General features: G+C 45.0%; 3 protein-coding genes across 5 annotated transcripts; all 3 read left to right on the top strand.

The window, feature by feature from the left end:
• The first annotated feature begins 6,335 nt into the window (after positions 1-6,335).
• HOXA3 (homeobox A3) lies at positions 6,336-10,197 on the top strand. Its single transcript, XM_014894151.2, has 2 exons — positions 6,336-7,054; positions 8,583-10,197. Exons 1-2 carry the CDS (start codon positions 6,583-6,585, stop codon positions 9,350-9,352), a joined length of 1,242 nt encoding a protein of 413 aa, XP_014749637.1. The 5' UTR covers positions 6,336-6,582; the 3' UTR covers positions 9,353-10,197.
• Positions 10,198-14,633: 4,436 nt separating this feature from the next.
• Positions 14,634-16,792, top strand: HOXA2 (homeobox A2). Of its 3 annotated transcripts, none has more exons than XM_014894220.2 (2): positions 14,634-15,030; positions 15,709-16,792. In XM_014894220.2, the coding sequence occupies exons 1-2, from the start codon at positions 14,649-14,651 to the stop codon at positions 16,461-16,463; spliced, it is 1,137 nt and encodes a 378-aa protein (XP_014749706.1). In that variant the 5' UTR covers positions 14,634-14,648; the 3' UTR covers positions 16,464-16,792. The 3 variants fall into 3 exon arrangements, with proteins under 3 accessions (XP_014749706.1, XP_014749702.1, XP_088011655.1); XM_014894216.2 differs by having other exon boundaries at positions 14,649-15,015; XM_088155529.1 differs by having other exon boundaries at positions 14,649-15,066.
• A 4,447-nt stretch (positions 16,793-21,239) lies between these two features.
• On the top strand, positions 21,240-22,646 carry HOXA1 (homeobox A1). The gene is made up of 2 exons (XM_014893535.1): positions 21,240-21,858; positions 22,291-22,646. The coding sequence occupies exons 1-2, from the start codon at positions 21,240-21,242 to the stop codon at positions 22,644-22,646; spliced, it is 975 nt and encodes a 324-aa protein (XP_014749021.1).
• Positions 22,647-60,948: the final 38,302 nt, after the last annotated feature.

The following is a 60,948-nucleotide window of genomic DNA, read 5'->3' as shown; positions in this document are numbered from 1 at the left end:
ATATCCATGCCATCACTTACATAAATATAGATATATCCATAGATATAAATGTGTAAGTATTTGCGTATCCTTATCGATATGAATGCATAGATACAAATGCACTTTAAATGATAAATATCGAAATATTAAGTTGCTATCCAAAGAGAGCAAAATGCTAAATGAAGCTCTATTTCGCTGGCGTGCCCCGGCTTGGGGAAAGGTTGGAGCCCTGGGACTCGTTTTGTTCCAGTCCACTCCATGCCTCTCGCTTATTCTGTTGAGCCATTTTGTGTCCAGTTACGCGCTGTTTGTAATTGCTCGTCTTCTAAGGGGTCAGGAAGAGAGGGAGAGAAGGAGAAAAGTGAATGATGATAAAAACTCCGCTGAGAGCACCACAAAAAAGGTTATTTCCACTCGGAGCTATTCACGGCCATTCTGCAGAGACCTTCAGGGTGATGTTTGGGATGGTCTCACGTTTTCCTGCTCTTTAAAGTGACTTCGCGAAGCAGAACTGACCCAAATAAATTTTATTTCCCCTTTTCAGCACACCGAAGCACGGTGTCTCTTCCGCAAGGGAAGGAGAGCTCTTTTGCTCGCATCTGTGTGCCCAAAAAGCCAAGATTGGCGTTGGCGTATTTTGAAATGGGCCAAAATGTGCATCAAAAATAAAATCCAAGCTTTAATTGCAGTTAAATTACTTGGCAGCCTTTCCTCTGATTTATGACCCAGTTTGGATGCATATTGACCCAGTTAAAACACTCATAAATAATACAGTCCTGCTCTAGAGTAGAAGAAAGCAAGAAGAGTTCTGGAGGAAAGGGGGATTTCGGCGAGTTGTGTAAATAACTTCAATCTGTTGTGCAAATAGCGAAGAGTGCATTGCCTTTCTAGTGTTAGAATTTATAAACAACAATTTAGATTGACTATGGCTTGCTTCGATTGTCCAGTCCTTCTCTAATTCAGCTGATACCCCCTTCTAACTCTCTTACGACTTGGACAGGCACCACTTTCAGAACTGGCCCCCTTCTCCCTCAACTCTCTGCCTTGCTATTTCACCTCTGAGAGATCCCCCAGAACCAGCCCTGAATTATGGTGCTGCCTGCTTCCATTTCGGGGCATCCAAGGACAAGGCGCTTTACAGGCATTATTTTATTCGGAAAATAGTAATTCGGGGGAGGTGGGGGGAGGGAGGGGAGGGAGTACCACAGAGTGGGACTCTTCGGGGAGAAAAGCAGGTCATTTCTGACTCAGAAATCAGCCCTAAACACTGTCCGTCCCTCCCCGAGCTGAGCCCTATCTCTCTCCGCGGAATGGAGCAGAAAGAAAATATTCGGCCTCTGGGAGGGAAAGACAGATAAAAGCAGCAGGGATCTGTGCGTTGGGATACTTATCCCGACATCATAGGAGACATAAAGAAAAATAATCATCTTCTCATGTTTAAAATTACCTCTTTGGGGAGAGAGGGGGCGTGGGGAAATGGGACTAATTGGAGAAATCTCGCAAAATACTATTTGCAGGCAGTAAGATGAATGGAAGAAACACTTCCATATTCCTATGAACCACTTCGGTTCTCACGATTAAAGTCCTTACATATCCTTTCATTTTTAAAAATCCTCCCCCCGCTTCCCGTTCCCCGTTCTTAAATACAGACATTTAGTTAGAATATCCCGCTGGAGATGGCTCCCAAGTTGAAACGCGCTCTTAGGAAAAACTCGCCCGGCTTTCGGCAGGGCCCCCCAAACCGGTAGGCTCCCCGGTGTCCGCAGGTTTCGGCAGTCCCCATCTTTTCTCTCCCTGTCCAAATCCTCCTCGCTAGTCCGGGGGGCTCCGTCGGGGCGCAGCGCTGCCTCTCAGTATTTGGCCGGGCAAGTGGGCGAATGGCAGATCAGCAGTTTCAGAAGAAAGTGTGGGGTTGATTATTGACTAAAAAGACTTTTTTTTTTTTTTTTTTTTTCTTCTTCTTCCAAAGCAACATTCACAGGATTGTTTGAAGCAAAACGCATACGAAGGATTTTTGCCTCTTCTCTCCTCCTACGCTGGCCGCTTCCCCTTTCATGTGGTGCCTTCTCACTTATGCCATAAGGAGCAAGTGTTTTCTGTTTTAGTGCTCTGTTTACAGCTTTGGTGCACGAAGTCATAAATCTTGCATAGCCATAAATGACAAAAACCATTGGTATGCGTAAGAGGCCACCCCAGCCTTATAGTGCTTTTTATTTCTCGCTTCCCCCTCGCTTTGTTTGTGTTTAAAGATGACGCTGGGTTCCCTCGTGCTTTAAACGGACTAGTTATATTTATAATGCCTTAATTAACGAAGTAACGTCAAGTTTACACCTAGATTTTATTCGCAGGCTCCGCTTAATGCACGGAGCCCAGATCCCCGTTACCGTCTGCCAGACGGGCAGGATCTGCAACTTTGTTTAAGTTCTCCTTTGCACGGCCGCTGCCGTGTTTCTGCTGCACGAAACTGGGGGGACCCCACCACCCCCAAACCCCGTGGAGCTGAGGAAAGAGGCGAGTGCCTTCCCCGGCTTTTTCGCCGCGGAAAGAAGGCGAAGGCGAGCTGTGAGGAGCCGGGCCCGCGTCCACGCGAGGCTGCTGCCCACGCGTCCCCACGGGGTGCTGCGGACACCCCGACCCGTCTGTGCAGCACATGTGCGTGCGTGAGCGCCTCTGTGCCCGTCCCGGGCGCTGGGGATATTTGAGGGGGGCAGGGGGGTGTCTGTGTGTACATCTGTGTGTGTGTGCGCTCACGCATGCATGAGTTAATAATTAGTAACTCTAATGATTTCCAGCGTGGCTCTGAAAGCATTGCCCAGAGCGGGGATCCTGGTGGGCTTCGGTTGGCTCTCCGGACCCAGCCCCGGCTCTCCGGGCTTTGCTCCCCTCCCCGGGACTCAGCCGGGGCTGTGCGGGGCTCCTTGCCGTGGGGAGCGGCAGAGGGGCTATTTTGCAGCTGCCCCCCAAGCCCGCCGGTAAGAGGGACAAACTCAAACCCCCACAGCAGCACCCTGGAGGCTGGTGAGAGCGACCCTTTGTGAGCGCCGTTTGTCTTCATTAGCATAATTTTCCTGGACTTCGGTGACGCCTGGGTGCGGGGGGGCCGCACTCCTTCACTGCCGTGCTCCTTGCTCCCTCCCCAGCCCCCACCCTGCCCCATGCTTCCCCAGGCGGCCGCCTTTCTTTCTTCCTTCCTTTTTTTTTTTTTGATATTTTCCTTTTTTCCCCCCCTCCAACTCCCCCCCTCCTCCTTCCCTCTCTCTCCTTCCCTTCCCAGAGCAGCCCTGGGAAACATCCCCGTCCTCCGTGCCCCGCACAGGGGGAGCCCGGTACGCCGGGGACCGGTTCGGGGTAGGGTGCGCAGCCTGAAGCGTCAGGGGAGCGGGGTAGGCGGGTGTACGGAGCTGCCGACCCCATCCCGTGCGGGGCAGGACTCGCCCCTCCCGGCCGGGGGGTGCCGGGTGCGGATGAGCTGAGCCGGTGCCCACCCCGCGGCCACAGGGATCGAGTTGGGGCAGACAGCCCCTGCTCTCTGGGTTGTGTCGCCTCCAAAAAAAAAAAAAAAAAAAAAAAGAGAGAGAGAGAGCGAGAGAGAGAGAGAGCATGCTGGCTTCCGCCTCAGTCGTCAGAAGTTAAGGTAAGCAGGCCACAAATACGCTGCTATCAGTCGTGAATGGCGGAGTTTATGTCCCAGTGATTTATGACCGTAGACTTAAATGTCGGTTCAAGAAGAGTTCACAAGCTGGGGCTTCCTTCCAGGCAGTGACTGATACCCTTACACTTCGTGTTCAGGCAGCTCTCTCTCCTCTCTTCCCCCCACCCCCCACCTTCCCTCAACTTTGTCTTTATCTTTCAGGAAATCTTTCAGGGGGGCTGCCTGGTTTTTCGTTCTAGAGTCAGAGTTTGGGGCTCTATTGGGAGTTACAGGGTAAAGATCTGGTGCGCTTGGGAAGGGAGGAAGCTCAGGGAAGGAGAGGGTATGCGAGAGCTGAAGTGGGGAGTGGGGGAAATCAAGCGGACTTGCCTCCCCAAGAAACTTTCATCTACTGTTTCTGGGCTGTCTGGGTGGGGGGGGAGAGAAGTTGGTAAAGTGCAGAGCCGTGTATTGCACAAACCGAGATGGAGCCGATAGAACAGGCATTGGAAAGACTGGGGATCCATTTGTGTTTGTAAGACCTGTCTTTTTTGTCTTTGAAGGGGAGAGGAGAGCTCTTCCCATCCCAGGCACTGGCTGGGGTGGTAAATCCACCTCCTCTCCCCTTTCCCGTTAGGACGCTGTCGTGATCGTTGTCGCTCTTAATCCCGCTATTCCCACTTTCTCCTGGAATGACCGGGCGCTCCTCAGGTTACCCCCGCTTCTCTATAACTTTGTAGGAAGTGATTAACTTGGAGAACCCAAACTCGGGATCTGAATTTTTTTTTCAACTTGCTGGCAGGCGGCCGAAGTTCCAATAATATTTTGCCTTCCAAGTAAAGTTGCCTATTGTCTTCAGGCCGGCAGCTCCAGGAGCAGCGCACCCCGCATCCTCGCTCCGCGCTGCCCGTCCTGCCAGCGCCACAAACTTCGCAGCGGCCGAAGGAAGGTGAAATATTTGGTGTCGCGGTCATGAAAGGCGGGTGCCTTTGTGAAATCACCGCTGGCTGATTGTTTCCTCCTTCTCCTCTGCTAGTGGTGTCTATAGTCTCTCTCTCAAAGCAACTGAGAAAAATCACACCAGGCCTCGATAGCACAGGGAATGAGAGGCGAGGAGCTGGAAATTGTGTATGCGCCTCAGATCTCCATCGGCTTATTAGCTTAATAGCATCCAAAGAGCTTGATTAGTGCAATAACAGGGTAACCGCCCTGCTGTAGGTGTGTTACCTTCATTTTGTTACGATCTAACAAAGGGAATACTGTTTTCTAAGAACTTGTATAACTTGAAAGGCGTAGAATGAGCTCGTTTGGTGCTTGTGTTGTGTAAGGCTTTTCGCCCCTAAGCATTTGTCCTCGTGAGGTGTTTTCGGGGGAAATATCCAGCTGCTTAAGTACAGGGAAAGTGGTAAAAGGAAAGAGGCTCTTCTGAACTGAAAAGACGTGGTTATTTGCCAGCAAGGGGTTAGGGGAACGGTGAGGAAAACACTTCAGTTTCTGAGAACAATGTGAGCGCGTATGGAAACACCTCCTAGATCGGAGGTTACGCACAGGTCTCCTCTCTCATTAACATGGGCGATTCTTTAATTGGTTATTTTCAGGCAGGTGACGAATAGACTGTAATAGCGGGGAGGGGGGGAATCCCATAAAGAAAGGTGGATGGGTGAAAAAAAAAAAAAAAAGAAGAAGAAAAAAAGGGGGCGAAAAAAAAGGAGGGGGGGGGGGAGGGATTCGCGCGGGCAGTAGAAGCATTCTCTGAGTTTGTGTCCACCCTCTCCCCAGCCAAGTGACCCTCATACATCAAATTACATAGCAGTTTCCAAGACAGAACCTATTATCGCTAAGTTGGAAGGAAAGTTCAAGCCGTGGTCATGGAGATGAACGCTGGTTTTTCAGGTTTCTGGTGTGTTTTTTTCCCCCAATCCATCATGTTTTAACAGGTAGGATCTGGCTGATTCCACGAAAAGTTAGTGTCTTGAAAATAACTGCTGAAAAAAACAAACCAACGACCGCCCCTGCTGGCCTCGCTGAAGGGGCTTTGAGCGGCGCCAGGCGCAGTTGAGGCTCCAGACCCACTCGCGAGTGGGAGACAGGCTCGGGGGCTCCGTGGAGCAGCCCAAGCCAGGCTCCAGGACCGAGAGGGAGCCGCTGAGGGCGGCGGGCGGGGCTCGCCCCGGCAGAAACCACGGCTGCCAGGGTGCGTGACCTGGGCGGCTCGGGGTGATGTGCGGGCACGGAGGGGAGAAGGTGCTGGCTTCGTTTATTTTCCTATCGAGTATTTTATAGACAAGCCCAAATCCATCACTTGGGATTTGGGTGTTTAAATATCCCTGCCTAGGAAACCTTTCCACCCCGCTCCTGCCCCCCGCCACACTTAGACGGGAACCATCCCATATATTTCTTTGAAGTTGTATGAAGAGCCGTAACTAGGAGAGAAAGGCTAAAAATAAAACGACGCTGGTTAAAGGAGAGGGTTTGATCTTAGAGCTGGACTGTAGTAATAGCCCAGCCCCTTTGTATTACCGATTCCTCGATCACCCTTATCTCAGAGACCGGTATTAAAACAGTCTCTTGGTGATAAACGATCAACCCACTTGCTCTGTTCCTTAAGAAGAAAGAAATAATAATATAAAAAACAAACCTAGAAAGCCTCTATCCCGGTGCAGCAAAGCACATATTTGTCGCTGCCAGTAAATCCAGGCAGCTTTTATATCGAAATGCTCCACGCCTGAGGCCAAGTCATGCTGCTAAATATTGCTGACCACTTTTTCTTTTATGGCTTTCATGTCACTTAGCTATTGAAAGTAAGATGGATTTGTACCATTTCTTCACCCTGCTCTGCTCTCCCCACACCCCAGGTCTGCCCGGAGAGGCCATTGGAGGAAGAGCGCCACGTGACAGAGGGGTGCCAATGTTATTCTCCAAGGGTGTCAAGACCCTGTCAGTTTGCGAAATAAATATTGGGAAACAACGAAATGCAAAAAGCGACCTACTACGACAGCTCTGCAATCTATGGTGCCTACCCCTACCAAGGAGCAAATGGTTTCACTTATAATGCGAGTCAGCAGCAATATCCTCCATCTTCATCACTTGTGGAAACTGAGTACCACCGCCCCGCGTGCTCCCTCCAGTCCCCTGGCAGCTCTGTGTCCCACCACAAGGCCAATGACATCAGTGAGAGTTGCATGAGGACCCTCCCCAGCCAGACTCTCCAGCCCCCCAGCCTCGCTGACCCACAGGCACCACCGCAGCCGCCTCCAGCCCAGCAGTCACAACCTCCACCTCCGTCCTCCACCTCACCATCTCAAAATGCCAGCAGCAACCCTGCCCCGGCCAACCCCACCAAGAGCCCAGCTCTTAACTCACCCACCGTGTCCAAGCAGATATTCCCATGGATGAAAGAGTCTCGGCAAAACACCAAGCAGAAAAACAGCAGTTCCAGTTCAGGTATGAAACATGCTCCCCCTCTCCTTGGGTATTCCTGGGCTGACTACGCATCCGGTGGGGAGGAGGGCTGTCTTACCTATCTTCGCTTCAGGGAGGGGAGGGTGGGGGCTTTTTTACCCTCTGAGTTGACCCCATGAAACTTTTGGAAAGGGCTTGCCATCACTCAGCTTATTCACTGAGGGGAGCTCAGTGAAAAAAACACCCATGCAAAACTTTCCCAGCCGTGCAGAATGGGTCTGAACTGACTTTGCTTTCTAGTGGCAGAACCACTTGTGCCCTCCAGCATCGATCACATTTCTTAGGTAATCCCCCCTTCAGTAAATCATGTCAGTGTGGAGCAGCCTAGGCCTTAAGCCAGAGGCTTGTCCCAAGTACTTTGTTGGCATGGTGCTGTTAGATTAATAAGACAGTGACCTATCTCTGCTGAAGTGTAACGGGAATAAAATAGCTCATAATCATGTGCAGGCAGGATCAATGCCCTGCATGCAGTCAGAACCTCTTCCTATTTTAATAAGCCGATTGGCAAAGTTACAAGCCTGGTAAACAAAAATCATTCTGGAGTGCTATAAACTTCAGCCCATAAAATATTATTTGAGGGATGAAAGCGTATATCAATGCTTTTATTACTCAAGGAAACCCAAACTGATAACACCAGTGCTAGTTCCAAAGCCCAGAAGTCAGGCTTATTCTGACTTCTTCCTCTTTTTTTTTTTTTTTTTTTTTTTTTTTTTCTTAAATGTGCCTTGGAAATAGAGTTCAAAACTTCAGCGAATGTTTTGCCAGTCTGCTTTTTAAAGCTGTGGTAGCATTGCTGTTTACAGCCTTCCATATAATGTATTTATTTTATAGCAAAGCAGCAACATCTAAATATATCTCTATGCCTATATGCAAACCTAGCTACTGTATGTTCTTCTTTATATATATTATAATTCCCAATCACTACCATATATTCATGCTATATACTAGACATGATAAAATAATCCACTATACTGACAGCTCTATATTTATATGTTAGAATTTTGTACTGTAAATACCTAACTTTCAAGCATTTGTAGCTGATGTACTGATGTGTATATATATATATATATAGATATATATATATATATATGGGTTTTCAGAGAAGAGGGCTTTAGATCTTTAAAGCAATGGAGATCAGCTAGCTCTTGAAGATCCTGATCCCACTAAGTCAGCAGAGCCACAGGTTCACTTTCAGAGTTTCTAAACCTCACTGTGTTTCCCTGAACCTTCCTTGCTTCTCTTTACCAAACTCAAGATACATTGCATGCTGTCATTCTTAAAGGTAGCAAGTGTAGTCATACAGTGGCACTAATGAGGTGAAGGAACTCTTTTGAGGCTTGGAGCTTGGCACAACTGAGCTCATGCCATGTGGGAGTACTCATTGCACGCATGGGCATCCATCTTGCATTTGGGAGCTGAACTCTCCAGGTGCTGGTGTTGTTGGCCATTTTCTCGTGTTGCCATGTGTAGGTTCGCCATGCTGATTGTGTTCTTTGTGTGATTTACATAGGTGAGAGTTGTGCTGGTGATAAAAGCCCTCCAGGGCAAGCCTCCTCTAAGCGAGCCCGTACAGCTTACACAAGTGCCCAGCTGGTAGAACTGGAAAAGGAGTTCCACTTCAATAGGTACCTTTGCAGGCCACGAAGGGTAGAAATGGCTAATTTGCTCAATCTCACAGAAAGACAGATCAAAATCTGGTTTCAAAACCGCAGAATGAAATACAAAAAGGATCAAAAGGGAAAGGGTATGATGACCTCTTCAGGAGGACAGTCCCCAAGCAGAAGCCCTGTCCCTCCAGCTGCTGGGGGATATCTAAACTCTATGCATTCTTTAGTAAACAGTGTCCCCTACGAGCCCCAGTCGCCTCCACCATTTAACAAGCCTCATCAAAACACCTATGGCATCCCTGCATCGTATACTGCTCCTCTTAATAATTGCCCACCGCCTCAAAAGAGATACACGGGGACAGCAGCTGTGACACCTGAATATGATACTCATCCTCTTCAAGGCAACGGTTATGGGAATCCACACATACAGGGAAGCCCCGTCTATGTAGGGGGCAACTACGTGGAGACCATGACCAATTCTGGGCCTTCCATCTTTGGTCTAACTCATCTCCCTCATCCTCCCTCTGCCAACATGGACTACAGCGGGGCTGGGCCAATGGCCAACAATCACCACCATGGACCTTGTGATCCACATCCAACATACACAGACCTTACCGCTCACCATCCTTCTCAGGGAAGAATTCAGGAAGCGCCCAAACTCACTCATCTGTAAGAGACAGGAGTCACTAAGAGGAACATCAAGCCCCCAAGTTTTGGAAAGTACTCATCCCTTCCCTTCTCTCTCCTCCCCCCAACATGTGCCCTCCCCTACCCTTCTCGTTTCTTTTGTTCGTTTTGGTTTGTTTTGTTTCCTTTCGTAAAAGCGTTTTCTAGTTTATGTGACGTAGCAATATTTGTTGCTTGAATTGCTCTATAGTTTCACTAGTGGATATTTATCTTCTTGAACTGTAGCCTTGTGTCTCACTTTGGGAGTATGCAGAGGCTTTATACTTTACCTTCTACACTTTTATCAAAACAGGGTATATGAACAAATTTTCTATAAAAGGAATTCTTAAATGTGAATTTGTTCGTACATGATTGATCCCGCGGGGAAGCAATTTTTTTTATTGCACTTCTTTTAAATAGCAAGAAAGACATCAAAAGCGCTTGGACAGGGACTTCCTGGACAATTATTGATACGTGTAAGTCTTTCAATGTGTGTATGCTGGTGAACATTCAGATTTATTTATATTTTTTTTTCGCAAACATTGAATAATCTAAGTGTTTAAAATTTTATTTATCCCCATTTGTTCATATTTATATATATATAAAAAATCTGTACCCTGAATATTCAGGAGGCCATATATTAGATGGCATATCGGCACGTGTTAGAAATACCATTTGAAAGGAAACTATTAACTCCTTTTATTAAAAATAGTGATAATAATGATGATGACGATGCAATAAAATCTGGGAAAAAAGATCGCCGTTTGAATACTTTATGCTTGTAACATCCAGCTAGGCAAAAAGTGTGTGAAGTTGAAAAGGCTAGATTTGTTTTGAAAGTTATACATTCCTTGCTGCTCACGTTCTGGAAAAAAAAAATAAAGTTTTTATTCTGAATAATAAAGAGTTAAGAACATGTTCTTCGCAGCGCAGGGGAATGGAGAGCCCTTCATGACGTGGGGAGCTAGGAAACTCGCCTGTAAACTTACACGAGGCTCTGCTCACCCGAAGGGCCCCGCGATGCCTTTTCAGCATTTCGCAGGCAGGGAGAGAGATTTTTCTTTCCCCCCCCACACCCTTTTTTTTTTTTTTTTCCCTTTCTTCCGGCAGGGTTTCAGGGCCCGCGGCCGCCGCCTCCTCCCGCGCTCGCTGCGCGGTGCCCGGCGGGCGCGGATCGCCCCCTCCCCGCGGGCTGCGGTGGGCATCGGCCGCGGAGCAGAGCCGGGGGTGTGGGTGGACAAGCGTGTGCGGGAAGCACAGGCACGGGAGCTCAGGATAAAGCCCCGCGTGGGTGCGGAGGGGCCTCCTGATCGCCGGGCTGGCGCCCTGAGCCGGGCGGCGGAGGCTGCGGAGCCCCGCCAGCACCGGGGAGCACGGTCTGGCCGAACCGAGAATGCGCTGGGGGCTGGATGCGCGCACTGCTGCTCCTTCCACTCGCTGCCCCCGCCGTTTTCCCCTTTTCTTTTTTTGAAGTGGATTTTACCTTTTCCTTTCCTTATTTTTGCAGCCCCCCCCCCGCGCCCCCCGAACGATTTAAAAAAAAAAAAATTTACTGGGGCTGATTTCATTCTTACTGAGCCGCCTTTCCTCCCACGGCAGCCTGAAGATCCTGAAGGTGTGGGGGAGGGGAGCCTTGGCTCCATTTCTTCCCGCGGGGGGGTGTGGATGTGTGTGCGGGTGTGTGTTTGTGTCAGAACGGGGGGGGACACTGTTGTGTAGAAGGGCGACGGTCCCGGCCCCAAACGGGCACCCATAGGGATCCCCAGTCCGGATCGGCTCAAGGCAGAATGGAAAAACCCGCAAGCTTGTGCTTAAATCCGATTTTTCTTTCTTTCAGGCGAAATGTCCGTAATTTTTAGATTGAAACTTGAAAGATAAATCAAAACGGACCTTAATAGACTAGGTAAAATATACCCCTGCACGTTTATAAAGACATATTCCTATGCTGTGTAGATAATAACGCACGCTGTTCACCATCTGTATCTTTTAGAGCACAGGAAAAAAATGTCGCCATTTTGGTCTCATGCTGAAATATTATTAATCTTTGGGCTTTACCTTGTTCCCAGAACCATCCTTGCCTGATGCCGAAACATTGTCATGCAACCGTGAATCTATATAGAGCTTTTCTGCATAACTAGATAAAGCATGCCCAGTCAAAGAAAAGGATAGCAAATAGATTTATACCGTGTTGTTTATTGTATATATAGACATGTAACAGTGGAAGGAAAGGCTATGTAGGCTAATATTTTTCACCGAAACCTGATTATTACCCAATACAGACCAGCGACTGATAATTACTTTTGCAGGCGAAGGAAGCATTTCTACAATATTGCAAGACAATGCTCGTTTCAAAGGAGCGCCCGTATAAAATTCAAGCCGCCCCCCCCTCCCTCCCCCAGCTCTCGGATCAGTTAGGTTAGGTACAACAAAAGGTAACGGTACAGTCACGATACTTACTGAGTGGTTCCTTTAGCACCACGAATTACATTTAGGAAAACGTTCAAATAGAAGGAAGTTGGCGTTTCACTCCCCTCCCACCCCGAAGAAAGAAAAATACAGGCGATTTTTTTCCCTTTCTTTCCATAAACCGTATTCGATCCTCTCTTCAGAGCCTGTAGGTTGCAAATAAGAATTTGTAATTTTGCATTTAAGATTCGTCCGATTAAAAGATCCCCCTGGAGGCAGCAGTAATTGATTTTCCCAAGAATTTCTGGTCCTCTCTGCAAAGGTTTTGTTCCAGGTGGTTTTTGTATTAGACTGACCACAAGAAACAAATGTGCAGAATGGAGACACCCACACAGGTTTTACTCACAAAGACTGGTTAAAGTCCAAACCTCTCTCTTTATTATTTGTCATCCTGCTCTTAATCCAAATATTTTCCAGAGAGGGAAAAAAAAGAAATTAGAGAAAAGAAAAGAAAACGTAGGCACCAAGAAGCAAAATAAAACTGGACTTTTCCCACAAGCAGACCAGTCCTCTGCCAGCATATTTTAAAAGCAGCTTTTTTCCTTGTTTACTTGCGTTTCTTGCTCTGCCTCTTTTCACGGCCACATTTGATCTTGGAAAGAGCAAGAAGCTTTAAATGTGTTCTTAAGGGCCAGTAGCTGTCAAACCTTTTGGCGGCCAAGATTGATCGCGGGCAGACACCACCAGAGCTTTGTTTGGACTAAAAGCAAGAAAATTAAACCCCTTGCATTTTCCAACAGCATCGATATTTGTAAGGCATCTCTTTTGAGGGATTAAATGACAAGTCTCGTTCTATATTTTATTTAAACAAGCAACCACCAAAAAGCCCATTTAAAGCCTCTCGGCCCCTCCCCTCCCCCTCTCTCCAATGCCTTCGCAGATATGCTATATCTTGTGGGTGCATTAACTTAAAACCGATTTTTAAAATGCACTTCGTGCACACTGGACGCAGACTGATCCACCGAGTGCTTGGGGTCTTGTTTTCTATTTTTCGGCCCCCATCCTTTTTATATATTTATTTATTTTTAAAAATATATATTAAAAAAATACATATATATAATTACGAAGACGGTTGCCGACCCCTGCTTGGCAACTCTGAAAATAAAGTGAGACGGCACCTCATGCGCTGGCGATGATTTCTGGCTCCTGGAGGACGCGGAGAGCGGCTCGGAAGCGCCTTCCCCCGGCCCCCGGCGCACCCCACCCTGCCGTGCACCCCGGGCTCCGCGGGCAAGCAAGCCCCGTCCGGGCTGTCTAGGGCGGCTGTGACCATAGGATTCATCGGCTTGGTGATTGTGGCCATTATTGTCATCACTCTCCCTGTCGCCTCAGTATGGTTGGAAAATTATGCCAAAAGCATCCAAATTCGGGACTTGCCTCGACCTGGCAGGGGTGACTGGAGGCGGCGGCGGCAAGAGCCAAGCATCGGAGGCGAATGCCGTCTTTCAAGTCAGAACCCCGCAGAATTTTCGCTCTGTCTGGCCCCTTCAAAACGAACCCGCTACCAGCCCATATATTTCCTGGTAATCGAAAATACTCACCAGACCCAGCCTACTACGGTTATTAAGCACATTATGCCAGCAGACGGGAGTATCGTTTGCAAGCTAAGGCACGGGATATATACTTTTTTTAAGAGGCAACAGCCAGACGCTTTTGCAGCCTCCGGATTTGGCTCGCCCAGAGAGGTTCTCCTAGGGTTATGTGTTACGGTCCAATCCCAGGAAGCCAACTGGAGAGGGAAGTCATGAAGCGCCAGGGCTGCTGCCTATGTGACTCTTCCCCTCGAAGCAAGGTTGCTGAGGAAGATCCTGATAAACAATGGCTCAGAACCGACGACCGATTGTTCTCCGTAGTGTACACCCGATAGCCACCAAAAAAGAAGAGTAAAATTAAAAAAAAAAAAAAAACAAATAGAGGAAGAGAGGAAAAAAGAGAAAAAAAAAAGAAAGAAAGAAAAAAATATCAAACAAGAACACAAAGCCAAACAAACAAATAAACAAAAATACAAAGGAGCAAAGGAGCCCATTGAGGCTGGGTCGGGAAGGAGAAACTAGTTTTGGAGGAAGTGCTATTCCTAGGAAAAAATCAAGACCCTCTGCTTCAGACTCCTGCCTGGGTGCAACTTCTTATGCGGGGGCCTGACGGTGTCAAAACTTTGAAGATTAATGGATTACTTTGTTAATGACTCAAGGCGTCAGATTGAGGTGCTTAAATGATTTGTGAGGTGCAAAGCGTTTTCCTGACAGTCCCAAACAATGAGAGAAGAGTGTGCGGGTGGATGCGAGGAAGGCAGCAGGCTGCAGGACAAGCAGCCACACACACGCACACACACACACACACACACACACACATACACACACACACTCGCAGCCTCTCTCACAAGCATATCCACGCACACGCACCCTCCTCCCCACCCCCGATCATTTCAGATTAGGACGCCAAGGGGATAGATACTCGAGATATCATTTCCCCCTTTAAAAAAAAGTGTAAATAAAGCCTTTCTGGCCCCCAATGAGGCGTTCCTTCCCGACTTTTTTGGATCAATCAAACAGACAGTGGCTTCTTTTGATTAAAGCCCAAATTGTCATTGGGCAGAGGCAATCATGTGACAGCCAATTCGGTCCAATTTCAACCTTGTCTCCATGAATTCAATAGTTTAATAGTAGCACGGTCCCCATACGGCTGTAATCAGTGAATTAGAAAAAAAACACCCCACCAGCGATCTTCTATGCTATATTTTTTTCTCCTCTCTCTCCTTTTTCCTGGGCCTTCCCCTCCCCCCGAGGCCCCTGAATCCGAGGGAACTTTTTCTCCGCGGGGGCTGCCAGTTGAAGGCCATGAATTTCGCATTTGAGCGAGAGATCGGTTTTATCAATAGCCAGCCATCGCTTGCTGAGTGCCTGACATCTTTTCCCCCTGTCGGTGATACATTTCAAAGTTCATCAATCAAGAACTCGACGCTTTCACACTCGACACTGATTCCTCCTCCTTTCGAGCAGACCATCCCCAGCCTGAACCCCGGCAGCCACCCTCGCCACAGCGGCGGCGGTCGCCCCAAGGCGAGCCCCCGCGGCCGCAGCGGCAGCCCGGGCCCCGCCGGAGCCCCGCCGCCCCCGGAGTACCCCTGGATGAAAGAGAAAAAGGCGTCCAAGCGATCTGCGCTGCCGCCCGCCTCGGCCTCCGCCTCAGCCGCTGGACCTGCCTGCCTCAGCCACAAAGGTCAGTCCAAAGACGTGCCGCCAGCCCCTCCGGGCCGCTATTTTGGGTCCCCGCATCCCCCCGGCTTCTCGGGGGGACGAGGCAGAGGGCGGGCGGGCGGGAAGGACGGAGCTGGCGGGGCTCGATGGAAACCCAAACTTTCCCCAAACTTGCCTAATGCGGGATGATTTATTTGAGTTGGAGCTGACCTCTCTTGTCTCGCCGTCCTAGAGTTAGGATATTTGACAGTAATGAAGAGTGATAGATTGCTCCCGCTCAGCTAAGCAGCTGATGCATTAATTATAAATTGCGGTATGGCTAATATAAAGTTTGCTCTGGTGTGGGGAGGTTGGGGAGCTGGAGGCAGCGATTTGGCGGAGGTGGCCGAGGGGCACGCAACACCGGGCTCTCAGCAGTGCAACACAATGGGTTTACTGCATCCAAAGGCGGCCATTTTGTTGCAGTTGCTATTTTATGCTATATAGACATATAGATATAGACACATACATGCAGAGAGAGCACTCCCCCCCACCCCCCCCGGGATGCGATGTGCTGGGGTGCTGAAATTCAATCCGAGCATTTATCTGTTTTGTATGTGTGTCCGTGTGTCTTTGCTTTCGCTGTTCTGGCGGTGATGCTTTGGGGTGCGTGTGGTGGTGGTGTTTTTCTTTTTTTTTTTTTTTCTTTCTTTTTTAACAGACCCCCTTGAAATCCCCGATAGCGGTAGCGGTGGATCTAGGCGCCTGAGGACGGCTTACACCAACACCCAGCTTTTGGAGCTAGAGAAAGAATTTCATTTCAACAAGTATCTCTGTAGACCAAGGAGGGTTGAGATTGCAGCCTTGCTGGATCTGACTGAGAGACAAGTCAAAGTCTGGTTCCAGAACAGGAGGATGAAGCACAAGAGACAGACCCAGTGCAAGGAGAATCAAAACAGCGAGGGGAAATTTAAGAACCTAGAGGACCCCGAAAAAGTGGTGGACGAGGAAGAAGAGGAGGAGGAGGAGAAATCCCTCTTCGAGCAAGCCCTCAGCAACGTCTCCGGCGCTCTCCTGGAGCGGGAAGGCTACGCTTTCCAGCAGAATGCCCTCTCCCAGCAGCAGGCGCAGAATGCGCACAATGGCGAATCCCAAACTTTCCCCGTTTCGCCTTTAACGAGCAATGAGAAAAATCTGAAACATTTTCAACATCAGTCACCCACTGTTCAAAACTGCCTCTCAACAATGGCCCAGAACTGTGCAGCTGGCCTGAACAATGACAGTCCTGAGGCCCTAGATGTCCCTTCTTTACAGGACTTTAACGTTTTCTCCACAGATTCCTGCCTACAGCTTTCAGATGCAGTTTCCCCCAGTTTGCCAGGATCTCTGGACAGTCCCGTAGATATCTCTGCTGACAGTTTTGACTTTTTTACAGACACACTCACCACAATTGACTTGCAGCATCTGAATTACTAAGAAATTAAAGACGTTCTTTCCAAGGGTCCTGCTTTCTCCTCCTCATTCTTATTTTTCCCAGTGAATTAATTTTATTTTCCCCTCCCTTTCCCTCTTCAGTATTTTCTGTTTGTTACTTCCCTCTGATATGCCATTTTGCCGTTTTTTATGAAGTTTTAGTTGTGTTCAATTTTAACCTAGGCACATTCTAGGTCCTTCTATGAAAGCAATATATGAGGTCTGTAAGAAAGTGATCATATAGGAATGTATCTTCACTTTCTTTTTATTTTTGTATTGCATTAGGATGCGTTGTCATAAGTATTTTTGGTAGAATAAATTCTTGTTTGCTACAAGGAGCTTTCTCTTTTTTCTTTCTCTTTCTCCACTCTTCCTCTTTGCTTTCAAGATGGATAACATGACGGGTATCTCTCCCCATCCCTTCCACTATTAATTTACTAATAATCAAAATCCAGGGTTCTGACAACGAGCTCTTCCCTTTTGGCAATTTAGGACATTCATTAGGGAGGAAAAAATCGTTCATTTTCTTTATTATAAGGATTCTCACAAGGGAAGGAAAATCAAACTAAAGAAATTAAAACCAGGTTTGTTGGAGATTTGTTCCTTTTAATATATAAATCTGGTGTCTTATATCTGTGAGGATACAAAGCTTGAAAATCCTGAGCTGTAACAAAAGCATGAACGAGGACTTTGTTACAGGCAGGACGTAAGAGAGACTCAGTTAGAATAAGCATCCCCTGCAGAAACCATCCTGTTACATGAACGAAAGGGGCATTTTAAAAAAACCCTTTATTTTAAATAATCCTGTTTTTCTAGAAAGTAGTGCTTAGCAGCCAGCAAGATATTTCATAAAACGTATCTTTTAAAATATCAGAGCTCACAAAGAATGTGGTTGGTTACTTCTCACGTGCTGAGTAATCCAAGAAATCAGCCCTAGGAGGAGAGGAAATGGAGAAGTTAGTGCCTGTGAAATCAAAAGGGTGGCAGAAACGCAGGGGGAAGGAAAAAGTATTTAGGGAGGAACCGGCCTCTCCACTCCATCCTTCTCGGGGGCGGTGCGGGGGCAGACCCGAAGATATTTTTCTGTGTAAGCCTTCTTGAGAGGTGAAAGACTAATAACGAAAAGGGTAAACTCTGACTTTAAAGTTACGATTTCCTCGGGCTCCTCGCTCTTCTGCTGAAGGAGGCAAAGACGAGCTTTCAGAAATCTCCACCAAATTTCCTGCCACCGGGCGTTGCCGAACCCCAAAGCGGAGGGTGAGCCCCGTCCTTCGGGCTAAAACCGAGCAACAGATGCCAGCGGGGCTGTGCCGCTCCGGGGCTCGGGGATCCCGGGCGGGAGCGTTCGCGGCTCCTTGCGTGCGTGTGGGTGCGAGTGGGGCTTGGGTGGGGGTTTGTGAACGGGGCTCTGCTGTCCGTCCATGCGAGCTGTCTTGTCTCCCAGCCCTGTAACACGTTGTGGAGCTGGGATGCGTGGGTTACAGCTAGAAGGGCTGAACGCAATTCTTCCGAAAGTCATAAATCAAACTCTTTCTATGAATGAGAATGTCATCAAAGAGATCAATTGCAGGAACACATTCACAAATAAAAATCCTCTTACGTATTTGCCGGGGCTGGGGATCCCCGTCTAAAACCATTAAGTGAGAAGGCGTTTAGTCATAATTCACTTTTATTGCTCTTTTAAAACAACAGCTTGGCTGAGCTGCGGGCGCGGTGAAACCTCGGCCTTGGTTCTCCTCCTTCCCTCTGCTCCAGCCACGTCCCTGCGGAAAGCGAGCAGCCTTACCAGCATTTTCACTCCTCTGCCACTGGGTTAAATTGGACCGCAACGTGCATGTAAGGGTTGGGGTTTCTTTTGTGCCCAGATTTCCGGATGCTGACAACGCTTAAAGAATACCAAAGCAAAACGAACTAAAAAAAAAACCCCAAACAATAAAACAAAACCCTCAAAAAACCCAAACAAAAAACAGAAACATAAAACAAAAGAAAAAAAAAAAGAGAAAGGAAATGGAAAATATGCTACGAGGTTTTAACTTCTCGCAAACTCAATTTAAATAAATGGGGGAATCCAGCAAAAGGGAGCCGCCTCCAAGGCTCCGGGTGAACTCTGGGGCCACAGCGGGAGCACACTCCCACGGAAAAGCCTAAAGAGCGGGGATCGCCCCCTCAGCCTCAGTTCCGTGGCAGGAAACGCGGAGCGAAGCCGCGGAGAGACGCAGAGGGGCTGGGATGGCCTGAGGGCAGGGAGAAGGGGCAGTAGCTCCCCCTCGCCTGTCCGCGGAGGAGGGAGGGTGTAGTGTGTGTTCTCCTCTCCTCCGACCCTTCTCATGATGGTGCCCCCATGCTTAGTGCGGGCAGCAAAACCCGAAAGCCAAGCCAGAGAGACAATGCAACAAGAGACAATGGCCCATAAAAGGCAGAGAAAAACGGATTTCAGGATGCTGGAGACTGCAAGAAAAGTGATTAATCGGAATTTATGGGTAAAAGGGATCTACTTGTAGTAAAATATTTTTTCTTTCTTGGCTGAAGTAAAAAGCACTGAGATGTCAGCCCTTTTATTAGTAAGCAGTTCTAATAGCTGTCTTTTTTTCCCTCTGCTTTATGCAGTATTTAACACAACTGGTTTACAAGAATGAAATAAATGTGTTTACAGCTGTAACCGTAGCCAAAATTGGCGCAGTATAATACCATAAATGCCTCTGGAGTGTTGTTGCTCTTGTCCTTCACTCCGCCCCCCTGCAGTTTAAGAAACTGAACCTTTCCAGAGGGCCCTTAACGATTCCTGACTCTGCAGTAAATCAGAACAAATAGACGTACGGAGGGCACCGGGATAGACGCGTGGTGGAGAGAGGCGTCCTTCGGTTTTCAGCCCTACCGGCTGACCGTAGAGAGGCCGTGCAGATGCCGTGGGATAAGGGCTGACCTAAGAGCAGTAGGAGAGCTTTGCACCTAGGAGAGAGTGTTGTAGTTCATGTGGGTGGGAGGAGCTTGAGGGTGTGTATGTGGGTGTGTATTCGTGAGCGGGGAGTGGTGGCGGGGTGGAAGAGCCTTTTGGATTTCAAAACAAGCAAGAATCGAGCGTGAGAACAGACGGACTTAAGAGTCAGCACCTGAAGAAATAGAGGGGGTAGCCCCTCCTGGGGGCTGGTGTCAGGCGACAAGACTTTCCATCCATCTTCCTCCGAGGCTGACGTTTTGCAGAACTTATTCTGAAGACTTTTGGTGCCGTCCTTTCTGCCTGCAGACCGCTGAGTGCGCTGGGACAGACAGATGCCCGGCCTTTACCTCCCTTTTCCCTTTCCGCATACGTAAACCGAATATGAGGTCGTAACCCACATCTCATCGCTATCCCTGCTTCTCCGGCCACGTACCCATCTTTTGACCCACCGCCCCACGGTGTTGGGGAGGGGTAGGTTGGAGTCGATGCTCAGTGCGGTTCCCAAGGGTCCTAGGGCCGCCTCTGCCACTGGCCATCTGCCACCCCTCCCCACCGCCGACCCGGGTGGCGGAGCGCAGGGACAAAGGGGCCGGGGCGGCGGGCCCTGCGCCTCCTGCAGCTCTTTTGCCCCTGTCCCGGGTCGCCTCCTCGGGCTGCGACCCGCGGCACCCCGGACAGCCGTCCCCCCACCCTGTCCCAGGGCGGAAGGGCGGCAGCGGCGCTGCGGGAGCACAGCAGATGGGCTGCGGAGCCCCCGGGCCCCCGTCCAATCATTCGTCCTCCTGTCCCCGGCTCCTCCTTCCCTACCCCAACCGTAGGCTGGCGAGGATGAGGCCGGCGGAGGTGCGGGGGGAGCAGGGATGAGGGCCAGAGGGTGGCCGGTGAGCCTGGGAGAGCACAATGGTCGTCAGTCCCAAAAGCACCTCATTTCCATGCTAATGTCCGCGGCCGCCTGGTGATGCGGCTGGACAAGCCCCTTTAACTCTTGGCGTAGCGTCGCGTTGGGACTGCGGCGGGGCAGGACCAGCGACATCCCTCGGCACCGGCACTATTACGGTCTCCATCTTCACCCGCATCCCATCCACATCCGTATCCTCGGTCCCACGCCTGTTGTCTACCTTATCCTTACCTTCATTCCTGTCCCTGTCTCAGTTCCCATCCCCGTAGAAGTCCCCAACCGCATCCACGGTCCCATTCTCACTCCCGTTCCAAGGGCTGATAGTCTCAGCACCGTCTCTGCCTCCCTCCGCCCCATCCCTCCGCCCGTGTCGTGGATCCAATCGCCTCCCCTCGCCATCCCCCTCGAAGCTGCCCGGGCCGGGGGTTGGCGGGCAGCAGAGGTGCCCCGTGCAAGCTTGACAGCGCCGACAGCAGGGTGATGCTAGGGCACCCTGGCAGCAGCACTCACCCTGGAGAGGACGGCCGGTGGGCTCCGCGGGCCGGGCGCAGCCTCCGGGTCTCTCCTGCCTTCCTCGCTCAGCTGGCGGACGAGACCCAGGGGGCTGCCGCGGCGGGGGTATGTGTGTGTGTGAGTGTGTACAGCCCGGCCCGGCCCGCCCCCCACCCCCTGGGGGGCCACGGCCACCGCCTCCCTGCCCCGCGGTGCCGCGGGTCGGAGCGCTCGGCGTTTAAATGCCCCCGACGCGGCGCTGTATCAGCGACAGGAGCCGGGGAAGCCCCGCGGGCGCCGCAGCCATTGGCTGCCGCCCCCCACGTGCCTGCCCGCTGCCGGCGCCTTCGTGTCATTTTCCTGCCGGCCCCATGGAGGAAGTGGGAAAGTTGGCGCGGCCCCGCCGGACGCTGAAGACTCGGTGGCGGCGTGACAGAGGGACGCGGCGAGGATGAGCTCCTTCCTCGAGTACCCCGTCCTCGGCGGCGAGGCGGGGGGCTGCGCCGCCCGCGCCTACCACCCCGACCACGGGATTACAACTTTCCAGCCCTGCGCCGTCAGCGCCGGCAGCTGCAGCGGAGAGGACCGCTTCCTGGCGGGCCGCGGGGTGCCCATCAGCCCCCACCGCCACCATCACCACAGCCCGGCCCAGCCCGCCGCCTACCAGCACCACGGCGGGCTGGGGGTGTCCTACGCGCACCCCGGCTGCGGCCCGACTTACAGCGCGCAGGGCTTCGGACCGGCGTACAGCCCCTACCCCCTGGGGCAGGACGCGGAGCTGGGCGGCGGCTTCCCTCCCTGTGCCCCCGCCGTGTACTCGGGGAGCATCTCCTCCTCGGCCGCTGCGCAGCATCCGCTCCCACACCAGGGCTACGCGGGGGCCCCCGCTCAGTACGTGCCTCCCCCTTACGGGCAGGAGCAGCAGAGCCTGCCCCTGGGCACCTACAACCATGCCCTGTCTCCCCTCCACGCTGGCCACCGGGAAAACGCCCGCTCCCCCTCCACCGAGACCTCGCCGCCGGCGCAAACCTTCGACTGGATGAAAGTGAAAAGAAACCCACCCAAAACAGGTCAGTGGCCGGCGGGAGGGTCGGGGCGGGGGCCGCTCCTCTTTCTCTCCGCCGCGGGTGCAGGGAAAGAGGTGCGGTATCCCTCGGGACGCTGGGCAGGTAGGGCGGCCCGCACCTCTGGGAGCAGTCGCGGCTGTCTGCCCGCGGAGCTGAAAGCCAGCGCCGCTTATTCTTCGCTTATTCCTGACTCCCCCTTCTCCTCCTCTCCCGTGGTCATATTTCTGGTAATTCATAAACCACTTATCAAGTTTGCTCTGACACTAGAGGCTGACTCCGGTTTAGCACCTCGCACTCCATCACTCACCCTGCCGGGGTTTCCCTCTTATCCTAGGAAGTTCTTGCTCCCTATCGCTTAGCCGGTGTGGACATATTGATTACATCGCCTATAAATCATTTGCGCTCTCTTACTTACCGCTGCATATCCCTTCGCAGGCAAGGCTGGCGAATACGGCTTCGTGGGGCAGCCCAACACCGTCAGAACTAACTTCACTACCAAGCAGCTCACCGAGCTGGAGAAGGAATTTCATTTCAACAAATACCTGACCAGGGCTAGGCGGGTGGAGATCGCCGCCTCCCTCCAGCTCAACGAGACGCAGGTGAAGATCTGGTTCCAGAACCGGCGGATGAAGCAAAAGAAACGGGAGAAAGAGGGGCTGCTGCCCATCTCCCCCGCCACCCCCACGGGTTGCGAGGAGAAGGCGGAGGACTCGTCGGAGAAGTCCTGCTCCTCTCCCTGCAGCGCCTCACCCGCCTCCTCCGCCTCGGACACGCTCGCTGCCTCCAACTGAGACCGGCCGCGCCCCGACGGCCGCCCGGCGCGACGCCCCCGCCAGCGGGCACGCGTCCGTTCACCGCCGTTTTGTCGGTCCTTCGGTCGGTCGGTATCCCCGAGAGGTCCCGACGAGCTGCCGCTCCCTGCCCCGCTGCCCCCGCCGCCGTCCGGCCCCGGGGGTGCCGACTCCGCACCCGGCGGGTCCCGGCGCCTTGGTGCCAGGGGATTTTCTTCCCGGCCCCTCCTTCCTTTTCTGCTGGAGGAGCTGTGTTGGCATACGCGTAAGGGTCTCCCTCCTCTACTGCAAGGACGCTCCACCGAGTTTCCCTGAGTGAAAGACAGGTTATTTAGGGTACATAACCTCACAAAGAGATGCACTATTGCAAGTGTTTACACGACTCATAGGACTTTCATCCCCTTAATTTAATGTATTCTTTGTTCGTGTCAATGAGTTTGTTGCTTGTAAATACTTTGTCCGAGAGATTTATCTTTTTACAGATTTTTCTAGAATGATGTTTCGATTATCAGGTTAAGCAGGGTGAGTGCATTCGCCAAACTGGATCCATTTTTATATTGGTAAAGTAGACGACTGTATTATGTAAACGTCTTAAGCTCAAGCAGATACCTCAAAAAAGTAGCGCTATTTCTTTAAATGTGACAAACAAGGCTTCAATTGCACTAGGTTTTTTAAACCTTACCCGGTGTGCTTGCTCCCTCTCCTTTTCCCCATGCCCCAAAAGCTGTGTTGGATTGTGCTCTGCTGAAGGGTGCAACCATCCAAAAGACCTCGCCTCTTCCTATTTTCATATTAACCTTCCTTTAGACTCGTTGTCATTTCAAACCACTCGTGAATGTGACAAATGGCCAAATGAATGTATAATTTCTGTGGTTGGTGTCCAGACCTTTGCATGACGCACCGTGCTTTGCTGTACTGCGGGTACACTGAGTTCTATCAGTTGTCGTGTGTGAGCAAAATGTCCTCCTGATTTTTCTGTACAATCATGAAAGGCTCTGTGATTCCACCAGTGGTAGAATCCAGGGCAGGATTTACGGGTCCTTATAATGTCTGTAATAAATATATTCCACTTTCAGGTAGCCCTCGTCTGCCTACCTCTGCGTGACGTCAGAGCTGAGTCACTGGCTGGCCTCAGCAGTTTTGTTTCCCTTATTTTCTTCTAGTGGGGTCTTTCCGAGAGGGAAAGGGAGTAAGAGTATCACAGCCTTACTCCTCCTATGTTATTTTGTCAGAGTCACAGCTCTGGCTGCCCAATCTGACTTACTACACAAAAGTTCTTCCTCTCCTATTCTCAAATATTTTTTTAGACAATATAAGGCCCTTCTCTTCATTCTCTGTTACTGAGAGGAATTTATGATCCCAATCTAATTCTGAAGCACAAACAGGAGAACTTCCTGGGTCAAGTGCTAACCTTTTCACCTCGGGATAGATGCTGACACTTAAATAAACAGAGCACCCTTCAAAAGCAGAAACTCACTTCAGCCAGTCTTTCCTCACACTGCAGGCCCCTCTCCAAGGACTGCACATTTAATTAGCCTGGGCCCTAAGCTTGTCCGGCTTCTCTCTCCCACCCCAAGCTGCTATCCTCAGCGCTTGACGGGGTGCCAAAGTGGGAATAACTCCCGTATGTTTTTGGCGTTAACCCCAGCCCGTTGCACCGTCCCTTCCCCTCTTTCTCGGTACCCCTCCACCCCCCTCCCCTGCGTGTGGAGGAGAGAAAACTCTTACAGGTAAATATAATAACTATTCCAAGAAAACAAGCGAACAGGTAGGGACGAGAGAGGAGCTTCTGTGGGGAGAACTTGGGTGGCAGGACAGAGCAGAGGCATGCTCAGCTGGACGGGGATGTCTAAGTCATTGATGCCTCTTGAATTACAACGCAAACACGCCTAACATCTCCTTCACCCGGCCCAGCTGCGGGAAGTGCCAGCGGGCTTCTCCTGAGGCTGGTCTGCCCATGCAGGCTTTGCTTTGCGGGATCCGTAGAGAGTCAACGAAATTTTCCTCACTTCGGTGTCAAAAGAGACAAACCCTGATTTGCAAGGCGCGGCGGCCATATCAAGAGCCGAGCTATCTGCAAGGGAGCAGGGCTGTCTCCAAAGGCTCCCGCCGATGCCTCTATTTCTTTCATTTCCCCTCCTGCCATATACTCTACCTTTTGTTTATTAGTGTAAAGCCACAAAGCAAAACAGATGGCCTTCTTCCAGAGTCTTGGATGTGTTAAAGTGGCATTTACATGCCAATGAGGGCATTTCAATATCGAGATCTGGATCTAAACATTGCTGGAATCCGGATCTACAACTCGATTGCACCGGTGTTGACTTAATGTGTTGGAAAGAGCGGCCATAAATTACAGCCTAAATACGAGAGACAAGAGACTTGTCAGTGCGTCAATCTGCGATAAGCGATTCTTGGACAAAGAATTCCATCTCCTTCCAAGCCCAAATCATATATATATATATACACACACACACACATATGTATGTATGTCCCCCCTCAGTCATAATATATTTCAAGCAAAGACACTCCAGACCTCCCGATCCCGTCTCATTTTGTTAGCGGTAACACAATTTCGATATCATCAGCCTTTGGGTTCAGGGGTGCGGCGAAGAGAAATGAAAAGCTTATAGTTTCTGCCATAAAAAATTCGCTAAAAACCGTCCACAAAGTGCTTTCAATGAAGACACTAATTTACGCTTCAGGTTCTGAGGATTTTTTTTTTTACACATTAAAAAAAAAACCAAACAAAAAACTCTCTAGAATCTCAGGGGGAAAAATGAAGGAAAAACCCCCGCATCTCATCAAAACCAGTCAACACAAATCGCATTCAAATGTCAAACAGAGTTTAGTATCTTCCTATCATACTTAAGGCCATTTCTGCTGTTCACCTTTAAAGTTTACTTTTGGAGGCTATTGAGATGCTTTGGTGTTTTCCTCTGGGGCAATCAGATTGAAACCGATCAATATTTACTCAGTCTGAAAGGGCTGTTGAAAAGGCAGCTAACAACAAACTGCTTAGCTGCTCTCCCCTCTTTAATCTCAGGTTCACCGAAAGTTCAAGCAGAAATGAATTCGGTGATGGGTCACTTTAGAATAAATCCCAGTAGTTAATCTCACAGCCTTGATAAAGGCAACAATTACAGAGTCATCCCTCTCCCTCTCTCACTCGCTGTCTCCTCGGCAGCGGCAACTTTCCTTCAATTTTGCCCAGCATATTTTTACTAAATTTTAACAGCTTTCCGCTGTTTTGCAGAGACAGCAAAAACTCGGCATCTTCCCCGAGCTGCATCCGACGCTCAGGCGGGTATACCCCGGAGAGGTACCGGAGTGAGGGAAAAAAAACATCCCGCAAATGACCCGGCATTTTCAATCGGGGGTCCGGGGGCAAAGGGAGGGGTATTTGCGGCTTTCTCCTCAGCAGTGATGAGGAAAGGGATGGCTGGAGAGGCACCCGGCAGCTGAAGGAGCTGATGGAGCCATGCTCCCCTCTCCATCCTGCACGGGAAAAGAGCAGAAATCTGCGCAAAAACGCGATAGACGTCGCCGTTAATTGCTGGGACTCTGCAAAGGCCAAAGTTCACATAATCACTGCATAAATGCATGCTTAATAGGGATTTATTAGTAACTTTCTAATGGCAGCTCACGTTTGGGCTATAGACTCGAGCGGCTTTTTACCGGCAAACTGCTTTTCCAGAGCGCTGCCCCCTCCCACGCAGGAATTGTCGGGGGATCCTGGGCACGGAAGGCGATGAGCTCCCGGCCAGGCCCCGGGGATGCTCCGAGCGAGGCCGGAGCCCGCGGGAGAGCCCGGGCGGCAACGCCGCACTCTGGGGACGGCCCGGGGGGAGGCAGCTCCTGCCTGCGACACGACCGGGCCCTGGACCCTGCGGGGACACGGGGCTGTCATTTTTTTTTTTTGAAGGGGGAAAGACTCGTTTAGGAATGCTTTCCGCGTCAGCTTAGAAGTAAAATCTCCTTTTTTTTTGTTTTTCTTTAGTAATTAGCTCTATGAGATCACAGAAAATTGGTAACCACAAAAAGCATTACATAAATAATGAAATTAAAAATTTATGAATAAACAGATATGTAATGTATTTTGAGAAGCTTTCTTTCTTTCTTTCTTTTTCTCTTCCTTCCTTCCTTCCTTCCTTCCTTCCTTCCTTCCTTCCTTCCTTCCTTCCTTCCTTCCTTCCTTCCTTCCTTCCTTCCTTCCTTCCTTCCTTCCTTCCTTCCTTCCTTCCTTCCTTCCTTCCTTCCTTCCTTCCTTCCTTCCTTCCTTCCTTCCTTCCTTCCTTCCTTCCTTCCTTCCTTCCTTCCTTCCTTCCTTCCTTCCTTCCTTCCTTCCTTCCTTCCTTCCTTCCTTCCTTCCTTCCTTCCTTCCTTCCTTCCTTCCTTCCTTCCTTCCTTCCTTCCTTCCTTCCTTCTTCCCCTCCCTCCCTCCCTGCCTTTCTCACTATTTCTCTCTCTCCCTCCCTCTTTCCCTTTTGCCTTTCTCCTTTTCCAAGACAAACATTCTTTTTCTCCCTCAGGCACTCTACTTGGCCGACTCTCATTGTTAACATTATTCTTTTATGGTTTATGTGTCATAAAATATTATAGGTCACAGTTACTCCTGTTTCAAGCTCGGAAAGACCAATGAAATCAATGGGCGCTCTAGGGAAAAAAAGTCTTCTCTTGTGCCTATGCATTTGGGAGCAAACTGTGTTGATTTTGATCATGTAAGGAGTCCTGTTTGCCATGTAACTTCAAAAGGATTGCACATTTCACTAATACGAACAGGAATGGATCCGGAGAATGCTTCTGTGCTACTTTTTATAGGGCAGTGACACAGTGTAAGCCTTTGTTCCACACGGAGAATGTTTCAACTATTACTTGTACCGTTATTTTGTCTTTCCAATCTGTTTTCCTTGAAAGTGTATATTTCACAAAGTTAAATCGGAATTACTGATTCTGACAAAAATGTGGTCGAATAATGAATGATCAGCCTCGACTACGATGAAACCTGTAGCCAGTTGATGAGTTCTCCGAGTGCCCATTTTATAAACACAAACTCAAAGTATATCAAAACTTCTCCTGCTCAAGAAAGTAAAAGTAGCAAAAAGAAAAAAAAACCAAGTAACTCCAAATACAAGGGGGACAGCGGGAGGTACGAAACCAATCTCAGTCACAACTCTCGTTTCTGTGTTCACATCGGTCTCAGATGTGGTGCAGCCAGCGGCGGGAGGGGGGGGGATTAGGAATATACAAGGACTCGTGGAGTGTTTTGCTCGCCAGAGCTGTAGATAGTGTCTGAGAGGTCGAGAGCCAGGGACGAGCGCGCCGTGCCCCGCTGTTTGCCCGCTGCCTGTCTCGATGCCCGCCCGGCGTCTCGGCGCTGCGCAGCGGTTCTTGTTTGCATGCGATAAGCTTGGCTTTGCCAAGGTACTTACTTATGCACGTTCTAATTCTATCCCATGCGGGGTTGTAACTCTCCTCCAGGAAAGAAAAAAAAAAAAAAAAAAAAAAAAAAAAAGAAAAGAAAAGAAAAGGAAAGGCAAGAAAAGGAAAGGAAAGGAAAAAAAATAGCAATATGCTATCGACTATTATAAATTAGAGAAAAAGAACAACGAAATATCTACTTTGACTGAAGACTTCTCTAACGCGTTTTGTAGGGATCGATCGCAGCTGTCTTTGTATTTGATCTTCGTGAAATTACTAATACGAGGAAAATTCGTTGTGTGGGTTGGAATAACAAGGGAGCGGAGCTGTGACCGCCGGGCCGCTTCGCTCGGCGCCCGGCCCGGGGCGGCGGGGGCGCGGTACGCGGCGGCCGCGCTCCTCCGAACCCAGCACAGCTCCCAGTGTCTCTCTCCCTCGGGACCCGCCTGCGGGGACGGCAGAAGTCAGGCTCACCCGAGGGCTGCCCCGGCGCCCACCCCATCTCTGCGGGCCGACTGGCCGAGCCTGAAGTGGCACCGCAGCGCTGAGCCGGGGATATCGCTTCTGATGTCCTTTGTCTATTAATACAGCCATCACCAAATCCCGGATAACCTCCCTTTCCCTCTGTCAACACCCCTCCGCTCCAGCCCGTGCTGGGGGAAGAGGGATGGGACCTGCCATCGGGGTCCCGTAGCAAGGGGGTGCCCCTTTTAGGGGTAACTTGGTGACAGATGTTGACGTTTCTAGGGAGCTCGGTAAACAGAAAGCTGGACTGGACTTTTTCATAGCCCATGTGTTTTTCATCATTCCCCGTCAAGCTCAGACCAAAGGCAGAAGCTTCCCTCTTCACACTCCTCATCCCCTCTCATCTTCAGCAGTCACTCAGCCCCGGTGACAAGCAATAAAGAGCAGAGAAAACACAGGAGACCAGCTTTGTTAAGTAATGAAAAGAGATGGGGGTGAGGATGAGGCTGGCGGTGGAAATAGGGGGCCTCCTCCACTGCACACCAGTGAACCTTCAGGTGCAAAGCACACCTGTATAAATCACAGACCTCTTCTGGGAGCAGTAGGGGCATCTTGGAGAGATCTTGGAGAACAACCACGTGTCCAAACTTCCCACTTCATAAGAAGGTGAAGGTCATGGAAGGGGCTAAGGCACAGAAGTGGGAATTTTTACACAGTTTTAATTGAAACTCTTCTGTTCCAATAAAACCAAGCTTTTCCTTTAGTTTTGCAATGGGTGTATTACCTCAAATAACTCTACTGCACAACATCAGTTGCAGTGGAAATGTCATCCAAACCTCAATTTGTTTTCTTAGCATAGTTGTAAAATATTCCCACTAGCACCCAGCAAAGGCAGACACTTGGACCACATTACTCTATTTTGCAAGAAATAAAATCCTTGCAGCACAGCTCTGCACTATCAGTGGATTTAAAATCCTTGCATAGTTCTGTGGACAGATGGGTCATAAAACAAAAGGCATTGGTGGGGTAGTGTTGTGTTCTTCATGCTGTGATGGGAAAAAAAAAGGCTAAAAAAATAATGTTGTCTAGAAACTGAAAGGTGATCCCATCTGAGCTGAGCCATCTGAGAGCCATGCATATTTCACTGCACAAAAATGTTATCTTGGAGGAACACTCCTACCAGCAAACAGTATTAACATGAACAATATGTTTAGACATAGAAGTGGGTATTGCAGACAGGCAGGACCCCATGGGGCTTTGCAGTTCATTACATCCCCCTGTATATTTTATTTTCTGTATTTCTGACTGTGCTATGAGGCAAGGCAGTGATCATGGAAATTGAAGGTGAGGCAAAAAGGCTCTGAGAAGACCTGTCTTCAGTGACAGAGCTCAGATCCCACTGCACAGGAAACATACAGTGTTTTCTGTATCTAGAGGAACATGTATGCCCCAAAAAGCTTAGATTCACATAAAGAGGCATCACCCTCTAATAAAGAGGCTTCTTTCAAGTCAGCTCACAAACTGAGAGATTTGAAAGATTTTGATTTGAAAGATTTTGATCTTGTACTGATACACATCTTGGCTTTGAGTGGGACCTACTGTGGCTCATTGCTCAGGGAGACTCAGCTCACCTGAGACCCACAAGTCTGCAAATCCAACAATCAGCCTCACAGAGCCTGGTAATTCACCAGTAAAGATGAGTTTTCTCTCTTCAGATCACATCTTTCTCACCCCAGGGGTTGAACAGCATTTATACAGTAAAGTATATAAGGAATGCAGCCAAACCCACAGAAAATTCTGCTGAGGACCCCTCTAACAAGACAGGTTTGATTGCAAATCAGATGAGAGACTAGGAATCCAGATAATCTCTATGTAATCCTCTTTTTTAACATCATATGTTTTGAGACTGGTCAACCGTACAGGATGACTCCCATTTTAGTTGGAGCTGAAAGAGAAGAAGACAAAGCTATTACCTTGGGCTTTGGATCAGGCCCTAACTGGAAACTCCATATTCAACAACAGGCAAATATTTCCCCTTTGCTTTTCACTGAGAAGACAGCAGGGCAGACTGCACTGAAAACAGTGAACATCTAGCAACAAATCTTCTGATCACAGGTTCAGGGATTTTTTTGGTATCCTATATATTACCAACCACAGATGAATTCTGATTGTGGAAGGGGAAGGTGATGCATTTAAAGTATTTGCTGCTATCAGAAAGAACAATTTTTCTCACCCTGTTCTGTAGGTGGGAAACAAAATGAACACAAATCTTTGAGGTTTACATACAAATCCTAGCTGCAACCCGAACTATGAGATTGTTCAAAATATGGGAATGGATGAAGTCTTTCTGTAACCAGTCTTAACCAGGATAAAATACACAACACATAATGGGATCTTCTTCTAAAGATCTTATTCATTAAAATCAGTGGAATTTTGCCTTAGAAAATTCTCCATGAGGGATTTTTTACCAGTAAACATTTTTCAGTGTGACATTTTATAAATTATAAAAAGAAATGAAAATTAGTTACCACAAATGCAGCATTTAAAGCAACTGTGAGCCCATGTCAACATTGATTTCTCTCTCTGTGTCTCCTTCTCTCTTTCTTTATAAAACTTATGTACTCTGTCGATAAAATACCATCCTCTTTGATAATAAATCTGTTGTTTCAAGCTAGGATGCTACCGTTTCCTTTCCCATGTAATTTATAGTTGTATTGATTCTACAGCTGTGGTTCTCTATTTCCCGCCTGTTGTATTAAAAATGACTTCTAATTGCGAGGCAGATAATCTTTGGTCGAAGGACCTCACAGAGTATTTTAACTGTAGCTAAGGAGATTTAATTTGATTAATAGAGAAATGAAAGCCTTGAAATATTTAAAATGATAATTTTCAGTTTAGGAAAAAAAGAGAGACAGACAAAGAAAGGAGGTTAATGGATCCAGGAAAAGCATTCATAGATCAGCATGAGCAGATGTTCTTTTACTTTTCTGTCAACGTTTCTGGTTTGTTGTGCATATAGAAAAACAAGCTTTTCAACTCTCATCATGATTTCAGCCTGTTGCCAGTTTTGCTTGCCTGCAGGATATCTGCTTATCTAGCATGGGAGCAGGATCATGCCTCCTCCCCTTTGGTCTAGAAGCAAAGCAACCTTTCACATGGGCTACAAGGTTTGTCACACTCCCCGCCCCCCGCTCCTCTGCACGCACATTCTCAGCCCTTAGATCTTTATTTCATAAAATTCCTTTCCTCTTAGAGACCGAAATACTGGCCAGGAGATGAATGGAGGAGCTGAACAATATTAACTGCATTCAGGTGTGTTTTGGCTGAGACAAACCTGGCCCCTTTCCTTGAGGGCAGGATGCATGTTCAGCCACGTGGGACAGCAATCCCCATGCAGCTGCACAGAGTCCCCTGCACCCCTGGTGTCTGCACTCAGCATGGAACCTCAGAGTGAGAAGGATGCTGTTATTGCATATAGGAAATTCCAATAGCCATTTTCCTCGGTGAAGCACCTTTGAGAGCTGCCCCATGTGCTGACATGTCTGAAGTGTCTATGTTGAAGGAAAAGACTAATCTAAGGGTGCATAGGTGTGTCCTTTAGGATTCATGAGAATGAGGCACATTATTTCATGTTTTTAATCCTTAAAGCAGGATTTTGTTTAGTGCAATTCCGTATTAGTTTAGCAGCACTAAAAATGATGGAGTCCAGCCTGAGCCTTAAAATTAGATTTGTCTAAATATTCTTCAGGGCAAGGAATATATATCAGCCTTTGTAAAAAATAATCTGCATTTAAGTGAAGATTAAGTAATCTAAGATATTTTGTTCACATCTCAGAGGGTAGGACTTTATTTTATTTTATTATTGTAGTAAAATATTTTGAGTAAAAAAATGCCAGGAGGCATCAAATAGATTTTCTTTCATCACAAAAGGTTAATCCTGCTGTATTTGTGCTATATGAAAAGGCCTACTAATTTCAGTGGGGAGTTTCTCAGAAAAAGGAGTGTGGAAGTAGCCCCAAAAGTCACACTACTCCTGAGGTAACCACTATCTGAGCTCAAAAAGAAGAGGGAGAAAGGAATGAAATCTGTCAGCAGCACTGTCTTGAGACATACCTGCTTAATGTGAGTTTGTCCGAAGGCAGGCACTGTGCTGTGCTCCAGAGACCCTGTCAGATGGATCTGAAGGACACTCCTTGAGCTGCCACGTGAGAACATCCCTTTAATTGTGAGCAGGACTATGTGGGCTTAGCCAGAATGCCACTACTGAAAATATGGCTTTTTCTTGACCAGCAGAATGAATTCTAGATGCACTCAAAAGCTAAAGAGCTGCAAAATTCTTTTTAGGAAAATGGAGGAAATGAATTCTTCCTTGAATCCATTGTACTCTCCTACTTAAAAGAATATTGAAAATAAAGCTTTATCTAGATGTTTCCCAGATGCTTATCCACAGCTACGAGACAAGGTCTTCAGCATCTGTTCACTGGTGATTCAAGCCTTTCCAGTTTTCCAGACTTCATGAGCTTATGTTCTCCAGCCCTTGGTGCAGTTCTTCCATTGCTGTCATCTAGGTTAGAATGAGGGTGGTCAAAAGGGCAAGGCTTGTGTGAGGAAGAAAAATGGACAGCTGTGCAGGGGTTCTGTTGGACACAGCTGCCACTGCCCCCAAGAATACTGGCTACAGAGCAGTGGGGAAGTTGTAAGGACAGACTCCTGCCAAGCAGTAGGGGCAGAAGTGGGTGCACAGCATAGAGAGGAGAGTCCTCAGTGGTGGTACCTTGTCCTTTCCTAAGCACGGTATAAAATTCTGTATTACAGAGAGATGCATTTCAAGTTACAATTTTCGTGATTGTCCAACAAGATTGCTATTATTCAATGCATTTTTAATTCCTCAAGCTTTTTTCTTCCAGGTTTTTGCACTCTTTACTTTGCCTACCATCACCCATGGTTTCACGCTTTTGATAGAATGTAAAAGCTTGCATTTCTTTAAAAGGCATGTGGATCATAGGAAAGAAAATGAATGACTTGAAGACTTTTTTAATGCATTTTTTACAAAAGCAGATATCTTCTTTCCTTCCTTCCTTCCTTCCTTCCTTCCTTCCTTCCTTCCTTCCTTCCTTCCTTCCTTCCTTCCTTCCTTCCTTCCTTCCTTCCTTCCTTCCTTCCTTCCTTCCTTCCTTCCTTCCTTCCTTCCTTCCTTCCTTCCTTCCTTCCTTCCTTCCTTCCTTCCTTCCTTCCTTCCTTCCTTCCTTCCTTCCTTCCTTCCTTCCTTCCTTCCTTCCTTCCTTCCTTCCTTCCTTCCTTCCTTCCTTCCTTCCTTCCTTCCTTCCTTCTTCCCCTCCCTGAAAACACTACCCTTGTTACCCAGATGTGACTGTAAGATAGAAGTGCCTCCATCTCCCTTCTGCAATGCCTTGCCAGGTTTATACTAGAGTGTGAGGGAAGGAAAGGAGTATGTGAGGTTTCCTTCTCAGTGTGAGGTTTGAAAATGTGGCTTTGATCTGAGCACTGATAAGTCTGCTGAAGGTAAGGGTGATGTTTTATTGTCATTGGATGCTTGTTTGTTTTTTGCTGTCGATTTCATGTCTTCCCACAATTTCTTCAGCCTGAAATTCACAGACTTCTGCTGTAGAGAAAACATGAATGAAAATAAGTTTTTCCCTTGTCACAATGTGTTCTCCAGTAGTTGTCTCCTTTTCTGCTGTCTTTTCTTTGACTTTAATACCTTTAATAAGTGTTACCATCTGCTTGGGTGCTGGGTACTACACATTGTGAACAAGACCAAGAGTTTCTGAGGGGCTGGAACAGTGTTATTTACTATTAGGCATAATGGAGATTGTTGTCTTTGCCTGGGGCAGGTGTGCTGTGGCTGGAACAGACATAGAAATGCGGAACATGTGCTGGGGTTCAGCTGTCTACAGTTTTCTTAAAAGGAGGTTTGGCTGCTGATCTGTTGATGTTTACTTGATATGCAGGGACTCATTTCTCCTGCCATTCTCTGGCCCTCTAACATGCTTAGCCTTGGAGAGAAAGACACAACACATTATGATGCTACTAACTGGTCAAAAGGCACGATCAATTTTAGATGAGATAGGTACATGTCAGAATCAGCATAATTAACTGGAATGACAATCCTGTTAAATGTGTTTATGCCATTGCACCAGTAATAAAGCATATGTAAATTTACAATTAAGGCATGTCTTTCTTCTATACCTTGGAGACTAGTGACAAACATTAAGAAGTTGTATAGCTGCAGAAGCTGAAGAGAGGTATTTGTCACAATAAAAACATTAGGTGATGCATTTCCCATATTATCTGTCCTTCTTATGCAAATACCCTTTTTGCTGGAAATTTCAGACTAAGTAATAATTATATTTCTGATCTGAAAGGTGATATTTCACCCTCTGAATCATTGTTTTCATTTGCAAGATGGATGAGAACCATATTGTTAACTACCTTGCATAAAGGTACTTGAAATAGTTCCCATTTCATATTATACATCAAGCTGTACTTTCTTTATATTGAGTGCACTGCACATTGCAGATCCACAGAGAAATTTTCAGGGATGCTGTAAGACATTTCCCCATATTGTACATAGATGCTACAGCTCCTGCTGCAGTGATGGCTGGAAAACATCAGCACAAGTAAGATAAAGGTGATTTAAAGTTCGTCTGTGAGTCAGGCAGAGAACTGACAGCCATCTTTAACCAGCCTGACCCTGGGATGACCCTGAGCTCAGCTGGTTGTGAGATAGTTGGGTCTATTATGGGACAAAGGATCATATGTCTGACAGGATGCAGAGAACACATTACAGGATCACAGCTGAGTAACAGTGCAAGACATAATGTACATTTATTTGACGAACAACACAAGCAAATCTTGCCAAGAAAATTTAATTTCAACTATTTTGTTTATTTCAAGTCAATCTCTTTCTGTTGCCTATTTCAAGAAATTAATATAGCTTTTTCTCTTCTAGGAATGAAATAGATGATCATGCTAGTGAAATTTATAAAGCATGCAGAATGCACACTGATAAATTCTTATAATGGGGTTCCACATTTCTATATTTCCCTCCCATGTGGACTCAATCTGCATCTATTCAACATTAAATTTCAAACGTTTTTGCCTGCAACCCCATGTAATTTGGTCAAGTGAGGCTGGAAATGTCAGATCTAGTGCAGCAGTGGCTAGAGCGAGAGTCATGGGCTTGAAACTGCATATGGTCGTGTAAGTGAGTAGCCATACTCAGGTACATCACAAATTAGATCAGCTCTAGCCTCTCCACTGCAGAGCTCATTGTATGCCATGGAAGGGAACGATTGCTGGGCTGAAGATATGGAAGGCAAGGCTGGGGATAGTTGGGGCTTGCCTGGTTGGTTGGTCAGGCATTATCCAATGTGCCCTGATCCTGTTGCTGACCACACCAGCTCTCTGCTGTGGAGGAAAAGGACAGCGGGTGTCTCATTGCTAGTGCATCAAGCGAGAGAGGTGGAGTGATGGGGAAGGAGGTCAGTACGTCTCTCAAATGGCAAGCCTCTTGTCTCCCTGTGAGGGAGGCAGGACCACATCTGCCACAACTCCTGGCAGTGCTGTGCCCCTGTCCCTCTGCTGCCCCGAAGCTGCCATCCGGCATCACCAGGCAGGAGGCAAAAGCTTCAATCAGCAGAAGGAAAATTGAGAGTTAACCCTCTGCCCTTCCCGCGACCCCCAGCCCGATGTGGAGGGGTGATGAGAGAGGGGGGATGAAGAGCTGCACCACAGGCAAAGCCGAGAGCAGCGCTTTACCTCCGCCAGCTTCATGGGGACAGGGGGTTAATCTGCTTCCCAGGCCCTGATGTCAGTAGCCACACGTCCTATTGCTCCAGGCAGGCTTGGATCTGGCTCGGAGTCCTATACAAACAGCTCACTCTTTGCAGAGCTACTGCGCTGGGTGACCTCTTCTAATGTATTGCTGGTTTATATTTGCGCTGATTGCTTCCAAAGGGGAAATGACATGAAGTGAATCAGTGTGACCTCATTAGCGTGGCTCACACTGGTAAATGGATGACCACCATTAGGAAGGCTCTGTTGTGGCAGTGCTTCCATCGTGTTACCTGTGGATAGTATCATCATCTTGCTATAACCTGCTGCAAAGATTTATGCACTATGCTAACTTGCGTGCTGCAGCTGCTTTCTGTCTTATAAATATTGACTTCTGTGCCAAAAACAACAACTTGGTACAACAGGAATTAATCTTCTGCTTGACTGATGCATCTTTACAGACCAGTTTGTCTTTAGAAAATAGAGCTCAAGAGAGTTTTATGATTTAGAAAAATACTTTATAAGTTGATTTAAAATATAGGCTGTGATAAGCTGAGGCATCATTAAAGTGACATGGGGGTTATATTTTGCCTTCTAGATTTTCCTAGCTGTGCCATCTGTTTGTCATCTCGACTTGTGTGAAATTTTTAAGAAATTGCCAGACTCTGGGTCCTGAATCTTTTCTGTATGTTGCAGTTTCTCAGATAATTTATCTATCACAAAATTCAAATGGTTTCAATTCACCTTTTTTTTTTTTTTATTAAAAAAAAAGTCTTTGGGCAATCTGATTTATCAGAAGACTTGCAGATGTCCTCCACTGACAGAGGATATCTTTTGTCCTCAGCAATAGCATTACAGTGCCAAGGAAGGCAAAGCACATTTCCAACCTGAGGTTAGACACTAGGATGAGGTCACAATATTGCAGAATTCTGGACCTGACAGTAAATAACAGCACACAGAATCAGGGTTCTAAAAGATTAAAAGGCAGGACATCAGCTTATCTTAACCAAGATCCTTCTAGGAAGACTTGTGCACTAAACAAAGGTACTGTGCTAAAGAACTATTGAGGATATTTGATCTGAAAATGAACTTACAGTGTTTTGACAGTTGCCCTCTGTTGAAGTTCAGGTGTTCATGGCTCCAATTACAGGCATATTTTCTAAGCTTGTCCATACTGTGCGTGACAGTGAGAGAAAGTGAGTACTCCCTACTGCGACGGAATTTCTGACTGCGGAACATGTGAAAATAAGAAAGGTGGTGTGGTTTAGAACAGTACTAACTCAGATATGTTACCATGTATTCTAGTATTATATCCCATAAGCCAGAACTGATGGACTTGCAACTGAATTTTTATTCAGAAGGAGACTCCAGGGCTGGTTCTCTAAGGGTTTTCATAAAGCTCATTGCCATGCATCCCTGAATACGCAGGCTGCCAGTAACTCAGCTCCTGGAGCCAGTCACTGGGTTTTATCAGAGTCTCCACCCAGGCAGATGTTTGATTTGTGCAGTGCCACAGTGATGCCTTCAGAGACACTAGCTTATGCTCTCCACACTGAAATACACTTTTAGGCCAGTAAAACTAGTGGTAAAATACCAAAAACCACTGTGGGTTGGAACAATGAATAGAGAGCTGATCTGGCTGAGGTTGTCACTGATATGAGATTTGAGAAATCCTAAACCACAACCTCTCTGAAGGCTGAAGTAATCTGAATGGTTCATATTAGTTGTTCCACACCAATGGTTGTTTTTGCCATAGATATAAGGTTTATACATCTCGGAAAAAAAGAACGATGAGAAATGCTATAGGTGCATAATATTAAAAAAAAAAAAAGTCTTTTAGAAAGCTTACTTGTTATGTACTGATATTAAGGATTTGGGTTTTACATTTGGTAAACCAGAAGCCTTTTTCTTTCATAGCTGATTCCTGTGCTTGCTCAATAAGAATTTAAGAAGGTAGATGAAGACTTTAAGAATTCAAGCAGGTAGATGTTTGCACTGGCTGAGCTGTTTGGCAGTCTCAGAAATGGGCTTTTAAAAATTTTCTGATGTCTTATCTGTTGGAGATGGATATGCCAATGCATTTAAAATTATTGTGCTCAGTATCTTCAAAAGAAGAGTTGTTTTTCCCTTCAGAGGAGACAGCTAGACAAAGTAAACCAACACCGAATTTTAAGCTTCATTCCTGTATGGCTCCTGGTAATGCAAATACTCTCATTTGGGAAAAGAGTATTTATTTTGAGGTCAATCCTCTAAAAAAACAACTGAACTGATTAAAATCACTTTCAATCAATAGGAATTGTAATCAGTAGGAATTTTCATCAATAGAACTTTGGAATTGTTAACTGAGAATTCAATTTCTGTTGTGATTATAAGCTCCACATCTATTTAATTACTTCAGGTGCAATGCTATTACTAGGAAAAGGTTCATTCGTAGTAAAAGACATACAATTGAAGTGTTTTAATGTATAGTTTCAAACTGGGGCAGTGATTAGTTTACAAAAAAAATCTTCTGTAACTGACTGATGAATTGTGCATCTAATTATAAATATGCCAAAGCACAGATGGGATCTTCAGTAAATACATGTTCATACTGCACATTAAGGGATTCATATTAAGCAAATGAACATATTTTGAGCTCTAGGAATGATTAATGTATGGAAAGTAACATGAAGCTGTAATTTAGATCTGTTGCAGACTTCAGAGTTCAATGGAGGAAACCTTATGATAGCTTAGTCTTAATTCCAAAGTCAAACCTACAAAGCAAAGGGTCTTCTGTTCTTTTTTCAACACCTTCCACAATTGGGATACTGATCAACAGCAGAGTAGTAAATGGTACTGATTTTTGTTTACAGAAAGCAAACCCAGACACTGGCACTTGGGCAGCTCTCAGGATCTGTGGTTTAGGGCTCATCAGCAGGAACTGTGACTGAAGGCCCAGAACTGGTCGAGATCATGTGAACCCTCATCTCTTCTACAAAAGTTGCCTGCTCTGTCAGTGTAGCTGTCTGTGCCCCTGAGGGCTGGGTTTCCCAGACACTTTACGTTATTTCAGGAAATTATGAATTTATTGCACACTGGGCTCAATGATATCTTTGTTTCTAAGAAGGTAAAGGTTTTGTGGAAAGGGTTTTCTTCCTTATCCAACTTTAATCTTGAGATCTTAATCAAACAAGCAGATCACAGTCAGTGATATTGGGACAATGTTGAATGTTTTCGTGGCTCTCTTGAGGCATAGTCCACTAATATTTCAATCCCTGACAGCACTGATAGTTTTTGGTGTGTGTGCTACTTGTTATTACTGATTTCCGTAGGCTGTGCTGTTGCATGCACTTGTGATGCTGTCCCAGAGTTATGAAGCCAAGCGCAGGCATTTCTCTGGATTTCTGGATCAAAAAAAATCTATGAACAGGTATCCTGTTTCTTCACAGTCACAGCTGAGCCCAGCTCTGTGCCAGTACAACTGCAAGACCTGAGGCAGACACTGTCTGTACAAGGTGTGCAATCCTCAAGTTTCCAGAAAAGTCCTCTTGGACTATGAGCTGTCCATCAGAGGGAATGAGGTGAGCATTTCTCTGTTGGAGGTTCAGTACAGTCATTAATTTATATTTAGGAGAGGAAGGAGAGCTCTTTCCTATTCCCATGTCTCCCTCCTCACTTTCCTTCTGCTGTCTTAAGGTGAACCTGAATGAAACTGCTAGCAGAAAGCCTAGTGGAAAAAAGTGAGTGGAAGACCTAGCCTTGAGCCCTACTCATGTTGCTCTGAAAAAGTTGAAATTTGTTTTAACTGGAGGCCATGGCAGGGGGAGAGGCAAGAGCAGCCTTTCTCCAGGTGTCAGGGAAGTCACTCTTTGCATGAATTGTTTTTCCCTCTCCATTTCAAATACTTGTAAATGTCTCCCAAGCTTCTCTAGGGCTGAAAGACTTGATGCTTGATGTCACCTCACAAAAGACCTTTATTTCCTGCTGAAATTTTGAGAAAAATTCTTTGATCAAACTTTGAATCAAAGAGCAGTGGGACAGTGAATATTCTTACAGACTACAGCTTAAAAACAAGCAAACTAAGAAGCAAGAGGTATCCCAGAGAAAACCTAATTTTGACATCTGAATGTGCTTTTGTAAAGGCTAATATCCAAGCCCAGATACACAAAATTCAAGAAATGCCATGCACAGAAGAATCCTCTGTAAAAATCTCAAGTTAGAAAAACAGTGTTGAGAAACAATTTCTAAGTGTGCATGACAGAAGTAATCCTTTGAGAAACACAAACAAAGAAAAACCCTCTAGGACCAGGCTGCTGTGAGGGATTTGGAAATGCCTTCAGATGGACCCAGCTCAGCCTAGTGAGGAATTGCCCGTCCCATGTAACAAATGGCCTTTTTGGAAACCAGATCAAGCACTGAATTTTAATAACTGCCTTATGAACTCAAAATGATCCAAGCAATACATTTGCTACTAGTGTTTGTTGCATTTAAGCAGTAAGTTTGTGGCAAATATCCTACTGTTGCATTTCAAATTTATTTGAAAATATCTTGATAATGGCTTTAAAATCAGTTTAAGTCTTTTAACAATTTAAAGTGATGATGGAATGAGGAGATGGCAGGAGTATATCTCAGTGGCCAATATGGATCCATAGACACGGATGGATTTGGGCTTTGCACTGGTAATCACCTCTCTCTGATCCAGCAGTGAGTGTGAATGCCTGCTTAACTGGACTATGGAATGTCCAAGCATACAGAGGTGCTGTTAGCCACAATATTCCCTTGTGTTGTTGGTTGCAGAAGTTCAGTGAGCTTTAACATTTTTCATCTGATGGGTCATCTAGACCTGGGCAGATATTTATATGGATACACAGATTCTATTTGAAATTCAAATATTTGTCCTTCATAAAACACCATGTTGATTTCGGTTTTTTTTAAGCTATGAGGTGTAAGCATGTTCTGATGGCCTGATTTAACATGATGCCAAATAAAAGCTGATAAAAGAGCTGATGCTGTGAAATAATACCAGCAGGAATATGTAATGGGAGCAAAGTAATAGTGTTTACAAAATTTATCATGCTGTGTAAAGCAAGGCTCTTATTTCAGCTGTACTCAAATCTGGGCTCTTCTCACTGGTTTTGTCTTAATAAAGAAAACACATCTCATACTGGCAAATAGAGCAATGCCTATTGAGAATAAAATGCCCGTTATCGTCATAATGGATCTCCATTGACACATTTAACAGCTTGAATGTATACATTTCAGACACTATAACTTACACTAATTAATCTTTATTACATCGTTAGTGCCTTGTAAAAAAAACCTAAAACAACAAGCAGAACCTCTGCAAGAACGTGTCATTGACATTAAAAGATAAGCCTGCCTGATGTTACTAAAGTTAAACTCCATTTTGAAACAGAGATGCCCTAAGAACTTTGTGCAGTGAGTGGATGAACCCAGCCAGATGAAATGCTCTCCTCCATCACTTTCGAATATAAACGCAACATATTCTTATCTGATGATGAGTTATGGGTTTCTGTGTTTAGAATTCAGAGGATTACTAAAGAGATTATCTGATCTGTCAATCAAACTGATATCTTGATGACTTGGAATACTGCAACAGATTTAGCAAAACGTCTTTGCTCTAATGCTCATTCTGGATGTCACGGTTAACCAACATCTTAATTACATAGAATGAATAATCTCTCCAATGGCTTTTTATACTAATACAAGCCTCAGGAGTGACATATAAGCATAGTACATAGCTCTGAGTTACTTAAAACTTCAGGGCCCGACAGAAGGACTGCTATAATAAAGAATTCAGTAAGCCGTGCCCAGACTGAGTTAAATGATTTTGATTATGGCATGCTTTGCAAACTAAGCACCCTTCAGCCAGTCCAGGGGATTCACGATGACCATATAGAAAATCCAGGTATAGCAAGCACATGGCAAAATATTTGGCCACAGAAACTAGATAACTGAAGTTGAAATAATCCACTCATATGTACTGCTGCTACTATACTGATGCATGTGATGAAGAGAAAAAGCCACAGCACAGTCAGCTGAAATAAATTTTTCACATTAAGTACTGGCCTGCATCCAGGTGTCTAGTAGGACCTGGAGGCTTCACGATAGCCTTTTCGCCTCTGGGCTAATAGACTAATGAATTGGCAAGCTCACCTGTCTTCTTTACCTCACCCTCTCTGCTTTCCTGGATGAACTTTTTGTTCTCATCCCTCCATCTGTCTGCTATCTCACATAAGAGCAGGAACATTTTAATGAGGAAAAGAGTATTTCCCAGGTAGTGATGGACACATATCTGCATGCTACCTGAGCACTGATGATGTGGAATAAATGGTATTTTGCACTCACAGCTGTGATGTAAGATTGTTTGAGAAAAGGGCTGGAGGGGAAGTGGCACAGGTACAAAACAATGCCATCCACAAGAGAAGGGGAGTACAGATACTCCTCAAAATCCAGTGAAAAAACTATAATAAGTGGGAACAGTTTCAGCACAGCACTTCTTAATTTACCTGCCTGAGACTTGTCAGGCATGTTATCTGTGCTATTTAGGCAGTCCTGGGTATAACTGCTGAATGATCCAACATGATTTAAACATGAAAGCTTATCCTGGCTGCAGCTGACAGGGCTGACTACTCTCCATCACAGCCTAATATGGAATTGCAGCAGAATAGTGACAGTGGGCTATCACTGTCCCCTCTGCAGAGCAAGGGAATGTTGCTAACATAGATGGATTCCTTAAAACAGGGCATTGCTGAAGGAATCTATTTTCACTGAAAATTATTATAGAAAAGAGCTATACCTATAAACTTTTGTCATTACAGAAGGCCAGTGATTATTTTCAAAGCGATGCTTTAAAATGGCTGAGTGCTTATTCACACGATCATGCAAATTCATCTGTGCTGTGCAGTGCACCCTCATCTAAAATGCAGATTCCTAAAAATCAATTAATTCTCTGTCTGGGTAGTGAAAACATACGCAGCAGTTATGGTGGTTAATATATATGACATATTCCTCTGATTTGTATTGGACGTGTTTTCTGGGATGTTCTGCCATAGCTAAACATACACAGTACAAAAAGAACCAGATTCTCAAGTGGTTCAAGCTGATATGGTACCCCAAACTCATAGCTAGGCTAGCTGATTGGAGATCAAACATTTCTGTCAAGAAAATCTAGGAAAAAAGGCTCAAAGGATGAACAAATATGAATTCCTGTAACTGCATTTTCTTTATCTGGCTCTATAGCCATTTTCTGTGCAAGTTCTTGTGTTCCGGTTTCTAGATACAACTATCCACGTGAAGTACATTTGAGTATTTGCTTCAGGATTGCTCACATGCTTATGCCAGGAGGAAATAGAAACCATCTGAAACGACCAGCTACAACATGGCCTAATGTGAGAATAGTCATAGCCAGGAAATGGAAAAGTTGGTCAGTAATTAGGTGATGAAGATTTAGAAGAAAATATGGTCAAAATGAATCAAATTATTCACACTTAGCATTAAATTAAAGTTTTGGTGTATTGTTATAGGGTATCTTAATGTTTGTCTAGTTGAACTGTAGGTAGCTGAGCCTGGTATGTGTAACAGGTCCTCTGTAACTAAGATAGGAAGTAATGATCTGCAAATTCTATGTGCTATGTACTGTGCCCTATAGCAGTAACAACTTAGATTGTAAGGATAGTAATAGATAGTGAGGAATAGATGAGAGAGCTACAAAATTTCTTTTACCTCGTTGATGCACCCCTGGCATAGGACACTGTCTTGTAAAAGCTGCATGATCCTTATGGCTGGGTGGGCCACTTTGATTTACCTTTTGCATGTCAAGACAGATCTTTTGCTACCATAGGATCATTGATTTCTGCATGGCAATAGACACTGTGCAACTGGAGAGGAAAAAAATCCCCCATGTTTCTTACTTTGGGCTCAATAGTGTCAAATGAACAAATTGACCTTGCATAGACATTACCCAAAATGATGTGCATGCCGTGTTGTTCCCAGCTCAAAGAAGCAGCACACTGCTTTAAAAATAAAATGGTAGAAATTGGTAATTTAACGGCATGTAGCAAGCAGTTTTCAGCTTTCCCTGCTGTGAATCAAGTCCATGCCTTTCTGTCTTAATCAGAATTTTATTTAAATAAGTTTCTTTGTACCACAAGAAATAAAATTGTCAACTCATTCTCTTGCAGTGAGCCGTGTTGTCTGCAGGGCCAGCTCAAAGCTTTCAGCAGTGTTAGCAGGATTGAATTTTGCAGTCCCAAGGTTGGAGGACTGGGCTTGTCCTGCTGCTGGATGGGGAAGGACGAAAGAAGGGCTGGAATGGAGGCGAGTCCTGGAGAGCAAGGCTTGCTGCTCTCATGCCACTGGGGTGGGACATCTGCCACATCCCCTTACTTGACTTTCCAGGGCTCTGCTGGTAGGTAATGCAAAAGCCATCTTGCCTATTTCTATCAGTCATCTGCTCGAGGTAACTGCTGACTTTGCCAGCGGCAGTGCCAGCTGTGGTTATTAGCTTGTCACATTTAATGCTCTGTGGAAGGCAGAGCAAATACTGGGGCCACTGAGCCACAGTGGGAGCGAGGTTGCTATTGGCAATGTGCCTGTAAAACTGCCTTCCCCCCAGTGAAAGTCTGGCTGTTCTTGTTTACTACTTTATGCAGATATTATTTCCATCTCCCACAGAACTGCTATGAAATGTGTGTCTTGCCTTTGAACTCAAAGATCAGGATCCCTTTCACCAGAGTTTGACTTTGGTTGGATAGGGTGAAAGGGGGAGAGGCAACATTAATTTGATCCTGTATATAATTTAGATTTACTGAGAAACATTAAATCCTGGGTCTCTCCTGCCTTCTCAACAATCAGCATTCCTACTGCCAGCCCTGCTTTCTTCATTTCTGCTTACCTGTAGGATTCTTTCTTGGAGGGAACTCTCCAGTGTCCATTGTGCACTATAAAGGGTGCCACCTCAAGGATGCAAAGAACTGGAATTCAGTGAGTTTTCTTGGTCCTGAACTGGTTGAAGAGGCTTTATTAGGATAGGACTACATTGGTTTAAGAAGCAAGGCCTAATGTTAAATCTAATAATAAATTGCTAACAAATACAGAAATGGCAGTAACTTTGAAGCCAGATGTACCTATGTTACCAGAGGGAGGCAACATGATTTCCTTGGGGCCAATCCAGCCTGCATATCCAGGTGCTTTTGGGGCATCCCCTCTGGGAGATGTTTTGAGTGCTTCAGGGTAGTCTCTGGGCTCCAGCCAGAGCTCCAGCTCTGTCCTATCAGCCCAGCCTGGAATGACTAGGGCAAGAAAGAAGAGTCAAGGATGGTCTTGCTTGTGCATCCTTCTTACCTCTGATACCACCTACAACCAGCACAGGCCAGATACAGGCTGCCTACCCTTTGTCCTGTGAGTGTCTGGTTGTGTCTTAGGGGCAAACTGAGGGAGAGTCCCAACATTTTTTGAAGCACTGTCTTTGAGATTGCTGCTGCTCTGGAGATATTCCATGAACACTTCTACTGCGCATAAGGTATCCTGTGATGAATATTTGAAACAGTTATGGCCTTAAATACTTGGGTTAAAGCAGTAATTGTAGCTAATCACTGAAGGGAATAATGAGACACTTCTAGATATCAGATGACCTTACCACAGTAATACCTGTCTTGTCACGTTTTATTGTCTAGTGACATGATGAAGGTTATAATTGAATAGCAGGCATTCAGGAGTGCAGCAGTGATTAAAGGAGCAAATAGCCTAACAAGCATGGTCAGGTACTGCATGTGCTTCAGCTGTTCATTTTGCTGAAGGCCAACAATTCATCCTATGCCCAGTGGCTACCGACTCTCTTCAGGCCAGGTACATGCAATAAAAGTGGAATGTTAATTGGGGCAGAATGCAAGGCCTTAAAGGGACAGTGTGATACCTTATTCCAAGCTGTTTTGCTCTTAAATTTTAATTTAAACTGTGATTATTGAAATGCTTATGGGAAGGAATTAATAAAAGAGGCAGCATGTTTTGACAAATATTGGGCGTCCTTGTTTCAAAGTGAAATCCAGGGCTCATTTTTTTCCTGCAGATGAGAAGATACAGCAAATGTTTCCAAGTAATGCTAGTGGTATATGAGAGAGGCACTGCACTAATAAACGTGGGAAAATGTGGAATTATTGACAGGTCTGACATAAAATTCAGTTTCTCCAACACCATTCCATCTAAACAGAATTAATGGGATATTGGACTCCCAGAGTCTGTGACTGCAGTTATATCACTCACTAAACAGTTTCCCGGTTATGAAGTTAAGGGGGAAAGGCCAATGTTACACTTAAAAGTATAAGCCCATGGATACTTTTTGTACAGCAGGTATAGTTCTGTACAGCAAGTCTTGCTGCTTGCAGGATCACTGACTCACTGTGGAAATAGTTAAAATCTGTTCCCCACGCAGTCCAAGCTTTATAGCAGATGTAGGGATTCTTGAAACTTGGGAACAGCTTGAGAAAAAACTCCCCAGGAGATAGTTTAAATGTTAAGTGCCCAGTCTCAGTTTCACAAAGGTGTTTAAGGTTTAACCCTTCAGAGACTAAATTCCCACTAAGACCAAAAGGAAGTACCCCTGTAGGTTTTAGTTTTTCGGATATCATTGTGAATTTGACCTCTAGCATCTATAAAGCCTCCTGTTGAGTGGCATAAAATGTTTCCTGTTTCCACTCTCCAGAGATGAGGCATATTGTTTAGCTACACTAATCCCCATCTGTCATGGGGGAAAAAAAAAAGTAACTGGGATGCATAGCTGGAAAGCAACTGTCTCTCCCATGCTATACTAACTTGCTGGCTTGCTGGACCATCAAACCAAGCTATGTTTGGAGGTGTGCCACATCTTCTGTTTTCTCATGAATGTGACACTGACAGCAGTTGAGATCCTCATATTGCCCAAGCTCTCCTGACATGAGAACTGTGCAGTGATTACAGATGAAGGGTGTTGGTTACATCTGTTTCAGGGCTGCTCCACTCTGCTAACAAGCTGAACTGCCTCAGGCCAGTTCCCTGTTGTTTGTGGCACTCCTACCTTTTCTCACACTTGCTCGTGAGGCAATGCACTGATATTTGCTCTGTGTGGAGCTTGGCTGCCAAGCATGTCCTTGTCAGCTCGTGTCAGCAGCTGGATCAGCTGGACAGCAGGCTAGAAGGGAGAGAGATATGGTTGTGGGGCACTTCAAATGCTATTAAATGCACAAAGACTTAGGAGGTTTTATCTTTGCAGTTTCAAAGATCACATATCTCGTAAAGGTGCAATGATTCCTTCTTAAGGAATTTTCCACATATTTCGTCTTTGAAGAACTCGGTATATTCTATCCTATGGAAGTGCTATACCATGTTTTAATAGTTTTTGCTTAGATTTTAAGGCTGTCTTGAACATGATAGAGTCTTGTACATGACCCCCTTTTCAAATTTAAATCAATAAAAAAGGATCAAAAATCTACATCCCCAGTCTTGAGTGAGGCCATGGACCAAAACCAGAACAATAAGTGAATGTTTTTTAGAAAAAAAATGAGACCAGAAATAATGTGTGAAATTATGGAGAAAAACTCATTTATGGAACATAGTCATAAGCGTCTTGACTTACGTGATCCACTTTATCTTTTTAGATAATTTCTTTTTTTAATTTCAGGGAGGACAAAGTTTCATCTTGCAGCACAGTGCAAATGATGGATGCTGCACTGCTGGGACCTTTGCTTCTACTAAATGGCCAGTCTTGAGGGTCCAGTAAGGTTTTGTTGTTGTCTCAGCTCCTTTCTGCCTCCTCTTGTTGTGTTTGGATAGCACCTCCTGCAGAGAGGGTGAAGCATGCTAGTCAAGGAGGTGGTCACACGCTTCATGTGGCCTCAGTTCCTCAGTCCTTGTGGGACATTTGTCACCTAGCCTTACATTTGGGATGAAAGAAATGAGACTTTCAAGTGAACTTTCCCATCTTTTCGACTCTCACTTTATTTCCAGCTGTCACACTCAGGCAATATTGAGTTCTACAGTCCAGAATGCAGTCTTCAGCAATCTCTGGTTTGATGGCCTGGCCAGGATATTTCAGTTGGGTCTTAATTTTAATTTTTAGAACCTCACTAGGTCCCAGCTTATTTTATTCTTGTTTTCTTCTGTGTGGGATTAGAGTGCCTCTGCTGTCAAAATTACTAATAGACCCCTGAGGCAGAAAATGTTTCTTCTGTAATGATACGTACCGTGCTACTTCACATCTGGAGTGCTGCAGGGCCACTATTTTGGCTACCTCTCACTTTGCTGGGGAGTGAAATGGAAAAATGGCTGTCTTTCCTGGTATACCTTTAACATACTTTAGTTTAGTTTACATTAAATACCCAGGAGTGAGGACAGAATGACAGCTACTGTACTGTGTGAGCTGCCCAAAGGTAGACTCTGTTAATACAGAAGTTAGACAGTGTGACAGATAGATGGGAGATAAGCAAAAGGCTATTATCCCAAGGTAAAGTTATTTCAACATGCTGCCAATAACCCCTACTTATAATTTGGATGAGAGGTGGGAGAGGCATGACTTCAGCTGAGATCCTTTGACTGCCATCTACACCTTTCAGTGAGGCTCTGACACTTTATCAAAGAAAGGCAAAAAAAAAGAAAGATCAGTCTTTATATTCTGGGCAGATGTCCAATAAGAAACTCCAGCAGAAGATTAAAGTCTTTAACATGAAAGGGAGATCTAGTGCAATGTGTAATATCCAGCAGTTCTAAAAATAAGCGTGTTTGTCAAGTCTACAACAATCAGGCTGATTGCTAGCCTTGACAGCATGACATACAGCTCACAATCTGGCACAGGGGAAAAATGTGATTCAAATATCTTCACAGACAAGTTGGCCTTTGCATTTACAGGAGAGGGACTGCACAACAGTTCTGGCCCAGGATGCCTAGAGTCTTTCCCCAGCTGTGACACCCCATTCCTGAGGAGCTCGGGAGAAGCTGGAAGATGGTTTCTGAGGGGGATTCAACAAAAACATCTGCCTGATGTAACAGGTCTGACCAGACCCTTCTAATTGTCATTAGAGAGGGAGTCCTTAGTATGTCTGCTGGAGCGCCAGATGTTGATGGGTAAGTTGTTCAGACTGCCATCAGGAGGTGGGGAAAGATAAGCCAAGAGAGGTGATGACTTTTCAGCAACCAGTGAGTGAGGGAGTAGGGCCATTGTCCATCCCAAAGCACAGAACAGGTAACTGACCAGGGAAAGGGCTGTACACAGCAGATTCAGCACTTGTGTGCTGATTGATTTCACAGTGCACTTCCTTTTGAAGGCCAGGTTCTCCCCTGGGAGCAGAAAAGGAGCACTACACCAGATCCAACAATGGGGGTAGATTTTGGGAGTGGAAAAGACATGTAACTTGACCGTAGCTTTACGGGAAGCTGAAGTTCAGAGTAGAATTCACATATGGAATTGCTATCTTCCCACTGCTAAGCATGCTGAAGGAGGATTAAATATATGTTCAGGATTTGGACAAACTACTAGTCCATGCTCAGAAAGCTTCCTGATATTTATGGCTAGAGATATAAAAAGTGGCACACAGAGGAATTCAATTTGCTTCCTGGGAAGGAGTTGCTGTCTTTGTGCTCCAAGTGGTACCTCTGTAGCAGTGCTCTGCTCCTGTGCTGACCTCTGCATCTCTGGGGGAGGCATCAATGCACAGGCAGTCCTCTTGCAGGGACTGAGCCCCAGTCAGAACTGAACTGGGACCAAAAGCAAACTATTTGCCCTAATAAAGAAGTCCCCAGACATAAGCATTTGCTCTTTCCAAGAAGTACGATCAACCTGGTTTTCTCTTGAAGTGAAAAAGTTTTAAAATTCACTTCATTTTTCAGCTCTTCCTAATTAGGAACCCAATAGGACCCTCAGTGCTTTCTGTGAGTCTGAGAGCTTCAGTGAAGTCTCTGAGTGTGAAACTCTAACACTGGTTTCCTTGTCTTTCCTGGCTAGGCTTCCTCATCACTCCATGAGTTCCACATTTGCGAATCACTCCTTTTATTTCCAAGTGTCCTTCTGATCCCCTTCGAGGCACAGGATTTCTTTTACTTATTTTTACTTTCCAGTAAGCCAAACCTTAAAATCTAAACATGAACATGATGTTGACCTTGCTATGCCCTATTACTGGCCAAAGGAGCAGCCACATTAATTACGTAGATAGTGTTCTTCAGAACCTCATTAAAATCCAGGACAGCTGAATGCTGATGCTCACATGACCAGAACTGCAGGCAGTTGCAACGCTTCACATTAACAAAATTCCAGAGTGCTTTATTAAAACTTTGCAGCTCCACCCACTCCCCAACACACCTCTGGGGTCTGTGAGCCTGAGGGAAGAAAGCATCAGGCAACAGAACTATTTCTGGTTCTGGCAGGCATCCTCTGTTCCCAGATGAAATCTTTGATTCCTGTAGCTTTTTTTCTTCTTTTAAATGCAGGACTTATGACTTCATACTTTCTTCCTGGGGCTAACCAGTGCTGGTTCATACCCGTTACTGCATATCACCTTCTAGAGTAGATAACTCCTCATGCTCTATTCCTGTGAAAATAAAATACAAGCTCCTGAATCCTGCCATCTGAGGCAGCTCTTGTTTTTATGGCAATTCACTATTTTTGGAAAAATACAAACATTTTAGGGAAATACAGCCACAAATAGCTGGCTTAGTGTCTCACAGTTTGTCCCCAGGGCTGGACTGGATGGGGAACACCCAGTTTCTCTTACTAGAGGTCGAACCAGAGTTCATTGCTTCTTAACTGTTCCTATGCCAGTCCAGAAGGCTGTTATTCATGCTGTTGAGAGCCTATTGCATCCCTGAGGGATCCTAAAGGAATTGTTCTATCCTTGCTGTAGAAACATTGGATGTATTGGGTCCATTAAATGATTTAAAATAGTTCAGAAAGTTTAAGTAATGAGAAATGACCTTCTGGCAGTATTTTGAGTGTGGACTGGGAAAGTGTCCCCATATACAAACATGTCCAAACTGTTGCTGTTTTCTGGGAAAGCCTTATCCAATTTATCTTTGTAAGGTAAGCAATTAGTTAAATACTATAATTTATGTGCTTACTCACACATAAGTGTGAATTACAATTCCTTGCCTCCTTGACCCTAAAAAGATATGTCTGGGTTTAATGACTCTAATTCAGCTGGCATTTTACCCACAGACACTGTTGGCAGCATCAGCATTTCTAGCGTGGCAGGGTAAGGGTTCATTACCCTGGGAAAGCAAATCCAAACCCCTTCCTAGGAACAGATCCAGCACTGCTCTAGCCATGCTCCAGGAATCCATGTCTGAGCATCCAACAACCTGAGCACTGCTGGTCGAATCCACCATCAGCAATGTGTCTTTCGAGATCCCAGCTGTTACCCTGGGCTCATTAGGAGGACTGGCATGCAAAGCTTTCAGGAGGGAAAGAAAGATCCTATTTTCTGCTGGTTTCAACACTACTGTGTGATGTGTAGGAGGCAGCAAAGCATGTCCAGACACCAGCTAAGCTGGAAGAACAGCCAAATCTTTAGTGAGCGAGGTTCCCACTTTCAGCTGAGCAAAAGCGCTAATGTTTCCTGAATGCATTATTTCTGACATTTAAAAATGCCTGGCTTTGAAAAAGTTCAGTAAAACTTGGCTCTGTGACTGTTGGTGTGAACTTTATCATTGATTTCAGCAGACCTAGAATTTTATATAGACCCACAAATCATCTATAAAAATCCACCTATTTAAGTTTAGTCCAAAATGCTTTTATATTCAGGTTTATGATAGAAGATGGAAGACCACACTGCCAGTTTGAGTCAGATGCTGAAAGCTCTTTTACATTTAAGACATGATACTTGGGAATAGGATGACAGCCTGTACCATTGCACTCTTTAGTAGCACATAATAGAGCAAGTGCCACCTGTTACGAAAGCTGTCAGCGCTCTCTTTGGTAGAAGAGTGATCGAACAATGAAAAATGCTTCTCTGATCCAGACAGGATTTATGATTACATGCTGCTGAGTACATTTTGGGGTTCAACTGTAGGAAAACATGCAAACGTGAATGCATCTGTCTGCATCAGTGACCTCTGCCCCTGAGCTGGCAAATGTATTTATTCCTTCTTTTGCATGTGACATATTTTGATTGCAAATATTTTATTCCATATCTCCTAACAAAGTTTCTTCTTCCATGCAATTTCTTTTGATCATCTTTTCATACACCCTGTTACTAAGTCACTCCAAATCTACATGAAACAAAATGCGCCCAAACTCACGAGGATGAAGTCAGTATTTTTTTTTTTCCCAGTTATTCCTCTCCTCCCCTGTTGCTTAAGATTAGGAGAGCCAGTTTCCAATCAAGCTGTGGGGGCAGGAGATCTGGTAGGGAACTGAGGCCATTTCTTTTTGCAGAAGTGCTGGGAGGATCATGCTCTGTTTAAACAGGCCTTCTTGCCATCACAAAAAGGATGCATATGGCTGGCTCCTGTTATTCTACACCGCCTTAGCTTAAGGAGAATATTTTTTCTCTCTCACTGGTAAATAAATTTTGCAAGTCCCCTGAAGGCTTTGGGTGAGTTGTGCCAGATGAACCTTGTTTGTTAGGATACTTAGCACAATTACCATAGAACACCTGTTTTGTTATGGCAACATTTTGCATACGTACAGCCAATTCACTGCAGTCATCCCGAGCCTGAGGACTTCACTCTTTGCTTAAGGTTTGTTTCTGTTTGTTTAAACAAGCATTTAAGGCAAAGCAAAATGGAAATTCCAGCACTTGATCAGTTTCTGGCAAGTAGCTCAGGGAGCTGTGTGGCAATCCAAGGAGGAGACTGCAGAGGTGCATTTCTATCCCATCCCTGTCATGCTTGGAGAAATGAGGAGGGTTAAAATGAAGGTGACAGAAGAAACTACTGCTCAAGGACTTTGAAACAGGTAAGCCCTTAGGGTTATCTAGGCTCCCCCCAATGTCCTTAGTTATGCCTGTGATTGCAGGAATTGAGCAAATAAAGTGTTTTTGCAGGGTCAAGATGGAACTCATGCCAGCTTATCTGTGTCTCTCTTGTATTAGGTGATCCAGTGTAGAACTTCACATGCCTGAGATGAAGACAAAACCATCAGAAACAATAATTTCACCTGCATTGGGTTTTATTTTGTGCCTAATCACAAACACAGGGAATTTTTCCTCACTTTCACCTTTGTAAAAATGGCACAAAATAAAATTTTAAAGCAGATTTTATTTGTTACTTAATTTTGGATTTTAGGAATATTAGATGTTATACAGAGTTAGGAAGTGCATGTACGTAGTATCAAAGCACTTAAATCAGATAGAGCACTACTGCTACTTCATAATATTTTCTTTTATATTAATTGGGTTTGCAATTTATAGGTCTACAAAATCTACCTTTTTAAAAAATTCAGAATACAAAAGCTTCAAAGTTCTTTTCAAAATTTATTTTAAAGAATATATCACTATGGAAAACTCTATCAAAATGCCAAATTTCAGCAGAGTTATTTTTCCATTATAAAAAACTGCTTACATTTGAAGATGAGTCAGTTAAAAAGTTTATAAAGCTGAAGCAGTTCTTATATTAATGTTGAATTTTCTAAGGGGTGAATTCTTATTTGATAGAAACTGGCATACCAACATGCCACCAACTGCAGCTGACAATCTCATTCTGAATGCAGTCTCCTAACTCGAAGAAGTAAAAAGGCATTCAAAAAAAACTAGAAAAAAAAATCATGCATAAAAGACCTTCAAGAACAATTCTATGAAAAAGATCTAAGTTCTTAGGATGTCTTTATAGTATGGATTTCTAGGTACTAAGAGGTTTTGCTGAATAAAAATATGCTTGTCCTGTTCTGATAATATTCTCTAATCTTTAGGTGCCAGACACTGAGCAAGCCTGGACTGAGCTATGTGGATCCTTGGTCTGGCACAATTCTGTCACTGTGATTTTATTTTACTCCTTTTAAACTAACAGCATGCTAGCTGTCATCAGTCACTCAGTTCTCCTTTATATAGTAGAGACTACTGTACTTCTAAGATTTTCAAATGGAGATATGTTTAACTTTATCTACATATATTTTGTGAAATATGAAATGTGTGGTGCAAAATATTGTAATTGCTTAATTTCTGTAAAATATACATTTAAGATGCCCCAACTGACTTCAGTCACTGAGAAAAATGCATTTAAAATGTCTATGCTCTGACTTGCTTTTGCACAAGGAATCACATGCCACAGATGCACATTTTGTTTTCAGCTACAAATTTCAGCCTTTTTTTCCTCCCTGCGAGGCATACTGAGCTACCACTGCTGAGTGGTGCAGAGGATTTAGCAGGCACAGTTAGAAAAGAACCCCCTGGAAATCCCATCAGTGTGTCAAGACTGATGTTATTGATGTATATGGGGAGACTTCTCATTCCAACCCCTGCTGCTCCTTTAGAAACCCAGAGGATTGTTAACATGGTTAGAGAGAGTTCATGAACTCTGCTCTGTATGAATGCAAAGTATCTGGAACATTGATATGGAAGTGAAGACTCTCCTGCCTTTGTTTCTATTCATGTTCCTTTACATAATATTTTAATGATTAAGAGCGAGATTTAGCCCTCTGATATTCCTACTGATTCCTCTGAAGTCACCTGATTGTTACCAAACACAAAATTTAGTCCCGAATTTTGTAAAATAAAGTGATAAAACTCCCACCTCTTCCAACTTCATAGAACTTTCAAATAAAACCATTTCCTTTGGCTATTGCCACCTATTGTTGATTCTACTAGAAAGAAAAAGAAAAAAAGGAAGCTTAGAAGACACAGCACAACCCTGTGGATGTGACTTTTGTGCTGGAGGCATAAATACAGGGTAAGCTCCTTGCAGGGCATTTTTACCAGTGTTGCATAGACCATCAGGCAGGTGAAAGTCCTGATCCCTTCTAGCATCCCCCGAGTGCAGTGTGTACCACTGAGGTGGTCCTGAGCTATAAAATGCGAAGCACGGAATTAATTACAGCAGCCATTCATTAATCTGCACACCTAAGCCTCACTCAAGAAAACTTAAGGTTTTTGCTGGACTAGGTCGAGCTCCTTCCTGGATGCCAGTGTGCCACCAGCTGCCTCCACTGCCTTCCCTCCCTATCCTGCAGAGGGTCAGAAGATCTTGTCAGACTGGGTCCTATTCTACACCTGAGATGTTCTCACATCATGAGCCAGCACCAAATACTGCCTGAGAGCTTCTGGAAGGGAGGAAGTTAAGTTCTCTGCTAGAGCCTCACGGACTCTTCTTGAACCACCTGTTTATCTACTTGCAAGCATAGCTGAGATGCCCCCCAACTTTTTTTTTTTTTTTAATAGAGCTTTCCCTTTTTGACAGCTTGGACTCTTTTATATTCAATGGGTCAAATTCTAAGGAGTATAAAATTGATTTAGCTTGCATACAAAAGGTCATCTTACACCGTGCTCTGAATTTCAATTTCTTGGTACTTCAGTGTTACAGGATGAGTTATGAAATGTACAATAGCTACTAAATAATTTTAAACACCTTTTAGCTATAACTAACACAATGTTTACAGCTAGCATGCAATTAAGAAAACTGGTTGACACAGCTCCAGGCTGGTAGGTCACTGTAGGAGAGTAAATATATGCTGCATCAGGAGCTTATATTTTACCAGGGGTTTGTTCAGAGTAATAGCTGGGGCAGTCACTTAATTTTCACAGCTTTCATACTGATTAACTTCAGAAAGATGACGAGATGGAGCTGACACATGTAGAAAAGAGACATTCTTGACTGTCCTCTCTACCATACCTTCTCATTTTGCTGTCTTGCTTCATGTGTTCAGGTATGGCGAAGTTTGAATAAAAGATTTTAGCCCGACACGGTAACAAAATACAGTGATTTTAGATTTGATGGCTGGTAAACATGGTATTTGATGTAACCTGATACCACATTTTCTCTGTAGTAAAGAAGTAAGAGATTTATTGACAGTGGCTTTTGGACAGAGTAATTTGTTCAAAACAAATGCTAAAAACAAGAAGCCTTCTGCTGCTGCCACCACTGAAGCCACAAGCAAACAGCTCTTATCTTGGAACTGAAGTCTAACTAAACACACTGTCTCTCTGCATTTAGAGGGTGTGTGGTCAGAAGAATGCTGAGCAATATTGCCATTTCTGATTGCCTTTGCCTAATGATACCCACAATGCTTTTATGTTTTTATTCTTTTTTTTTTTCAATTAGACATGTATCCAATGGCAACTTTCTTAAGTGTAAACTTCAACAGAAAAAAAACACATTTCAACCAGCTACATTTTGCCACTAAGCATAACATTTCTCTGCTTAAACTGTCAATGATCTTGTCATTTTTTTCCAGAGTGTTGTATGATATTGTGCTTCTGGGTCCTGCTATAACAAGTGAAGTTAGGAATTCCCTTCTCAGAGTGAAGCCTTCATTGCTGATGGCTATATTGACATGGAGATGATGGCTGAGGGTAATATGTATTGAAGGCACATCAGTCTGCTGAGATTGGTGATAGTCATTCCTGAAATGCTAAAAATAATCCTAAATTTTTCAACATTTTTTCATGTTAGGACAGAGTTCTTTGGAAGATATCATAATTTAAAGAGTTCAGGTCTGAATCTCGTTTTGTTTTATATGTCATTTAGACATGAGAGCACACCTGCAGATTGCTGAAATTTTTCCTTGTATCCTGGTCTTTTTACTTGGTGAAATAAGTGGAAAAGGCATCAGATTCAGATGCGACTGCAGGCTGTGTGGATTTTCTATTCTTAGCAGTGCCAGTACACTTGTATGTGAGCTCCTGGTATGCAAGTCTGCAGCAAAGCCCAAGCTCAGCTTTCCTAGTATTTAAAAGGCTTCATTAGTGTCCAAGAAGGAAGAACCTACTACTTCTGGCTGCCCAGGCAGACAGGTAAAAAGGAGAGATAAGATATCATAAGAAGGATGAGATTCATTGAGGATGTGGTTTCATTATATGCTTGCCAGCAGGAACGTGGAACAGAAATCTCAATTTCTCAGAAGGCTGTGAGTGCAGAGAGGCACTGGAAAGGACTTTGGACTCTGTTTTTCCTTCATCTGAAGATGAAAGGACCGCTGAGATCAGTGGCTATGTTTGAATATTATTACTGTTCTTATAATTAAAAATGGGAGGTCTTCATTTATATACTATAATGTTCCTGGCTGTGGTGCAATTTTAGGGGTTGCATGCAAAGGAATAGTCCTTTGAGAGGACACTGTTGGTCCCTGTGTATTCTCTTCACATCTCAGGGAGCAAATCTTGATGAGCAGGAGTAGACATGATCATTTCTGCTGCTGATGTGCAAATCAGAACAGATCCCAGGTTGTTCATCAATTGTTCTAGAGCAATTCTTATAAGTAGCAACATGTGTTCACCCACATGCTCTTGCTTAGTGCCTGGACAGGAATCACCCCTTCAGTACACTTGAGGCTGAATGTCCCAGATATTTGTTTTACCAGCTTCTGGCTATTTGGTGGTCAGCATACGAAGGGTTAAAAAAAAGGGTTTAGCTGTTTTATTGATGAACATATGATTATTAACTTTAAAAAATAAATTGCATAGTGAAAGGTTCAGTGGTTCAGAACTTTGAAATAGAACTTTAATGCAAGTCTTTATTTCAATTTCTGATCAATAATTCTCAGAAGATGGCTTCATTTTTATTGCCAAGAGGTGTGTTTCTATGAAGAGTGTTTTCTTCAGAACAACCAATGGCTCAAGTGATTTATATCTTTTTTTAAACACGTCTTAGTATGCACCTTACCTTATTATGGATGTCTGTCACTCATGTTTCAGTCCAGTGGAATTACTGGTGAAACTATGACTAATAAAATTGGTTGTGAACAAAAATTCAATAACAGCAAAGTTAATTACATGTTTACAAGAGTATAAACTTACAGTTTGATCAATATGTAAATTCTGACCTTCAATGGTCTTTTCAGCCTTCTTTTAAGCTTTTAGTCTTGCAGAGATTAACTTAACTGCCTAGAATTTCCTTTTATGAAGTTACTAGAATATGAGAGGGAAGAACTTAAAATGGTGACTTAATATTTTTCAAAAATTTTCAAAAATGCAAACTGATGTTGTTAGTATTCATCTTACTGAATGGTGGTGTTAAACTGATATATATTTACTAACAAGAATAGGTACTCCAATTTTTTAATACTTATTTTCATATAAATGGTGTGGGGTTAGCTATATTAACACAGCATTCTTGAAGCACACTGTTTGAGACTCCTGTCAAAAGTGAAGAGTTCTGTATAAGGGATGGTTGTTGAATGAAAGCATTTTTGAAGTTATTTGTTTCCTAAGGTCTGCCAGATCAGTCATTATAAACTGATCATCTTTCCCTGACCAAATTACTATTTTTTATCTGTCTTTCCTGAAGAGTGTCTAAAGACACCAATGCACTTGATTTTATACTGCTTCTTCTAGGGAACCCATTGCTCTTGCAGATTAAGGAGGCATATAATTCCCTTTTTGACATTACTATGGATAGTAATAAGCTTGATGCATAGAAGCTTTATTCAGGCCAGTCAAGAAAATATGTTTGTGGACAGATAACTTTCTGGTTAAGCTCTAATCTGACTTTGGAATGACACATTGTTGGAGTGAACAATTCGCAGAATATTGCCAGCTGCACCACAAAAATTTTCTGAGAAGGACATTGTTTCTATCTCGACATTCATCATTTGTATATTTGCTTGTCTGGTTTTGTGTGTTACATTTCTGTCCTCAGAGTCAGCAGGGAATTGCAATGGGACAGAAACTGAAGGAAGTTCTAGCTCAGACATGAGTATATACTATTGTGTAATATGAAGCTGTTATTTTTCTGAAGGATTTGTGGTTACAAAGCAAACCACAAGACTGAAGCAATTAGATGCTTTCTAGAATTCAGACTAAATGGCTTCTACAGCAGGACATATTCTGGTTCAGCACTTAGGGAGCTCTTAGACAATGAAGTAGGTTCCTTGATGGACACAGAAAGGATTGACTTACCTTAAAATAACCTGCAGAATTTAATTCAATGTTTTAAAAAGTTTACTCCCTCAGGAAGATTATATCTCTGATTTGTAGTAAGAGAGAACTTTGTTTGGGAGGTGTGAAATCTTATGGCTTACCCAGCTGTAACTTTCTGCTTCTGCAGCTTCCCTCCATGTCCTACCATCCCACCGTATTTAGACCTATCAAAAATCCTGAATGTTCCTTCTCTCCTTTTTGGCAGGCTCTGTCAGTGTGTTAGAGCAGAAGTCCTGGCCCAGGAAGGTTTGCTACTTAAATAGCTGTGAGAAACTACTTTTTCTCCTGGTTTAAACTGATATTCTCTGATAATGTCAGTGTTACTCACCTTAATGCCTTATGAAGTTAAGTCCCTGATTTCCTTCTTGTTAAGGTAACTGAATTACAGAAGAGATTAAACCACTCAAACATTGTAATTTGCTTCAATTTCAGCAATCATTTTGGTCCTGACTAAAGGGGGAATAATGTTGCATGGGAAAAGTGTTTTAAATTAGACGTGTAATTAGTGTACAAATTAGAACATCATACACATCACAGGATTGTAGGTGGTCAGGCTATAACAGCTAGCAATATACTAGTTTACTCTAGTATCCAAACCAAGAGATGCTCTTTAGGAGAAAGTCTAGTTTTCATGATCTGGAGCACACCTTTTCTTCAGCACTGGGGACATAACTGGGAACCAGAGAACCCAAGCAGCTTGCATGAGGTATGTGATATCTTGCAGAACTGGCTGCAGCATTTCTGTTGATGAAAAAGCCAGAGCTGTATTGTGACATTGCTGGAATATAAAGTTTAGTGCATTTTACATAGTGTTTGTGAGATAAGGCAAAAAAAAAAAAAAGGTTTGGTAACATAGAACAGATGTGTATTTTGTCCTTGTTACTGTGATCTGACTACAATGCTGAAACAAAAAAGGGAGTGCAAAGTATCAGGCAACACACAAGAAGTGAACCTAGTGAGAATTACTTGGTCATTGAAATCTAAAAGTCAGGAAGGTTTCGATCTTTGGGCTCACCTATAATTTGTGCACCATAAATGTAGGCTGAAGTCGTTAGGGACTTTGTAATGACAGTGCTGTCTATAACAGTATCATCAAGCGAGACATTGGCATAAATCATTGGCACTTTGCAAAGTGTCACTTCTGTCAACCTCCCAGTGATGTGATCTTTAGTCTTTCAAATCTATAGACTGGCATTTGGATCAGCTAAGCACCTAACATCCTGTCTTGCATATTAAAGCTGCTTTAGCCAATATCTAAATGCTGAAGTAATGCCTGCTTAAAAATATTTTTGAATTATTTGCATAATATAATCCTACTATTTTAAAGCTTTCCTTTAGGGCATAACTGTACAGTCTGTCCTCTGTTGATGGAGTCACAACTACCTTAGTCAATAATAAAAAAAATGCATTAATTGAGGCAAGCAGCCCTATAAAATGAGTAAATAGATGTTAAGAAAAATTAGATATTAAAATAATCCCAGTCTATAAAATACTTTCAAATAAATGCTACGAAGGTTAAAGCTTTTCAGTTTGAAATTGTTTTGGATGACATACAAGTTTTTATTATGGATAGAAATTGTGCTTGTATGGGT

Source organism: Sturnus vulgaris, chromosome 1, assembly GCF_052056855.1.
Source record: "Sturnus vulgaris isolate bStuVul1 chromosome 1, bStuVul1.hap1, whole genome shotgun sequence".
NCBI lineage: Eukaryota > Metazoa > Chordata > Aves > Passeriformes > Sturnidae > Sturnus > Sturnus vulgaris.
This window is presented reverse-complemented; position numbering and strand designations above follow the sequence as displayed.

Bases quoted from the DNA above. Each gene is read 5' to 3' on its own strand.
- HOXA3 (XM_014894151.2), top strand. From the start codon at position 6,583: ATGCAAAAAGCGACCTACTACGACAGCTCTGCAATCTATGGTGCCTAC. The intron at 7,055-8,582 runs GTATGAAACATG...TGATTTACATAG, and splicing joins AAACAGCAGTTCCAGTTCAG to GTGAGAGTTGTGCTGGTGAT.
- HOXA2 (XM_088155529.1), top strand. From the start codon at position 14,649: ATGAATTTCGCATTTGAGCGAGAGATCGGTTTTATCAATAGCCAGCCA. The intron at 15,067-15,708 runs GCTATTTTGGGT...CTTTTTTAACAG, and splicing joins GCCGCCAGCCCCTCCGGGCC to ACCCCCTTGAAATCCCCGAT.
- HOXA1 (XM_014893535.1), top strand. From the start codon at position 21,240: ATGAGCTCCTTCCTCGAGTACCCCGTCCTCGGCGGCGAGGCGGGGGGC. The intron at 21,859-22,290 runs GTCAGTGGCCGG...ATCCCTTCGCAG, and splicing joins AAGAAACCCACCCAAAACAG to GCAAGGCTGGCGAATACGGC.